Below are 72,089 nucleotides of genomic sequence, written 5' to 3'. Positions count from 1 at the left end.
CTGGTTGACTTGCCCTCCAGGCCAAACTGAAAACTCTGGAGATCTGAGTTTCTGTTTATTTGGCAGCAGTGTTTGCTTTGCAAGTTCCCTGCCCACACATCACTGCCAGCATGGATGTCCTCTCCTAGCTGTGGAAAGACCCACTGCTGGGGAGGAAAGACAGTTTGGCGACATGGTATCTCTGCTGAAGGCTCTGTATCAAATAATACCTCCAGGGCAGAAGTCAGTACATCTGAACACGCTTACAGGACTCTGTATGATGTAACAGTTTGCCAAGTGTCTGCTTGGATATCTTTGTACAGCACTGCATGAGAGTTACCCGTGGATTCATCTGGGATTGTGTTTTCTGTGCCCCTTTAAGTGGAACTAGAAAGTCCCTTTGCACACAGGTCACCAAACAGGGACTCATCATGAAAAGGATTTCTCTGTATGACAGTATCCTAGGTTGGCTTGTAACAGGCAGCTGCAGAGGGCAGGCTCTTGATGACAAGCACTGTAATGCTGTTGTTCCCATTTGCTGGAGCTTCCATGGAGCTCACAGATTTTGTTACATGTCATTGAACATGGCACCATCTTACATGTATATGCCATCCCTTCTAACTAGCAGCTTAGAGAATCACTTTGGGGTTTTTGTCCTGCAAACTCAGATTCAAATTCATGATCTCACTTTCGCTCCACCCTGACTGGCTTAAATTGCTCCTTCCTCTTGAGAAACATGTCACTTGAAACAATGCCAAGCAGTACCCCACCAGTTACTCAGCCACCTGTTACTCAACTGTTCATGATTCAGTAGACTCTCAAACAAATCTCTCTCATCTTTTTCCAGTCATTCATATTGGCATCCCTTGTTGTACTCACTGAAATGCAGTGAAGCCCTGCCTGTAGAACGTGGTTGACCTGGGGCACTGAGGCAATTACTAAGTAACAGTGAAAAGAGAGGTGGATTAAATTTGCATCTCAGTGTTGCCTGCCTCCACACATGTGCTCCTTGCATTCGAGGCTGTGTAGGGAGTAGTATCTGATTCTGGTCCATATCTGGATTGCAACATTCCTTAGAGGACATCACAGATGTTTTGCAGTGGGTTGCCACTCAAGGATATGTTTTCAGTGCCACTAGGGTGAATATATGGTGCTTTCCACAGTGGGGCTGTAAAATGAGTGGGTTTCACATTCCAGGTTTTCCATTTTGATTATACAGGATAGATATGGGGAAACCTCAGAGATGACAAAGGTTTTTTAATTCTATAGGCAAGCTGGGTCAAAATCTCTTATTCTTTTCCCGGTGTATCAAAACAAAAGGAATGGAGTATTAAAAATTGTATGAAATCTAGATGAGAAAAAAGGAAGTGGACTGTTGTGGAAAGAAAGGAACAATTAGGTGATAAAGCTCAGAGATTCAAAGAAAGAGGTCGGTGAGATTCAAAGAAAGAGGTCGGTAAGATTCAGAAAAGGAGGAAGCCATGTTAGATTTGCTGTGATCCTTTCTGAAGCCCCAGGATTCATAGAAAAGTTTATCAGCAGTTGCATTAAAAATAAATCTTTCTTATTCTGCATGGCCCAGGATTACTCCTGAAGGATTTCATCCTGTACACTGCAAGCTTGATGGAAACAATTTGTTGGGTTTGTCATAAAGCCTAGACTTGTCTCATCTAATGTTAGATACTTAAATATTATACTCAATTAAATACTGTAGGACCATCTTATAATTAATGGGGAGATCAAGCAGGTGAATTGACTTCTCTCCCTTTTTCTGTTGACTGCAAAGGGAGACAGCGTGATTTGGTTTCTAACTCTGGCAGCTGAATTTGGGTTCAAATGTATTCTCTATGCATGTGTGATTGCAAAAGGAGGGAGAACATTTCTGGGGGGGGAACCAGAAAATAGAGGATGGATAGTAAGGTATTTTTCTGAAGCACTGAGAAATTGATTGCCATGGGGCCAGGAAAGTCTGCTGGGTGGCCCATGCACTTGTGTCTGCAGCAGACAGGAGTGTGTCATATACCACAGGCCATCAGCTCCTGTGCAATGTTTTTCATGGTGCTTTGCTCTGGCATTCAGAGGAGGCCCTAGAAAATGCTCCAACTCATTCAGAAACGGTCCCACATGTTTTCTCCATGGCAGGAAGGAAGGCAAAGGATCAGGCTCCTGGAGCTGGCCCTGTATGCCTCTTCTCTTCAGTGTCATCCCTCTTGCACACAAAGTGCCCTTTGCTGGGAGGGGGTTCAGAAGCTCCCAGGTTCCTTGCTTTCTCTTTCTCTATGTCTCTCTTCCTCTCTCTCCCCTTCTCTCTGTCTCTTTCTTTTTTCCTTTCCTTCTCTTTTCCCTGTTGGCAACAAAATAATGTCTTGTCTCTGAGCAACGTTCATGGTGTATAATTTACAGCCTATAAATAGATCACTGTTATTAACAAAAAAAAAAAAAAATGACATCCACACATTTTATTCCCTTTCTAAGCATTAACCAAAACACTGCAGACAGAGAGGAGCTGCTCGCAGTGCACAGTGTGAGGCACCCAGCTGAACGGCCAGGTCTCTTTCTCCTGTGATTTCTTATTCAACTTGTTCCACCCCATCTCTTCATCCCCTGCTTCCCTCCAGCTTTTCCTTTACCCTCCCTTGCCCTCCACCACAAAGTCCCCTCCCCACCATCTGGAGCCACCACCTGTCTCCACCGCTGTGCTCCCAGCTGGTGCTCCAGCCCTGGCCAACCCAGAATGAAGCTCTTACTTGACCAGAAAAACACAAAAGTGAGAGAGAGGGAGAGAACAAAACTTGGGATACAAAAGCGAGCAGGTGGAAGGGCTTGCAGCCAGAAGCCACACTGTAAAGCACCAAACCTTGGAGGACAAGCCCCAAATACAGATTTGCTGAGGTCTCATGCTTCAGTTGCATACCTTGCTTTCCTTATAGCAATGCTCTCTCCTGCACGTGAACTCCTGTGCCATGGACCTGCCTTGGCTGTGTGAGATGGCTGGGCAACCATGACAGAGCATTATCACTTCTGCTTCAATGTGTCCTCCACCTTGTTAACACCACTGACCTGCCTCAAATCTGCGGGAAGGGTTCCCTTCTTGCACTATAGCTCTTCCAGGAGATTTGTTTTCTTTCTCTGTGTCTCTTTCTCCCATCCCTTGCCCCCTGCAGCCACCAACCTCTATGCTACCTCCAAAACCAGCCACCTCTCTCCAGGCCATGGGGGAAGCCCTGTCGAGGCTGGGCTGTGGTGCTAGGGGTGAGCAGGTAGAGGCAGGGATGCTGGGGAAGCAGAGAGCAGCTCAATGTCACGGGCATCAGCAGCAGTGGTTCTTGGGCACACCCAGGGACATGCTGGCACATGGTGAGGGCAGCAGGAAGAGGAATGGGTAATGCAATGGGCTGTCCTAGGGGTAGGGGGAGGGCGGGTAGGTGGAGGGCTAATCTCTGCAAGGCAGCTGCCAGCATAAAGTGGTCAATAAAGGTAGTGGAGGTGGATGTTCCCCTTTGCAAGACCTAAAGGAAGGGTGGAGTGACTGGGGCAAAGAGGAATAGAACCAATGGTGCCTTGCATTTCCATAGCATTGCATGCTCAGGGATCCCATGGAATGTATGTATGCTGCACCCCACAACACCCTTGTCGGCCAATGGGTGTTCATCGTGTATCTTGAACTGAGTCACCTGCAGCCCCTGGATGTGACTCAGAGAGGCACTGGCTGTCCTCAGCATCCACTCCTCTCTCAAGGGGTGCAGGTAACTGAATCACTGTGGTACAGCCCAGCGCCGGGTGGCAGGGACTTGGGTGCCTATTCTCTCTGTGCCAGGACATGCACTCAGTATAGCTGGCTGCACCAGGGCAGTGCTGGTGTGGGTGGTAGCTGCAGGGAAGCCACTTGAAAGGCCAGTCCAAGGCAGATGCACCATCACAGTACAAGACTGCATAGTCCTTGGAGGTTTGGGTTACTGGGTTTTATTAAGCAAGGTTTTCATGGTAAGAATATTGAGGAGGGGTGGTCTTTTTATTTTTTTTTATATATATATACATACATACATATATATTTTGTTATACAGTTGTGTATTGCTGTGAGTTACAGGATTTAGCATCCTGGAGTCTAGCCCTGAGCTGCCTTCCTGGGATCTTGAATTTTAATGTAGAAAAAAATCTTGTGGAATAGCTGCCAGAAATATCATATTGAGTCACTGTTAATGTGGGACTCCGTCTCCTCTCCACCCCCAAACACATTGGCACACATTCCAAAAGAAGGGAAGAAGCCACAGTGCTGAGGCCAGGCCCTTCATCTCTGCAAGTGGCCATGGAGGGAAAGCAACTCTACTGCTGGGTACTGGGCATGGCAGGAGACCTGAGGGCAGACTCCTACCTCCTGCTGAAGCTCAGGGTGTTGGAACTCTGACATGCACCTTTATCACCCTGTGAGCTGAGGCTGGACTCCAAAATGCATTAAGAGATCTTGGGAGTGTCAGTAGAACTTGTTCAAAGGGGCTGTGAAAAATTACACTAAGAGCAAATTCAAAAATAAAACAAAAGGTCTGAAGTGCCAAGCAGCTACAGTGGCAGCTCAACAGGGGTTGGTTTGAATTCCCATCTGGAGATTGGCCTAGAGATAACCTTTTCCAGCTATCCTAAGATCATTCTGTCCTTTTGACTTGGTATAGATTTGTTGTCTTTTGCATTTAGACAACTGCCTCAGCTTTCAAATGTCAGCTCTGGCTCCTGTATTGTGCTCAGTGAGAAAGAGTTTCAGTAAATCTTGTGAGGGGATAAGATACTCAGAAAGCAATAATGCCAGTGTTCAGAGAAGTGTCCCGTCTGTGACAAGTTTAGATAGGCCTTTAACAATCTAGTGATGTGTGTTCCTGTGCTGGGCTGTATATGTATGTTCTGCTTGCATTTCTGCCTTTCAGATGCCAGGGAAAACTCATCTGGCAGTGTTATATATCATACATTGCTTTCATGCAGAGGGGCTGCTTTATTTGACTAAGGGCAGATATTAATGTGCAGTAGAGACACCACAGCATCTTCTGTTACTACTCATTGCTCGGCTACAGTAACTAATTGTGTGGGTGTTAATAGCTCATCACAGATGGGAGATAAAACATCTCGGTCATCATCACCATGAAGGTGCATCTGCACAGCTTTTCCACTGTCCAGAGAAGCTTGATACAGCCAGACTTGCTGTGCTATTGCTCCAGTGTCACCAGATGTAACTGCATTTCTGCTAGGGTTAGTAGACTGGGTAGCTTACAAAAGAGCCTTTTTTGTTCAAACGAAAGCAAGGGACTTCTCTACTGACTTCTGGGCTTTTGCGGAATGATCTGCTGCAGTCACCTGGACCACCACACAACCGGATTGAAAATTGTGCCATTTGTTGAAATCAAATGGCACCCATCACAGCCTGTCTAAAAGACCCCTAGCTGATGTTTACCAGTCTGCCAGTCTTCCCACCTGTGTGTGAGCCCATCCAACTACACCCTCACCAACCTGCTGTCATATAACAGATAGGTAGATAAAATCCCTTCAGAAAATGCAATTTGTTGGTCAAAACCTAGAGAACTTTACTGCCTGGAAGCACTAAAATTAAATCAATGGAAGTCCTAATGTTCCAGATGAGTTATTTTACCTCTGAAGGCTGTGGACATGCAGGGAGATCATTAACATTCCTGAGTGGCAAGTCCATAAATGCAGAATTGACAGATTCCAACCTTGAGCCTTGGTTTTGCATCCCAAGAGGTGACATTCAGGTGGAAGCAAGGAGAAGCAGGGTCTTTTAACTTTGGGATATGACCACCCTATGGAGAGTCAGGGCTACTGATGGCTCCTAGTTGTAATATGGAGCAGTGGCTGAGCATCTCTAGCCTGCACATGGGTTATCCACATAGGCTTGATTCTGGAGCTGGAAGGAACCAAGGACCACCCTGTGCCAGAGACTGAGTGGCAGCTTTTGGTGATGCTTTCTAAAAAAGCATCACCCCCTGGTGTGATGCAACTCTGCAGTGAGGACAGGACCATCTCTTCTCTCTACTCCAGGGCCAATGATCCCTGGGTGAGTGTGGGGCTGGGGGTGCTCCCAGCTCCTGTAGGCTGTTTGGAAGATGTGATGAGGCACAGAGCAGCTTGGTAGCAAGGCAGTGATCCCATCCCTTCAACTGGCCATTGAAACACTGCTGCCACCTGTTTAAAAGTACAGTTTAAATGAGCCAGATGCTTTTGTGGGCCTGTGAACAGACCAGGACCCCTATGGGGATGTCTAGGAGAAAACGTGGGGAAGAAGATAGAAAGAGGCAGGAAGGGGTGGGGAGGGAAAGTAGGAGAGGGAGGAGAGACGAGAACATGATAGAAACAGGAGGGAAAGGGAAGGAATAGGGGTGAGAGGAGACAAAGGGTCTGTTTGGGCTTTGGGTTGATTTTTTCCCCCCATGCTGGGCTTGATAAAACCTCTTTCTGAAGCTGCCTCAGTCCCAGTAGTGAGGTGACAGAGAGGTGAGATTATGGGGAAGAAAGAAATGTCAGTGTGGGCTCTGGGTACCCTCCACCAGTCCTCCTCTCCTTTACATCCTACCCCAAGAAAAATTCATGGCCAGAGATGGATTGGTTCTGTGCACCTCTTTAACCCCAGCACTGCAGTTTGCTTGGCTGACCCTCATACAGGTCATGACTCCCCCACACTTCTTCTCCCCATTGACTTCATGGTCACCCTTGCTGGGCATTTCTGAGAGCAGAAAGGATCTGACACACGTGGCAGAGGGAGGCCAGTGCAGACATCTTGCAAGAGATGCAGATCCTGGACAGGTTTTATGGAACACCCACCACTGGGCTGGGGGCTGCTGAGGTGGCATTAAGGACGCAGGGATCCTCTTCTCTCAGGACTGTGATGAGCTGGCATCCCATTTTGGTTTGTCTTAGCAGAAAATCTGGATGCCTCTCCAGAGCTCAACTGAACCCACTCAGATCCTTGCCTGATAAAATTTTTGTCTGAAATTAGTCTGATGAGAGTGCTTGATTGATGTGGCAGGTGCACCCGCCCAATGGAAATAGCGCTTCTTGGCTGCTGAAGCGTGGCAGCCCCTGGCTGCCTTTGTTCTCAGGGCTTCGCGGTAATTGGGGCCTTTGACCAATGGGAGCCGCCATTGACTGACTACAGGTCAGATTCAGCCTGGGTATCAATGGAGTCCCCTGGGGGAGCCATTTTGAGCTTGTCCCCTGGAGCAGCGTGCTGCAGTTGAGGACTCTCCCCTTGAGTCAAGACGCTGCCCAAGGAAACTCCTCGAGGTGCCTTAGGTTGGGAGGCTGCCCTGAGAAGGTCCTCAAGGTTGAGAGTCCTCACTTGTCAGGTGAGTGATAGAGTGTTTTGGGTTGTTGTTAAACCCTAGGGAGCTGTGCTTTGTTCTGCATTTTGGGTTGCTCTTAAACCCTAGAAAGTTGTTCTGTTCTCCTCTCACAGACATTTGAACCTGTAACTTACGGAGAGCTAGTTAATTCTGTTAATAATAAATTTTTAATTTTTGGTGGTTGGTTGTTTATTTGTAGGCCTCTGTAACAATTGACACCCTGGGAGACTCACACTTCACTTTCACCACCCCTCCAGATAAATCTCCTGCTGCAGCAGAGCAAACATAACATATGCACCTCCCCTCCTCGCTGACCATTTCTAGGAACAGGAAGTAAGTTCATTCTCTGTCCTAATGGGTCTTTTGCCTTCTGGGCTAGGGTTGCCAGCAAAAAGGGGAATTAGATCCAGTTTTTGGATGCCCATGATAAGCCATAGCACCAACAGGAACATGAGAAATGACTGGCCCATTTCTCACTGGGCACTGTAGTAAAAGCATTTTGCCACTAACTATGAAATACATGTGAAAGGCTCCCAAGCCTCATCATCCCAGTCTGTTTAACACTTCGACCCAGGGAAGAACTAGTTGAACTTCAGCTAAACAGAGATCTATCTTTGTACTGTGCCCATTTCATACTGGAAACAGCCACACTGGTAAGTTTCCAGCCAAGATACAGAGCTCATAAATTACCAAGACATCAATAAATGACTCAATGATTTTAGAGTGACTAAAATGAAACATATCTTATTTATGTTAATGAAAATGACTGACATCCCCAGTGCTTGTCATCTTGAAGAATCACTAACTGCTTTGCAGACTACATACACAGAGATCATTCAGCCACAACTGAAATGCAGTTACCTCTGGGGTAGAGTGTGACAGATGATTAATAATGTCTGGAAACCCAGCAAAGACATGTATAGAAGGAAGTAAAAATAACACTTTGCATGGAAACCAGTAGGGAGAATTTGAGGTAGCCAGTGTGTAACAACAAACTGGAATCTGATGAGATGCTTAGCTTCATTTTGAGCAGTGCCTGACAATGAAATCCCAGGACTTTGCAGTTGGGATGCTGGGGAATGCACTCCACCACCGCTGGGGGTAATGTGTCTGCTTGTTGCATGCTTACTTTAGGCGTGTAATGCTGGCAGATTTACATTCAAATGAAGCTGAATAAATATCAGTTTGCCCATGTAAAAATACTTGGTTTGTACAGGCAGCTCAGCAATTGCAAATGCTACTGCAGAACTGGGCATGCAGAAAAGCATGTCCCTCTGGGTCTGTTTCTGCAAACCTGAATGAGCTGTCATGAGCAGGCACTTGGCTTTCCATGTCATTCAAAGCCAGTACGTTGCTTATCTTTCCTGTCTGCTCTTACTCAGAGCTGTGAAGCAAAGTGATAGAAAATGAAAAGCTTTACCAAGTAATTTAAGATGTTTATGGGTTTACTTTCAAGTCACCTCTGTGAGTGCCACCTTAGTAAAGCTGTAGATTATTTCAAGGTTAAACAAAGGATGATGCTTGGTGCATGTTCATGAATCACATTGTAGGTGCTGGGGTGGAAAGCCTTCTCAGTTTTGCAGCCCTGCCATTTAAGGCCACGCAGAGCTCTTTGTATGAGGTCAGTCACGCCCCTAATTACAAAGGAGAGAGGTTCAGGAGGTGTAAGTGACTGCAGGACTGTCCAAGTAAAGGCAGATTGGCCATTTTCCACCAGCAGAGAGCGGCTGGGGCATGCAGGTGTCGAAGGAGCAGAACCAGGACACCAATACAAGAACTTCAGGGATAAATGGTAATTCATGCAGGGAGGTAAAAGGGTCTTCTGTGTGCCTGCTGCTGGGGACTCCAACATGCAGGTCACTGTGGAAAAGAGGCTGTGTTTGACCCCTCAACAGATCACTGGCACAACTTGCGCTCCCCATATACAGATTCATCTTATCCAGCCGTGCTGCACAGCACCAGGACCAGGAAATACTCCCTCTAGAGTAAGGCAGGAAACCACCCCGCCTTGTCATTTCCCATAAAAATGGATAAGGGAAACAGCTGTGGATGTTTTATGTCCTTTTGATTCTGTGAGCAAAGAAATGGCTGTTCCCACAACACTGTGCTCAGCCAAGGGAGAGCCCATCAGTGCTAAGCTAGATGCCTTCCCAAGGAGAGAGATGCAACCATTTCCCCTGAAATGACTTGCTGACTGCAGCACACACTCTTGATGGATACATACAGTTGCTTTAAACCAAGCTCCCTCCTTGTATGCTAATGCCTTTTGCTCAGCAGATGCTCTCTGGAGCATGCAGTATACTGAAGGGTGCCAACGGCAATTTAAATAATAGGAGTGTGTGTAATATACCTAGCATGCTTGCATTTCTAGCTCCATGTTGTGTGTGTGGCCAGCCCCTGACCCATTTCCCCCTCCCCAACACACACGCACACATCACAGTATAGTTATAGGCTCCCAGGCATGACTGAGCTCTGTTCACACCCTGCCAGCAGAGCAAGTTCAGAGGGGTCTGTCATGCAGAACTGGCAGAGCTGCAAGACAGGAGAGGGAAAAGGAGAAAAAGGAAGGGGGAGGAGAGCTGTGGGAGAGGCTGTGCCACCCCAGCTGCAGTCCCCAGCAGCTTCTTGATTTGCAGCCCAGGCAATGCATAGGCTTCACTCTCTACACGTTTATCACCTTTATTTTTTAATCTACTCAAAATGATTGCAGGAGAGACAACTGGGCACCGCTAATAATTAAGATAACCAAATAAAGGTAGAGCCGAGTAGGAATAAGAGGCAGGGGAGCAGGGAAGAGATATGTCAATCCAAAGAGTGGGGTGCCAGGGTCTCTTAGGCACACTCTCTTGCCCCATCACCCCACCTCCCTGCAAACACCCATGAAGACTTGACCTGCTGTCTGTTCTCTGACTCAAAGCTGAAGAGCTTTAGCTCTTCAGATATTGTGGTGGGAAAACAAGTGCTTGCCAAATTTTTGGCTGTGTGTGTCCTGGAATCCCTCCGTCCCCACCCCAGGTGAGGACACTCCCATACTGACAGCCTGAGAGCTGGGGGCATCCTGACTGCATCGTCTCACCACACCTATGAGTTAGATACCACTGAAATTTTCATGCACAGGAACCCTGACACCTGAAAAGGACCCTGAAGCTCAGGCTGCACTGGGTCAAACACAGCCACCTGGCACATCACATCCCAGCTTAAAGAGAAATACAGTAAGTGAGGTGGCCCAAGCACTTTAAACTGTAAAGATCAAATTGCTTAATGAGGGGTGTGAATGAGATAAGAAGGAAGATGACAATTATGGGTCTATAAACTTCAGTAAATAAAGGCTTAAATGGATCTACTGCTAACAGTTCAGTAATTAGATGAAGTCCTGTCTCACCCCTTCCCAGATGTTTTCATTTTCCCCCATACAAGGTGGAGGGCTGCCCCACATACTGTTCCCTGAGGGCTGTAGTTTCTAGACAATGACTGACTTGAAGACACTCGGTAAAGAACAGCAGAAAAGCCTTCTCCTTTGGGCCAAAGGAGCAAGGATTGCTTTCAGCAACAGTACTTTCATACCCCTTCTCCCCTCCCCTTCCCTTCCCTTCCCTTCCCTTCCCTTCCCTTCCCTTCCCTTCCCTTCCCTTCCCTTCCCTTCCCTTCCCTTCCCTTCCCTTCCCTTCCCTTCCCTTCCCTTCCCTTCCCTTCCCTTCCCTTCCCTTCCCTTCCCTTCCCTTCCCTTCCCTTCCCTTCCCTTCCCTTCCCTTCCCTTCCCTTCCCTTCCCCTTTCTCCCAAGTCAGCAGGGTTCTGTCAGTTGGCTTTTGAGGTGAGCACAGGAGCAATCCTCCTCAGCCAGAGACTGTTTAGCTGGTGCATCTAAGCAGTAGTATCTCCTTCAAATTAGAGCCAATGTTCCTATTGGTGTGTAGCTTATAGGTGCCAGCTAAGTATTGCTAGACTGTACCGGCTGGGCTGTGAGATCTGTGTTTTCTGCAACACCTGATGGTGACCCAAGGGGCCCCTTGCTTTGCATCTCTTGCTCACACTTGGGATTTAGGTCCGCAAGCTTTTCCTGCTGTTCAGACATAACTCACTGAAAAGCCCGGAGAAGGCAGCAAGGCAGGTGGCTACGGGAAGGGATTTGTGCTGGAGTCAGAGGATAATATATATTTTAAGACCACAGGGAAGCTGTAGGGCATATGACCTTTAGTAATCTCAATGCTTTCAGGCTCCTTTCCTCCCCATTGAGAGCCTCTCTCAACTGTTCCCCAGGGGATTTCAAGCGTTGCTATTATATATAATTGCACAAAAAAGGAGAACGCTCTGGCCCATGAAAGGAATAAGAGGGATAAACTAATTAATTCCAGGCCACAGAAGTGGAAAAGAAAGCAAATACTCGGCAATTAATCAGGGGCAGCTGAGCCTTTCTCTCCTATCAGATATGGCGGGAAGTGCTAATTGCAGAAGATAAGCCACACAGTGGGATGTGTGAAGCTGCCTTCTGAACTGAGGAAAAAAATAAAGCATTCAGTTGGCAGTACACAGAGGAGAAGGAGGGGGAGCAATGAGTATCCTCTGTCACCACAAGTCATAGTGCTGGAGCAGTGCACTGTAAGGGGTCTGGGCCCTTCAAAGGGACTTGGGAAGGGCTGCAGAGCTGAGCTAGTAGGCATCTGGATGGGGGATTGGACTGTGAAATCATCCACCTCTCTGTGCTTCACTCCTCTCATCTGTGAAATGGGATTTATGGTTCTTTCCCTGGGCTGGCTGTGGCCAGGGACCATGTGATGCTAAGCAGAGCTCATGGGAACTCTCATAAATCCCCCAGTACAGCTGTCTCTGGTAAGTGGCTGCGAGGCCAGCAGAGATGCCCTGGCTCTTGGGAGAGGTAGCGTGGCAGTGGTTTTGACAGGGTCGATTGAAGCATGCAGCTACACATGGGCAAGTGTCAGGCCAGCTGCTGTTGCTCACATTTGGCTTCACTGGGTTTGGCTTCTGGCTGAGGGACTTGTGGGGGGATTTTCTGAGGTCTTTAGTCACTTAAAAATGGAGACAGTGCAGAGGACAGCTAGGTTTAGAAGTGCTAGTGCAGCACTAATTTCAAAGGGTTGATAGCATTAAAGCTTGGGAAATCCTTGCTATGCTCCTCTCTTGGTCTGGAGAGGCCTTCATATCTGGGGAAAACCAGGATCTTTTAGTGACTTGGAAGACTGGGAGAAACCTTTTAGGACCTGAACACTTCTCACTTGTGCCTTTCCTCACTGTCATCTTGCCTGAGTCTGACCACTCTGCCCCTGATGGAGAACATAGGTTGCCTCCTTAGATGCAGGGGTTGAGAGAGCATGTACAAGGGGGTCAGTGGCTCTTTTGGGCAAAGGCTGTGGTCTGGGACCTCTGTATGCAGGGACTCTAGAGGCCTTCTAGCTCCCTCTTTTCCTACCTGAATGCCAAATGATCAGGAACAGACACAACACTTCACTTGGAGGTCTTCACCTCTTTGATGTTCTTCAGTCAGTGCTTAGAGCCCAATTAGGTACAGAGACGAACAGACATCATCACTTTGTTCCTTGGAGAATGCAAAGAAAAGAGCAGCTCCCTAAATGTTATGGGCTGTTGTTGGTTTTCTTTTAAGTGCTCAGATCCCCTGGGGACAGATCTTTTGCATTAGACCCAGAGGGGATTGATTACCAAGTTGTTATGCATGCTTTATTCCTGCCAGAGCCCATGGAAGTTGGACATGTGCAGTGGTGCCTGGAATGGCAGAAGGCGCTGTGGAAAACTACATGTATAAGCCCCCTGATGGGAGTGTAAATCTGGAATAATTCCCTTTTAGCTTCAGTAGCCACAGATTTACATCTGTGCTAAGAGCGGCTTGGCCCTCCCCTATAATTCAAGGCATATCTTCTGTGCGAATAAGCTTCCTACTTGGGCATCATGTTTCTGCCTCTTGCTTGGGGAACCAGGAGGGTCGGTGCTGCTCAGGGCAGCTTTCCTGCCTTGCTACTGTCTTTGCCCGTGCACAGAATCAAACGTGATCTGGCAGCTGCTGCAGCAGCCCTTGTATTTCGTTGTCCCATCCCTCCTAGGATTTCAACACATTTGCATTCCTCCTGCTCTGAAGATGAACTGCAGGCTTCTCCAACAAACCTTCATTTAGGGGAGCAGAATTCATCAATATTTCATGCTGAAGGGGGAGAGGAATATGTATATGTGCATATATACTGAGAGAAGGAGAAGGTTAGTGCGGTGAAGAGCAGATAAAGCTGAGGAAGGAAGGAAGGAGGGTTAGAGGATCTGTTCCTTCATTTATTTGACCTCTCTTTGGTTTTGCATAATCCTAGGGAAGGAAAAATCCATGTGGCATTGAAGAATCCCTGTTTAATCATTCTTTTATTTGTAGACATCGGTGCTGGCAGTAATTTCATGGTAGCCAGGCAGAGACTGCAGATATAGGTAGGGGAAGGGAGAGGAGAGACAGGAAAAATGACATGGAGAGAACAAGAAGCAGCATAAGTGAGTAAAACATATGTGCACATGGACTGGGGGTATTTTCAGCAGCAAGACTCCTTCAGCTAAAGCCCCTGCAGCCTTACTCAGCATAATGTGGCCAGTCGAGTGAATACGATGCTTTTAAAAGTCTCTGGCAGCTCTTTCATTAAAAGCTTGACCACGAGGCTGAATTATAAATAATTTGATATTAAACACACACGTCAAAGAAAAGGGTGGGGAGGGAGGGAGATTGTTTTCAAGCCACAGAATAATTATTCGGGTGTATAATTTTAGCTCCAAGCTTCTTGGGGATGAAGAGGCAGTGCAGGATGAGCGACTGGTGAAGAGTAATGGTTTCAATATCAGGCAAGGCTGCGTTGGTGCTGGCTGCAGCACAAGGTGGGGCTGCCAGCTGGCTGAGGTACTCCCATGTACTTCACAGACAGAGGCTCTGCTGCCCACGCTTTATGGAACGGGCTCAGAAATAAGTGTCACTGCCACAGAACATCTGTGTATGTTGTGTATCCATACCTACCTTGAATGCACCCCCCCCCACAGGGTTCACACCTGGGTCTAGCTTGCACACATACGCACACACATCTACATGCTCCAGATGCCACAGGAGACTCTTCCAGCCAGGACTGTAGATGCCCAGGGTGTGCATCGCAGAAGGGGTTTCTGTGGGGTCCAATGTAACCTTTGCATGAGGAGGGCTACCTACTGCGGTTGCTTTAGTTTGAGAGTCACCAGGGCTGTTGCACCCTCTCCTGTGCCCCAGGCATGCTCACTCACCCACACACCTGTTTACAGAGGTTCCTTCATGCCTGGGGCACTGGTCTGTCCCCTACATGCAGCCCCACAGCACACACATGTGCACACATGTGTGCACAGATGTGCCTCCCTCTCCCTCCCTGGCTTGGGCTCTGAGCACAGGCTCCTCTCTGCTCATGTCATCCCTTGCAGCCCCGGCTCTGTGCTCGCTTCAGCACTGCTTTGTCTCCCAGCACTGAGCTGGGCTCAGACCAAACTCTCATGACAGCAAGAGCCAGAAGCCTCAGCCCTGGAGCAGGGTCCAACACCCCTTCCAGCCTGGACAGGCTGTGGTTTGGGTGACCTCCCCTGGAGATGGGACCAAACTGCATCCGCCTTCTGCTTGGTCATAGCTGGGGACCAGGCTCCCTTTAGGCTGTTGGTGCTCACTGCCTTGTCCCTAATGCACATAAAACATGGGCACAGGATGGCCTGGCCCCCAGAACACCTTACACAGAACTTCACCCTGGTTCATGTCACTCATGAGCCTCAGCTCAGACCAGTGGATCCACATCTCTAGGTACCTCAGATCTCTCATTTCAGCCCTGGAGGATTTGAAACTCCTCCTATGACTGACTCTCATTAGTTGTACTGGGGACTGGCCACATTGCCCACTAGGAGAGGATAGCCCTTGGTCTGACTTGGAGATCTCTCAGCTGTGTTACCATAAGGCTCTGTCCCACCGCAACCCTGCAATGGAACTGCTTTGTCTGTGCAGACTCCTCCTTGTCTCTCACCACTACGGTAGCTGAGCTCTGGAGAAGGACAGACTACAAGGGTAAAAAATATTTTTTGGGAGTCAGCTCTGCAGTGAGGGACTGTGAGGAAGGAGACAGGCAGCTGGGGCAATGATCAGCCTTTCAAACCTGGATGGAGGAGGGAGGAAATGCTGTGGGATTTGCAGTGAGCCTCTGCTCTGGCATGCTCCAAGAGGGTTCTGTTGCACCTGTGTGTGGGCAGCAGATTGCACGGCATCACCCCTGTGAGGAGCCCAGCCATCTCACTGACCCACATTCCAGTCCCCGCAGGATGGGGTTGCTGGAGTATGGCTCACGCCGGGCCTTTCTTTCAGTTGGCTTGGGGCAGCATCGTGCCTCCCTGGTGTTGCATGGGGCTTTTTGCAGGAGATAACACTCACCTGCGTGCTGCCGGCTGCCTCCCAGCTGTTCACAGCAGCTGACTGTCTCCTGCACAGTCCAAAGCACTGGGTGTGCGGTTACCTTAGAAACGGCTTTTTCTCTTCTTCCTACTGCTATGCACAAGTTAAGTAATGGGTAGCAGGAGGCATGCGGCCTTCTGCCTCTGACTGAAGCAAAGTCCCAGTGCTCTGCAGTGTGGTCTTATCCCTCCCTGTGAAGGGGATCCTGGCTCTGCTGACTGTGTGAAAAGGCCTGGTTTTCTGCCATAGCTTGGCCAAGGTGACAATGTGGAGAGGGATGATCGGCCAAGAGTCTTTGGTGTGATTGATACCATTGTGGATGCTCTTGTTTCTATGGCAAGTATTTCTAGTCTGGGGCAGGCATTTTTAACTAAATTTGGATTAACTGAATAAATAAACACACTACACTTTACATTAAATAAACCTGACTCTCATACTTTCTGCAACATGGAAACACTTTCCTCCCTTGTCTGAAGGCTCCTAGGTTAGAAGAATGAGATTGGGAAGGACTCTGATTTGCTTTCTAGATGGCATTTGGAAATCTGGGGCTGGGTAAGGTATTCAATCCTTAATACCTTGGAACAACCAGTTTCTTAAACCCTGGTGTAGTAGCAACAATGGCAACAGGTCTCTCCCTCTGAAGTAGGATGGTGGATCTCAGGCTGGATTCCAGGTAGGAAGAATGGGACCATATCAAACTACCACTTAATACCTAAATGCAGTCTCAACAGGAGATCGGAGAACAAGAAGCAATGAGCACTTGATCAATATTCCTCACTAGTTTCAAACAGGAGTCACCTTAGTCTTTTTACAAAATGGATGAATAGCAAAAAATCTCAAGTCCATCTTGTGCTGTACTGATGTTCTTATTCCATAGCCATTTAAAACCAAGGTTTAGCACAAATGTTTATTCACTACCAATTTTTCAGTTTTTCACTGGCTCATTCACCCATGCAATTGGGAATAGGTGTCCATGGATTCTGGGGAGCTGCAGGAAGAGTGAGGTGGTGTCATTTTGCAGAGCACCTCTTGATACACATGGACAGCCTGTAGTAGGCAAACTGGAGGGAGGGGAGCCCACTGCTGGGGAATGGCTTTTTCTTAGATATTCTGTGGGTACTGCAGAGCTGTTTGTTGCAGGTTAGAATTTTATGTTTGCTTTGTGGGTGTTGTTCCCCCCAACCCCTTGAACAGATTTCAGCTGCTCCATCTTAGCTGCATGTAGCTTCAATTACACTGAGCGTTTGTGTGGCTCTGTGTGCATGGAAAGGCTCTGGATCATTATTACTGTGAAATGTGTTTGATCTCCTTTCGCCTTCCCATTTGAAATGGAAATAGCTGCTCTTGTCAGCTCCTCAGGTCCCCAAGTAATCATCCCACCAGTTCCTCCGGCAGCCTCCCTCCCCCTCCGCCACTCGGGAGAGCTAATGACCAGCCTACTCCACCTCAGCAAGAGGCTTTTTTCCCTTTCTCACATTGTCGTTTTGATCTAATTTGATAATTTCTTGTTCTTCCCATTGTCAGTGAGCCCTTCTTTTCAGTGATCCTCTCTTTTGCCCTCCCTCTGCGCCTCAGGGCTTGCTTAGCATTGGCACCCCTCAGAACAGAAACACAATTTACTTCCTTTAGGTTGTGACTTCTTCTCAGGGCTGAGTGAAAAAATAAGAGATCACCTGGAAGTTCACCACCTCCCCCCCCCCCCCCCCCCCCCCCCCAGTCCTTCTACTCAGGTCTTCCCTTCCCTGGCACGACTGGATGAAGGTGGTGGCTGGTCAGTCATCCTCTTCACTGCCTTTTTGTCTCTCAACCAGAAACTGGCACCCAGCAGAGAAGTCCCAACTATTGTATTCCTCTAGCTCAGGAGCACAGAGAAAATGTGTTTCTGTGTTAATTTCTCCCCCTCAGGCATCCTTTCAAAAGAGGCCTATTGCCACAACTGCAAGCTAGAGAAAGAGCAGGGAACAGGTTTAGGGTGGGGTGGGGAAGGAGAGCTCTATTTCTCCCATTAACATTTTTTAAAAAATGTAATTGTCACAGTGTTTGAAAATGTCTAATGCAAAAAGGACCATCATTTCTCAGTTTCTGTAGGGCTGCCCACTCCTATATCTTCTTCTCAACCCATGATCATCTTGCTTTTTCCCTCACTAGTCCCTTCTTCCCTTCCTTTCCCCTAACAGCCGTCAACCATTAAAGCTGGACCTGCTTTCTGCAGCATCCATGGCTCCCATTGCACGGGATGCCAGTGGCTGGGGCATAGACATCCCACGGCCTGCCCCCAACTCCATAGCAGGTCCCTGTGCAGGGTTTCTTCAGGCTCCACGTCAGCACGGGGGAGCAGCAAAGGTGCTGTCGTGGGAACGGGAGCAGAAATACCCTGGCTGCTACAACCCAGCATTCCTGTATTCACCTCCACAGAACATAATTAACGCTGCTCATGAATGCTCTCTTATAGGAAACATGGAAGAAAAATGAGCTGCGGGGAAGGGAGGTGGGAGAGGGGAAAAAAAACAAAAAGGAAGAAATCCCTCTCCCTGGTTTTTTTTTTTTTTTTGGCAGCGTAGTGGAGGCAGCAGATGGGCAGTCAGCATCCTGTGGTCCTGGCAGGCACAGCCCGGCTGCCCTGTGCTGCATCCCCAGCACTTGCTCTCAGACTGGCAGGGTCAGGCCCCCTGCTTCCCCTTAGGGGCTTGGAGAGCACACTGCTGATCAACGAAGCAGGTTGCAACTGATGTCTCCTTCATGCTGGGAGGCCCTGGCTGCGTGTAGCATCCTCATCCTTGTGTGGGAGACTATACCCCCCTCCCTCTCTCCTACTCCTGCCAGGACAGCCTCCTCTCTCTTAGGAGAGGAGCTCTCCCTTTCTCCAGAAATGGGGGTGTTCACCTGCCTGAAGTACATGTAAGGATCTGCACACCACAGTGCACACAGTGTTGTTTCACTTGCAAGCAGATTTCCTACTCAGGATGCACACCACCTTTTCTGATTCTCTGGTGTAACTGGGTTGTTGAACACAAGGTCCCACTAGCCACTTCTAGCAAACAAATAGTTTGTCTACTTTTTGAAAGAGTATGGTTATTTTACTTGCTTTCTCGTGGCTTTGCATACTTTCTCTTGGTGGTTTCCCCCAAAGCAAGCAGTTCCTCCTCCACTGGCAGCGTGGGGGTCCTGGTCTTTCCTCTCCAGCACGCAGGCTGCAGGATGAGGAGGAGCACCCGGCTAGCTGAGTCCCAGCACGTGGGGATGTGGCACTGTGCACCTCTGACTTAGTCTGTGTCACACTACTCAGCTGAATTCACAGGAGCCTGGTGTGGGCTGGCCCTCCAGTCCAAACCAAACCTGATAATTGATGCAGTAATCCTCTGGATTCCCTCATTAACAGCTGCTAATGGCCGGCATGTTAGCAATGAGCACTGCAAGCAGGACCAATTCAATTAAGCCTCTAATAAACCCATTGTAAACGGCAATAACCTTGGAGTTCAAAGCCAGGATTAGGGAAACTCTTCCCAAGGCTTGTGATGTGTGTAGGACTTGCTCTGATTAATTGACTGCAGTGGACTCAATGACTTTCTTGGAAACCCTTTGCAGTGGCTGGCTGGTGGGAAGCCTGGGTAGACCACCTGAGGAAGGAGGCAGGCAAGGCTGTGATTCCTGCACAAGTTCCACGTGCTCCCATCCTAACTCCAAGTGAGGCAGCAACACACGGTTGGGCTCTAATGTACCCAACGCCCTGGACTTTCAGCTATGGGCCCAAATGCCATGCCACGGCCCAAACCCGTGCCTTTAACTTCCCATTTCAACATCTGCACAGCACGTCCGTGGTGACCTCCATCAGTCCCTTCTCCTCCTTTCCAAGGCTTCACCCTGCCCTTTGCCAGCACAGAGAGGCTCAGTGCTGGCTGGCAGCTCCCTTGTTACAGCTGGGCAGTCACGGATAGTAGATAGCAGAGGTGACTCTGTGAATTATTCAAGAGCACATCATGGTTTCCTTGCACACTTAATTTGAAATGATTTGGCAGGGGATTTCTATAGATAATTCATGACCTGTCACTCATCCAGAAAGACTTTGCAGTGAGCAAGGCTAGGCAGAAGTGTTTCATCGAAAACTTCTTCATCTCAACAGTTGTGAGTTTTGTTTCTTTGTTGTTTTGCTATTCCCTGGATAAAAATTGAATGAATTTTGTGAAATTCCTTTTGAGAGGATGTGGGAAAAGAAAACTTCAATATGGAAAAGATTTAATTTCAGAAAATGCTGGAATTGCATTTGAAAATACTATTTTTGATTACAAGCTTTTCTTCACTTTTTTTTCTCATTATTTTACGATGTGAAGATTACATGTGCTGACATCACCAGAGCATATTTAAAAACTATAAAAGGTAACATAAAACTGGAAAATTAAACCAAAATGAAATATGAGAACTGAAAATATATTTTTGAAATGTTTAAGTAATTGAAACATTACTAAGTTCTATTTCTTGAGAAACACTGGCATATTCATTTAAAATTCTAATTGTTGTAATTAATTTCTTTCAGCATTTGAGCTGATTAGACTGGACAGGTGGGTCACACAATAGGTCTTTGTTCTCTTGTTGGATGTGTGTAATTCCAGGAATCAAGTTTCTCATGCAAATCCTGAGTCTGAAACCCCTGAAATGAGTCTCCTGTAGGACTCATTTAAACGTTGCTGCTTCTGCAAACACACTCATGAGTGAACTCATTTCCTAGGAACTTAGTGAAAATGACCATAGGTGGGGTAGTAACATGCAAAATGATTTTATACTTGAAATGAATGTTTCCAGCCGATTATTTCTTGCCTTTTTTTTTTTTTTTTTTTTTTTTTTTGCTTCCTTTGGTTCTACAACCTCCTGGTTCTACAACCTCCAGACTTTGCAATACCTTGCAGATACACCTCACATGAACCAAGAGCCAGAGCTCAGCCGAACACACAGGGAGCCCAGGGCCACATGCATCACAGAGCTCCCAGCTTGTGCCCGGGCAGTGCACTGGCTCACAGCCATGTTGGCTGAAGCAGAAGGTCAGATGTGAAGATGCGAGGGTTTAACAGCAAGGTTTGCTCAGCCATGCCCAAGGATGAGTCAGGCAGGAGCTGTTAGCAATAAAGAGTAGATTGTGCTTGATCTCTAGTAAATCTCAAATGCTTCTGTAAGGGAAAGAATGTTGATTTCGCATAATAAGCTGATGGGAAGGGCAGGAGCGGTTCACCAAAGCAATCAACAAGAGCAATTCACAACCATTGAAATCCCTGGCCTAGGGCTAGAAGGCAAGTGGTCTTTTTATCAACTGTGATGACCCAGTACTTGGAACTGGCTTTAGATGGATGTAGATACCGAAAGACTTTGGGCGAACTTGCGTGATGAGCTCATGCATATTAACTTCTCCGCCCTGGAGAAAGCCAAGGTTCATTTCCATGAACATGCGACGTATGAACACATACATGAAGGGGCGTATCGGTAGGTGGTTCGGGAAGTCTGTACACCCTGTAGTACTCAGCCAGTGAGGAATCAGGGGAGGGAACCGGCGGTTGGGAGAAAGGGATATAAACCATTGCATGATGGTTGTTAGGTGCGTCCACCTGATGGGGCGCCCGGTTTTGCAGGAGCGTAATAGAGTGTTTCACACTGCATCCTGTCTGAGCCGTTGATAATTGGCAACTGAGCGTTTCTCACAATTCTGAACCAATTGGACATTCTCCCGTGCCAGCCCAGGGATTGCAATACTTATTGTATGGGATGGGAATGCATCATCATATGGTTCTCCTTCCAGGCATGATAATACAGTCGCCTTCTTTGCACAATTCCCAGTACCCAGAAAGAGGCAGGAAGAGCAGTTTGCTCTCGGTGATCCTTCTCTGGGTGGGATTTTAAGGTAATGGCTCTCTGACACCTCCTTTGTGTTCCTGGGAGAAGAAGCTATCTACCTGACTCAGTCCAGGAGTAAGAGCAGCCTTTTATTCTCTGCCAGTACTGCCCTGAACAGAGCTTTTAACCTTCTTAATACATATAAATCTAAAAAGACTCCATTGGAAGCAATGTAAGTTTTCTATAAAAATACGGGGGCCTGCACATAGCAAAAGAGAGAGAGAAGGAGAAAAAAGAAGACTGGAAGGAAAGCAAGCTGGTCGACACCCAGCAGTGGGAACCTTGGCTCCACTTGCCACAAAACTTAAGGACAGGTATAATTCTCCTCACTTCATGTGTGAGAAAGTGAAGCTTACTCTCTCTCACACATGCTCTCACACTCTTTCTTTCTCTTTTCCTAACACTCCTATCTTTATTGAGTCATTCTGGCTGCAAGTTTCTTCAAATTATAACTGGATAGTCTTCCAGATTCTTTGTTGGAGGAATTCCTGGGGATATAGCCCCTATTTGATGAAATTGAGAGTTGAGCAATTTGATGATATTGAGTAAATTAACAAAAGGCTGACTAAGGATATAATTCTCTGTTCATAGTAGAAATCCTGTTTTTACCAGTAACTATTTTTAAGGAACTCTGTAACGCTTGCATAGCCATGTTATTTTATTTTATTTTCTGTCAAATAAGATTCTGAATTTAGGAATATTGTGATCTGTGTGTGTCTCAAGTGTAGGCACCACTTGAACTAATTTCTCCAAATCCATTTCATTTTTGCACTGTTAGTGTACATGGGGCTGTTAGTCCCATGCAAAAACCCTACATGTAACACATGGGAGGGAGAGCTGCAGTGCTAAGAGAAGTTCTCCTTGGGTTGGAAAAGCTCAGCTTGCTGTGTCCACCCCAGAAAGATGGCCTGGATGCTGCGCAAGTGTATCAGAAATCAGAGCAGAATGGATCAGGGGACCAGGTAGGATGGGGACAAAGCATGGGGAGGCAGCTCATTCTTAAATTATACCCTTGGAGTGCATGTCAGCAAGGACAACACTGAATAACTCTGAGTGGTAACCTTGCTTCTGGGTGCCTGTCACCACCTCCAGTTTCTGTCTTGTCTTTTTTCCATTTCCCTTCCTCTCACTTCCTGCACCCTTTTGTTCTCTTAATTCTTGCTTATGAAGAACACCACAGCATTCATATGTAAATTGCACCAAGCGATGCAAGGGGGAGTGTGTCTGAAAGAGAAATACATACCATCCTCCTCTCGTCCCTGTCTGGGAAAGGCGGCAGGGAGAGCATGTGAGCAAGATGGGGAGATCCCACGTGTGGCCTCCTCCTGCAGCTCCTTTGCACCTCTGCCTCCGTGGTTCCCGTTTCCACAGTTAGCAATTCAAGCTGTCATCTCTCGTAGTGCTCACAGTGCGCTGGGCGGTCGGTACTGCAGGTACCACCCTGCAGCAGGGTCACCCCAGGTACCAGTATGTCACAGCCCTCAGCTGCAAGGCTGTCCCATTCCTTTGACACAAGTGTGATGACTGTCATAGTACCGGTTTTTGTATATGTCTAAGTCAAGTGGAAAAGTCACATATAAACACACACGGAGTGATTTTTTGAATTAATTTTTTTCCCCCTAGGAAAGGGATTTTTAGGAGAAGTCTTCACCGGGGGACTGGAAACAGAATTTCTTCATGTGTAGGCAGTGTGCTGGCAGGTTTTTGTCACTTTCATTCACTCTCTTGATAGGTTACCGGGGGCTGAGAGCTACTGCTCCTCTCTTCGCTGTCATCTCTTAGCCTGATAATCAGCTCCAAAAGTCTAAGATTTCTGTCCTGCGAGTCAATGGAGCAAAGCCACGTAGTCCAGCCTGAAAAAGGAGTGGAGATCACCTATACAGCTTTCCTATTCTGCTGGGTACTGACGCATTTACTCTCACCACACTCCATAGCCCAGATTTAGCTTATTCAGCCATGGCAACCCAGCTGTCTGGGACCTGCGCTGTATTTTCTCCCAGGCTGTGTATGACGTCTCCCCTCTGCTCTGCAACCTGCGCCTCCCCCCCCCCCCCCCCCCCCCCCCCCCCCGCTTGTTGAGGAGCAGGCTCTGAATTCAGCACAGGTTCAGGAAGGTTTCATACCAGCTACTCACCCTTTCAGTCAGTGCTGCCAAGGTTTCTGGGCTGAAATATCAGTGCAGCTCGTTGGAGACACTCACCTTTCTGAGTATGATGGATGGCCATACAGTATAGATGGTGTATTGCTCTGTGAGGGTGCTGTGGCTCCCCCAGCAAGCACTAGCCCACGCCGGAGCACTGCAGGGGTGAGAAGTGCCGCAGCACCTTGCAAGCCTCAGGCAGACCCAGGGTGCCACAATGGGAAATGTTGGATGCTCCCTGGGCTCAGAGCTTGCCAGGGCCAGAGGAGGTTGGCAAAGACACAGAGGACTGGAATGGGATGTGGATAGCCCCTTGCCAGACTGCAGCTTGGTGGCAGATCCTTTACATACTCTGATACTGAGTCCAACCCCCTGTTTCCCAAATGTCAGTGAATTTAACATGACTTCTTTGACAAAACCATGCTGTTCTGTGGCACCCCAGTAACTGGGGCTACAACAGGAAACAACCTGGGGACTGCATGCCTAGGATGTGTAATACTGACCTCCATTTGCCTGCTGTTGTCACCTTGCCTTTTTAATGTCAGTTCATTGCACCATCTTATCTTGATACTACCCAGAGACCCTGGAGGAAATACTTTGGGGTTGGAAAAAGGTTAAAGGGTAAGGGGTGCTGTCAGCACCAGAAATGTTTTGGAAAGCATCTTGGGTTGGTGGCACAAACATGTTCCTTGGGAAATGGAGAGACCAGCAACAAAACATTTCAGGCAGCACCTGTTGAAGGGTGTATCCTTCACCCATGATCAGAGGGAAGCTTCTGGGAGCCCACCCATGGATGGATGGGCAGCAAAAAGCCCTATTAGCTTTACCTGTTGCTGTCACCCACTCAGTCACCCTGGTACTGGTAACATTAGGAGGTCTGATGTTGACTGTTGGCAACCGTTTTGGCTTTCATCATTGCAGTTGCTGGTCACTAACATATCTGATGGTAGGCCCTGGTCCAGAGTGCCTTCAAGTCAAGGGAGACTTTCCTATTTTGTTTAGCCAGTTCTGGCTCAGAGGCAGGTTGCTGGAAAGACAGCAACACTGACCCCTGGACTGTCTGTGCTTTGGCTTCCAAGGTGGCTGACTCTAGTTTGCCTCTCTCCCTGCCCAGGCAGACAGGACCCAAGGAGCCAGAATCCTGCAGTGAGCCTCGGATGGGCTCAGAGGAGCTCCTGGATTGGCAGGCAATGAAGCCTTTGCTGCAGAATATTGGATTGAGGCAAGGAGAGCAGTGGAGAAGGTGGAGGGAAAGGAGCAAAGCATTTCATCCTGCAGTGGAGCTGAGATCAGCTTGTGGATGAGTGGATGGGTGGATGCAATGCAGAAAAGTCCTTTTGTCTGTGGTGCATCTGAGATGGGTGAATAGGAAGGAGCAGCTTTTGAAAGGATATTTCCCTGCAGCGGGGCTGAGCACAGCTTGCATGACTGGATGCAGGGACAGGTCAGCACTGCTTCTGGTTACGCTGAGAGCAAGGGATGGGAGCAGGCTTGCAGGGAGATGTGATTCTCAGCACTGTCAGGTGTATGAAATGCCCATCCGTTAGGAAAGAAGCAGCAGCTTTATGGTTTTGATGTCAGCTACTGATTTACACTGATTTATATCAATGGCTACAACCTGTATTTACATAATATTCCTCACAGGACTGTCAGGGCTCTGTACAGGAGAGAAAAAAATGGTCTTAGGCTAAAATCGTAAGCTGTACAACCTGGGAGAGCCAGGTTATTTTCAGGACTCTGCCAAAGCCTTCCTGTATCCATTTAGAAAGGCTGCTTTAAGCTTAGCCCTTCATGCCTGAGTTTCCCCAGCTTTGAAACAGGGACAATAACGCTTTTCATCTTCACACGGAGGGGTGGGTGATGTGAAACTTAATGAGATACACTAAAACAAAAAAAAAGTGCTTTAAGAACCTGCAATAGAAATTGCTGGGTAACTGCGTGGCTCCTAGCAGTAACATCCCTGGGGTGAAAGAACACACTAAAATCTTTAGTAATCCTGGCTTTCCCTGGGTCTGTCTCCAATGAAGAGACACACTATCTCAGACTGGATTAGATGGAAGTGCCCAGGCCCGGAGGCACTCCTTCAATAGCTGCTGTTTGCATGTCCTGATATTTAAGCAAGTAAAAAAGGACATGGTGGGGTCACAACCCCAACAACAAAGATAGGTCTGTCAGGGACTCTGTGTAGCTTTGATTTCTGCCCAGAAATTGATGTGCATTCCTAACAGCCCCCTTCTGCCTGTGGAGTACGAATTCACCTGTTTTTTGTCAGAGCTCAGCACCTAAGAGGCTCTGCTGCTCCATGTGGGACCCCTCAGACCCCTCACTGACAAACCCGGTCCCTTTGCAAGGTGCTGAAGAATGGGAACAGGGCTAGGTGGCTGACAGGGAGTGAAGGTCGCTATTGCCCAGCCAGGTGGTATGTGGGAGAGGAGGGCTCAGTCTATAGTTCATCTGTGTGACTTCCCACTGGGATTGTTTTCCATCTAAATACAGATTTATTTGGTCTTGGTTTTAGATCAGGATCGTCTTAATTTTTTAATGCATTTGGACTTTCATTACATTTTCTCTCATGTGACTTCAGAAGTCCTAGACTAGCCTAGGATTTGGTTTGGGGTTTTTTTTTAAGCATCACTGAATAAACTAACCAGGTCAGAACATTAAACATGATTTAGTGAAGCAGAACCAGGAGAAGACATAATTTCTCAGATTTGGGATTAAGAATCAGGAGAGGTCTTATTTCTTGGATTTCATGTTCTTGGACTCTCCCTGTATGAGCAGTGAAAATGAGTGAGTTTCCTCTACTATGCCAGGTCCAGAGAGTAATCTCTCTTCTAATTTCAGAATGACAGAGAAAACCCATGGTCAGTAAGAACAGATTTGTCCAGCTCAGCAGATCTCCCTTTATCTTTATGTCCAGATTCTGTCAGGCCAGAAGAAATGACTTGTCTGAACCAGGCCTCTTAATTATTCCCTTTGTGCTGTTCTGGGAGAAGCATCCCAAGTTTAAGCCACTTGATGACAATCCAGCCTGCTCCAGCTCTTACAGTGGGTAAATAGTTAGCATCTTCAGGAGTACAGTAGAGGCTGCTGGCTGCAGCGAGCAAGCGGATACACATATTTTGGCCCACAATGGACCATGGTGAACATACAAGAGTGTTAGGTGAGGATGCATTATGATGGTATTAGATAATGGTGTTCTGGATAGCAGCTCTCTCCCAGATACAGGGCTATGCAGCTCAGAGCACCATACTGGCTCTGCATCACCAGAGATGCTAAACAGATGAAAGGCCTTTAGTCCATATGTCTTGAAGTTGGCCACAAGCAGGAAAATATTGATTTGTGGTGACAAATGTAATTTCTAAATTAATTGAAGAAAGATACCATTCTGCCTCAAGCTGTTCCATTTGCATAAGAATGAGGAGATCACCTTAAACAAGAACAAAGAGACCCTTATACATAGTGAACTGTGAAGAAAACAAATTAGATGGAGGTGGGAAAGCTGAACAGCCACTGACAGGACAAAATTAGCTAGTCTGGATCATAGCTGTTATGGAAACAGAGAGAAAAGCAAACGGACCTTTAAAGAAATAACGGATTTTTCTCAGGAAAATACGCTCATGAAGTACATCTTGCTACATTTCACTTGATTGATAAATGACCTAATAAAACATGCAGCAGTACCTGCCATTAGCTAACTGTCCAGTTCTTGGTGCAGCTATCAGGTACACACAGTGATTTGCAGAACACTTCAACATCATCTGGCAAAGATGTTCTCATCTCCAGTTTCTTCCATAGGTCTATTTATGCACATTAAAATGTTTATGTCCATGTAAGATGCAGGTTTGAAAGTATAATCTCTGGCACATTGCCTACATAACTTATAATCAGCTATAGGCATCTGATTTGGCAAATCTTACTATGGGGTGTTGTACATACACCCCTCCAGGCTATAGCTTTGCTTTAGAAATTCCCAGCTGACAGGAACAGACATGGGTAGATGTAGTTCTGACCTCCGCAGAGCAGCAACACAACCTGCAAACATCCCTGGGTGGATGTGCATGCCCTGCAGCCAGGCCTGAGTGGGTGAAGCTTCCCTGCCCCCTAGTAAATCCACAACCAGCATATTTCAGGAGCAAGCTTCTTGGAGTCCATATGCTGCAGCCTCCTTCAGCAACACTCTCCTTGAACAATTGCTTGAACACATACTCAGCATGATTAGTGGTTGCGCTTGTCTCATGTACTGTCTCACAGGAGGTCTGTGGCAGACCTAGGAGTTGGACCCAGGTGTCTGGGAACAGACCTGAATTCAGGGCTCTATCTGGGTGGTGCATCACTTAAGCAGACCAAAGTGACAACTAGTAGCAGAGTTTAGGAGCTGCTGCTTTCCAGCTCTGCATGCAGCTCTTCCTCCAGCTTCCTTTCTCCACACACATACACTCACAAAGCCTCTCACTTCATGTCTAAACTCTGATAAGACTATTCCTGGCTGCCAAACAGGCAAATTTCATAGAGATGGGGGAAGGAAAAAAAAACCAAAAACCCTTATATTTTTTCATGGCAAATGTTTGCTCAGCTCTTCTTCTGACTATGACTAAGAATATTTCATACTCAAATAATCCATCACACTTAATGCTGTTAACTTTTCAATACCAACTGTACAACCCACAGAGTATACAAAAACCCCCTTCTCGGATTCTTTATCAACATAGCAACAACTAGAGAAGATGCTTGTCCTCCTGGTGAAAAGCATTTAAACCATGTGATCATCTAAAGGCCTTCCAGGGCCATGAAAGGTCTAAAGCCCTTTTCAGGCCATGAAAGATAAAACTGATTCACCGGTGAGACAAATCATCATTGTTTCTCTCTTTATGTGGTTCTTCTTGAGAGTTTCTTTGTAGAAATAGGGTGGATGGGGTTATTAACCACCTCAGAGAGGTGGCAGGTATAAAGGGAAGCAGTAGGTGACTCTTCAGCAGATGTCCTTCTGAAATCATCTTGCTCTGGAGTTTGTTCATTGTTGCAGTCTCCTACAGCCCCATAACCTGAGCTGGGGGTAACTGCTGCCTCTGGAGCTGTGTTTGGCACTGGGAGGCTGCTCTGGACCACTGGGCTGTGCTGACAGCTGCTCGGGGCTTGGAAAGACAGGAAGGCTGCTTCTGGGCATGCAGTGGCTAGAAAAACTGCTGCTGGTGGCAGTTTTTGGTTTCTGTTTTTCTTCCCAAGCCCTCTGATCTGCTACTGTAACTGTGTGCATGCTCACTGCCTAACCTGCTCCTGGGCTGGGGAAACAACACTTGGGTTACAGGAATTATTTGGCTCTGCTGGTTTATTTTAGCAGAGCTGTGCTAGTGAGTGCCAATGATGCTGCTCTGCTGGCACGTCAAGAGTGTGATGTTTTCTTGGTCTCCCTGAGCTGTACCCAGAAAAGTGTGTCCAAGTGCAGCCTTTGGGTGCCTGTGGGGGTACCTATGGTTTCACCCCACTCTTGGGCACACAGATTTGTCTGGGTGAGGCTGGTACTGCTATATGTGAGTGCACAGGCATTGTTGTGAGTGGCAAGACTTGTACATGAGAAACTAGGGGAGTGTGTGTGTAGTTAGCAGGTGGACGTACCATGCCCTGGTTGTGCTGGTAACAAAAGCTGAGCTTGCCCAGTTTAAAGATCTAAAGAGGGAAAGTGTTAAGCTGAAAGGAGTTGCAGGATTTTCTTAAGTGCAAATACTCCTGGGATATGCAGCTGTATGGCTCATCTCTGCCAACTGCAGCGATTCATCCAGCAGATCTTACATGCAGGAAATCCAGACATTTCTTGAATGCCAAAAAACCTGCTGTGCCTTTACTACAAATCTGAGGGTAAACTCTGAATCCACAGCCTTACCTCAACAAAGGGCATTTCGCTAGCACAATCTCTTCCAAGTACTGACTTCTAGATTGACCTTAAATAGATTTAAATAAATATTTGGGATTAAAACAGTCCCGGGGAAGGCTGGCTGCTCGACAAAGCAAGCAGGAGCCTAAATCTTGTCTTGTCTGAATCTCTACTGCCACGGGCTATCACTGCTGTTTTTCTTCTGAATGGAGGCTGACAAGGCAGCGCTGTTTCCCTCACAGCTGAGGCAGGGGCAAGCAGATGAGCATGGGACCAAACCACACAGGGAGCCAGTCCCTCATCCAGGCATTGCCTCGCTGCTTTCAGGTCACTCTGACATCTGCAGGAAGCTTTCCGCTGCTTTAAATGCTGCTCTCCTGAGCAGAAAGGATTATGATCAGACCTGTGAGACTTGCTCAGGAAGGAGTTGCAACAAGCTGACTCTCGTGTCCTTTGAAAACATTATGCTCCCTGATTTAAAAATGTCCTGCAACTCTCTCATATATAAATCTGGTTGTGATGCCCACAGGTACAATTTATCCATAGGCTCCAGTCTGATTCTTGCTGTGAGAAGTCTCTTCAGGCCTGACTTACCAGCAGATGCTCAGCTGAAGGTGAGGTGGGTCACTCTGACTGTCAAGACTGTGTGGGCTCCAGTCAGACCCTGAAGGGAAGGCAGTTTTGGCTGGGTCCTGGGTGGTGAATCAACACAAGGGAGGGGATGTAGGGAGCAACTCCTTTAATCATATTGTGAATCTATATGTAGTCCTTTAATCTTCTGGAAATCATGCTCTCTTGGCATAACCAAACCTGCAAGATCTTCACCCTGAGTTGCTGAATGCCTAGAGTTAACCTGGGCTTTCAAATTGCAGGTTATGTGTTTACTACAAGCACTGGGAGCAGCAGGACTTAAACTATCCTAATTGTTAAATAAAAACCATTAGGTAAATGGTATGAAGAATGCTGTAGGCCACCGAAGTGAGTATCATTTTAAGGCACTGACAATTAAACTGTTGCAAGTTTAAAATATTCTCTTAATCTTAGAATAGAAAGGGAGATGTACTTCAGTAGCTCTTTCTGTATAAGGTGTGTTAAGATCTGTCTCTCTACATCGGTAAAGGCCTAAGTAAAGACATTTTCAGGATCCTGTTGTGTTAAACATTTTTCTCATTCTGCCTGAAAGATGACCCTTTTCATTCTCTTGCTTTCTCAGAGCCAGTATAAAAGCTGCCAGCTCAGGTGCCCGCTGCAGGGGAGGGGGAAAGAGTCACGGAACAGGAACCAGAACAGCTGATACAAATTATCTTTCAAATTGGAGCAAATGCTCCCAGAAATGTCACCTATTAAAAGATCAACTAATAAGTTCCTGCTGCAGCCCAAATAGCTCAACTGGAAAAAAAAAAAAAAATAAAAAAATGCTGGTAGTCTTCAGGCCCAGGTTTTTTGAGCTTTGCAATCTGGGTTTTGTCAGTTTTGTACTTAGCACAACTGATGAGGCTCTGGGTAATATTTATTACAAAAACCTGCTGGATCCCTTTGAAAACCTGGACCTTTAGGAGCTGAGAACAGACATGTGACTCCTTCCCCTTGTTAAATCAAAGAGGAGAACCATAGCAGATAGCCAGAGACCACTGTATGCCAGGGATGGGGGGGCGGCGGCTTTGCCGATTCTTCACCTGGTGATTTGGTATATGTTAATTTGAAAAATACAGTAAGCCTTCCAATGCACTGGAGCCTGAAAGAGCAGTATAGTTTTGATGAGGTCATGCTTATCACTGTGTATGTTATTCCTACAACTTCCAAGATGAACAACCCTTGGCTGCAAAAGCTCTAAAATAAGTATGGTTTGACTGCATCCTAATGGATAGATTTCATTTTCTTTAAGTGACTCCTGATCACTTTTCAAAGTCATGTGTGTAATCACTGTGAAACCTACAATTTTCATAATTATAAATATTGGCTATTTTAAGGTTTATGGAATCTTCCTGTCGCACATTTATTTTTTTCCCAGTTAACTCCTGATGCTACCAGCTGTGAACTTGGAAGGTCTGTACCTTCCTGGCATGGGTAGGTACCTTATTGGTAAAAAGATATTTTAACTATAGAGAAAGCCTGTCAAAGAAGGACTAACTGATAAAACAAACCTCTGTAATTAGTAGGTTCTTAGAGCTAATGATAGTGAGACCAAGGCCTAAATCGGAGGCTGTAGAGTCCAAAGGTCACTTGAGTCTAGCTGGTTGACAGGATTGTGTCTATTTGTGCAACTCCTGATTGTAGCTATAGTTGAGTCTCTTAAACTTCTGGTCATCTGCTTCCTAACTCAGGGCAGCTGCTGCTGTGGCTAATGCTGAATCAGATATGGATGAATGAGGTCTACCTACAACAACCTGGAATGAGCAAATCAGGTTTTCCTGGTCAGTCCCTCAAAGTGTCCTTGCAATTTAGTACAGTTAGCAGCAGAGCCTACCAGTAAGATGCTAAACAAAGAGTGATGTGTTAATGCCAATTGTATCATAACAGAAAGTAGCAAGTTCAGGTAGGCATGCAAAGAAATGCAACATCTCTACACAAAGGGTTTGCAGTTCAGCTGGGGAGAGCATCCCAGCTGGGATGTGATAGCAACAGGTATCACTCATCTGGTAAGTAAGATAATTTTCTGTCTGCCCATCTCATACTTGGTGCAGATCCCAACTGTGGTGGGCTGGTGGCCTTCAGCTGCTGATTGGAAGAGGGCTTGCTGTTGGGGTTAGAATGTCACCCACATAGCATAGTTTGAAATTAGTAGGGATGTTTCTGCATGGGTGGCAGTCACACCTGTATGTTGCAGTGCAGATGTGTCTGTAATCAGGAAAGGGTTGGAGGGAGACATTTGCTTTTTCTCCTGTGGAGTAGGACAGTAAGATGAATGGTCGTTTGAACACAGTTACATCTTTCTGTGTGGGTGAATTGCTGACGGTGTTTATTGTAAGATGTTTCACCTGGGGGAGGAGTAGGACAGCAGAGACTCTTCTGTTTCTCTCTAAGCATCATGCAAGGGAAACACTGCCAACAGATGAATGCTTCTGTACTTCCGGCTTACTACCCTCTCTGACACATATTCTGTATAGGAGCAGCACTGATGCAGACTCTTACAGAGCCACTCAGGACACATTCTGTCACTGCACCCCATGTTCCATGTGAACTGAGAGCCATATTTTAGGTGAATTGCAAACACGGTTAGTGGAAGTGGCTCTGATCTTGACTGACACCAGACCCACCAAGTCACGTGAACAAGATGAGTTAAGATCTAAATCTACCTATGCCATGAAAAAAATTGTGTTGTTTACTCATCACTGTATGTGAAACATGCATCTTGACACCTTGCTGTTTGTGCTTTAATGGCTGGATAATACTGATGTGTCACGGACAACAGGTGGCCACTGGAACTCCATCGCTTTCTAAAGCTTTTGTTCTAGCTTTTTACAATCTGTTGCATGGCTGGTTGACTTTGTTGGGGTGCTTCCTGGGACCATCACCAGAATATCTCACCTGCAATGCCTGAATTGGGTTATCCTCAAACTACCATTCAAGGAAGGCTTTGTTGCCCTGTGGCCAGTCTTCCAGTCCTGTAAGGATGCCTTGGTTATCTTAGAGTGGCACATCCTGGAAGGCAGCATGCAGTAGGCAGGGGACATCCCATGCAATCATCCTAGGGATGAGAACAGGGTTTGTACTTCTGGCCAAGGGAGAGAATTTTGACTTGTCATCTGGGGAGAAGCAATTGTTTGCCACCACTTTTCCCTTCAGATCCTCTCCAATACAGGAACAAAAAATTTGTTCTCCCTCTCTGTAGTGATGTTTCTGCCAGGGGCAGCATAAAAGGGAAATAACAGGGTATATGCAGCCAAGAGTGTCCGTGCTGTGCCAGACAAACCAATCCAGTGCAATATATTAGGGGAGGGCTAGAGCCAGGAGCTCTAATTCACAGTGGCTATGATGCACCATGTCTCCAAAGGCTTGTACAAAGCCTCCCCTTTCTCAGATCAGTTCTCTTCTGTGAACAGAGCAAAACTCACAAGGTTCTCAGTATTCCCTGTGCATATTTCTTGGGGAGCATAGTTCTTACTGTGAACATTAAGCCTCAAAGTTGGCTGAATGCAGGGTAGAGAACAAAGTCATGGCCCTTCTGCTCCCCTTCCCCTGACATTCTCGCTTGACTGAAACCATGGAGCTAGATGCTAATAAATCAGCAATCAGCCATGCCCTTCTGAATAATCTTCTGTTCCCCCAAATTGTCTCTTCCATCTAATATTGGTGATTTCATATAATTAATGCTAGAGAAGGGAAGGCTTAGGACTCATGGCCTGTAGGAACACAGGCTTTTGCTATGCAAGTTTCCCCTGCATCTGAAAGAACTCTGCCTTAAGTAATTGTTGCCCTGATTTTAGGATTACTGCTGGAATAAGTTAAAAGAGACAAACTGAGGGGACTGGAGCCATGAGGTCTTTGCTTTTGCCTCACTGCGCTGATAATGTCTTACACAGACAAACTGTGCGCTATTCCCAGAGCAGCTGGAAATCTTGCCAGGAAGGACTCTGCCTGCCACTCCTGTATAATGGAGATGAAGCATTTAGACACATGCAGGCTTACATAATTTTCCTGACTAAGTGACTTCCTCTTTGATAATGTATAAATCAGATGTACCTTAAACTGCCATCCTGTTTTCCTGAAAGCCTGGGCAAAGCTGTGCGAGCTGGGAATAATGATCCCTTGATAAATGAGGGAACTTAACTTCCCAGGGAGAGGGGAAATGGTGCAGGCGATGTTCTCGTGAAAGGCACAGCGAAAGCCTTTGCAAAGGCTTAACTGATATCCCTGATACTGGTTTTGGTTACAGTGTGGTCTTCAGGTGGAGGAAGATGTTTTGGAGGGGATGACTTCTGCCCTGCTGACGTAGAGAGGGGGAGAATATGTGTTCTTAGGGAGTGGGAAGCAGCCGTACTTGCCGAGCCACGGCATGGTGACGATCTCTCTGGCCCCTTCAGGGAATATCTGCTGTTTTCTGCCAAAATGCTTGTTACTCTAAAAGGATGGATTTGAAATCTGTTGGTGTATGGGTTTAGGGAAACATTAACCGGTGTGATGAATATCTGGCCAAATGACACATATAGGCAGAGATGCTACAGTTTCCTACACAATATCTGTGCAGAAGTGGTCATACTTCATCCGAAGGGAGTTGTGTTCAAGAGCCAGTAATGAGTCCATAGATCTCATGAGTTTCATTAGTAAAACATGTTACCAGAGGTTATAAAAAGGCTGCAAATTGAAGCCATGCTGCTGCATTTGTTGAGCTTCTTTGGGAAAAGGGCAGCTGTCACCAGATTTCTGAACTCATATCTAGCATAGAAACAGTGACTGCTGGCAAAGGTGGTGGCTTTTCTCTCTCTTCTGTCTCCCCTCTGCCTGTGGTGTTAACTCCTAGTGACAAAGGTGAAGGGATCTTTTGACCTGGGTTTTCTCTGTCTTATTTTGGAAGGCTCATTGCATCTGTTTTGAATCTTGCTCGGATGTAAACTGTTTGTTTATCTCTTCACAGATGTAAAACATGAGGCTTTATAGATGTAGAATCAGTTCTTTACAACTCCTTGGGTAGAAGGTTTAATCCTCTCTTAAGGGTGAGGAAAGGCACACAGATAGAGCTTCAATGACTGACTGGAGGCCTAATTATGGGTAGGGAGTAAGCTTGAGATTAAAAATAAGGTTTGAATTCAGCCCCTTAATGAATGCTCCTAAATCTCGCTGCCTTGTTTTATGCAGATGTACAAGCAGCATATGTTTTACACAACAGACTCATCATGTTGACTCATCGGAAGGAACAGAAAAGGGAGTGTTTCCGTATTACCCACTATCTGCCTTTTGCGATGCACTTTCCCGATCTCTGTACCTTAAACGCCCTCCTCGCTGTGGTCTTGAAGAGTGCGTGCGTTCGTGAAACACAGGCTTTCTTGCCAGATGGAAGACTATGCAATCACACTTCAAAGGAAGGGGTAAAGGTGGAGGGGAAAGGAGGGGAGTTTGGCAAGATGGAGCTGGTTGTGGAATCTGCCCCCTTGCCCTAGGAATGGCACAGATGGGAAGCGCCGTCTGCCAGTGCCTGGACTGCATGTTCTAGGGGGAGAAGGAAGCCTATAAATTAGTCTCATTTTTTCTTTTTCTCTGTATTTTAACATTTATTTCTTTGTTCTTCCCTCTCTTCACCGTCATCCATCCCTGCCATCAGCTGCAAAACTAATGGCATCATGTCAAAATCTGTTAATGCATCTGCTGTGCAGGTTCAGGTTATCAAAAGTATTAGCTAAGCCAGTCTGCAAACACTTGGGGAACATCTGTCTGCCATCACACAAAAGATTGGGTGGCAGGGAAAGTTAATAAATCTAATTGGTTATGAAGCAGTATTAGGCATTGGATAATACCACCTTGGAATTCTTCCAGTGTCCCCAAAGCTGTTACATGGACTCTCTCTGGCATGGCCCCTGACTGTAAGGGAGCCTAGGAAAGACTTGCTTTGGATTTGCCAAGTCTCAGATGTTGATGGCATTAGTATAAAGTTCTTGCTGTTTTTGCACCCTCTTCTCTCTAATGACTCCAGTGGTGATGGTAGCGAGTGACTTTCCCCAGCCCGTGGATGTGTTGAAATTGGTAGTGGGCATGCTTTTTGTTTCTCTCAGTAAGAGAGAAACTGCCTTTGAGACTTTTGCTATCAGAGGCAGAACTCTGGGTAGCAGACGTTGTGTCTCCAGTGGAAACCCTCTTCTCCCTCCTCCCCTAAGAAATAAATTATAATTATCCAGGGCGAAAGTAGGAGAAAAAAATTCATGAGGTAGAAACCAAAGATGGAGGTGTTTTTAGCAAATCGATAGATTTCTGAAGAGTTGAGTAGCACAGGGAGAGCTGTTGAAGGACTGGCAGGGAGGATCAACAGCATGAATCCATCCAGTGTGAGGCACAGCCACTTGCATTGACTCAGCCTCCTGGCTGCTGTTAGAAAATCTGAACAAAAGGAGATAAAAAGCCATCCCAAAGTTGTCTCCCCTGTGGAGAGTCAGATATGGTGGCTGAAAATCTGCTCTCCACTAGACTGCACTGTAGACCAGGGTTTTTTTTTTGTTTTCTGACCTCAGTGAACTGTGGCTGCCTCAGGGAAAAGGGGAATGTAAGCAGCATGAGGAGGAAGCACTCCCAGGAAAATTGTGGAACAGCAGTCAGGAAGAAGAAGCTGTCCTATGCTGCTGAACAGGGGATCCTACTGCTTTAACTCATCTGCTGCTTCTGGATCACCTGGCTGAGCTCACTTGCCCAATCTGCAGCAAGTTGGGACTTCCTTGCTAGGTCCTCCTACCTGTTCTGGGTGGTTGTGTCACAGGTTAGTGGCTGGTTCCTCTTTGTCATCCCAAGCATCTTGTCTCAGTCTAATGATCTAGGGGGGAATGCTAAAAATCTTTGCTTTCTCCATAGACAGGAGAGAGATGGCAACACTTCCATCCCCAGCTTTGGCTCTCCACCAAGTCTGGTAGCAGAGGGACTGACCCCAACAGGATCAGTCCCATACCTGTCTGCCCTAGCAATGATGCCTGAGGAGGCAGTGTTGGCTGATGCCCAGTGTGCTGCTGCCAAGGGACCCCACAAGTTACTATGCATGGGTTACCGTGATGAGGTGCCTGAGGATCTAGTTGTCCTCATCGGACATCCAGTTCCAGGAAAGGTGTACTTTTCTCTCTCCCTCTTGTAGGATGTGAGTGCTGCTGACAGAAGTTTCCACAGGCCCTCCCATACCTGACTGTTTCAAAAGAGAGAAATAGGGTAAGTGGGAAGGTCACAGTCCTTGGATCTAAGTGGGAAGAGATGGAAAATCCCCAGAGTGCCTGTCAAGACAGCTCCAGTGAGTAGGAAGCTAATCTTGACTGGGAAGACTCCACTGAAGATGTTCCTGCTGTGACACTCCCTGCTTTTGGGGGTAGACTAGAAACACTGCCCCTGGATCCAGACTGGTTTTAAGGCTTGCTGTCATCATCCCTTTGGTGCCTGTAGCATCAACATCCCTGTGTGTTAGGCCATTCCCCACTGGAGGGGTGCTTAGTCCTCAGGAGACAGCACTTTACAGTCCGCTCCACAGTCAAGACTCGTTTCTACTCTTCCAGAGATCAGTGCCCTGCAACCTTAACTGCTCCTACCCCTTCCCCTCAGTGCTGGCTTGTATGCTGGGGATGTCTCTGTGCCACCTGGCAGCCCCTCCTGTGGTCCCAGTGCTCCCAGTCTCTTTCTCAGGCTGGGCACGTCAGGCTCTGCTCCCCCGGGTAGTTTTGTTCCTTGCCCACCTGAGTGCTGATGCTAGGGTAAAAATAACTCTACACGGAAATGAGAGCACTGATTGGGATTTAAATAAAATTTACATAAAATTCTGCCTTGAGTACTAATTAATTAGGTGTTAAAAGTCCCCGAAAAAGCAGGAGGGGGGGCTTGTCTGCCTTGCCAAATGGGGGGAATCATAGAATCATTTAGGTTGGAAAGGACCTTTAAGATCAAGTCCAACCAGTAGCCTAGCACTGCCAAGTCCACACTAAACCATGTCCCTAAGCACCACATCTACATGTCTTATAAATACCTCCAGGGATGGTGACTCAACCACTTCCCTGGACAGCCTATTCCAGTGCTTGATAACCCTGTTGATGAAGAAATTTTTCCTACTATTCAATCTAAACCTCCCCTAGCACAACTTGAGGCTGTTTCCTCTTGCCCTATTGCCTGTTACTTGGGAGAAGAGACTAACACCCACCCCTCCACAACCTCCTTTCAGGTAGTTGTCAAGAGCAATAAGGTCTCCCCTCAGCCTCCTTTCTCCAGGCTAAACAACTCCAGTTTCCTCAGCCGCTCCTCACAGGACTTGTGCTCTACACGCTTCATCACCTTTGTTCTTCTTTGGACACACTCCAGCACCTCAATGCCTTTCCTGTAGTGAGGGGCCCAAAACTGAACACAGTATTTGAGGTGCAGACTCACCAGTGCCGAGTACAGGGGGACAATCACTTCCCTAATCCTGCTGGCCACAATATTTCTGATACAAGGAGGGAGAGGTGAAGACTTTCAGTGGAATAACTGAAGTACCATGCTCCAGCCGGCTGGCATGGGGGGAGATTTGTTTCTGGCAGGCAGGAGAGAGGCTCCATTTTGCTGTGATGGGGCAGTGCTTCCAGCCTCACTTGGTGTTGTCTCTAGGCCTCCTTCTTGCGCAGCTAGTGCTCAGCCCTGTACAGGGAAAGAGGCATTTATCTCCTGATCTTGTCCCTACCCAGGGAAATAGGAGGCAAGTGCAACAGCAAGAGGGAGAGGGGCTGTGTTAGTACTTGCATGTGCTCCATGTTAGCCCCTCAAGGCAACTTTTCTCCATCTATTACAAATATTACAAGAGACAGCTCTGCTGCTTGTGGTGACTTACTGGTTAATTAAGCAATGAGATGTACCAGTCTGGGTGACACCACCAATTAACTTGTTCCTCATACTGTCTATCTAATTTAATCTATCTAGGATTTTATAGAGTGCTCATGGCCATGAAGAGGCTGAGGGTAGGGAGGCCTTTAAATTTTATTGCAGTTTATAGTGCTGTCTGAATCCCTTGGCCACTGTTAGAAAATGGGTCATGTAAATGGACGAGTAGGGATGTTCAGTTGCTTGAGCCATTTGAAATGGGATTGAACCAGCTTGCTGTGTCAGAGAGAACATTTGGCTTTCCCCGGACATAGACCAAAGTCCTCACGCCCCAGCAGGTCCTCAGTGAATTTCAATGGGCTGGGTTATGAGGCTTCTTTACTCAGTAGCTCCTTGCTGCAGAATGCAAAATGTCCTGCTGTGCACTTAGAGATAGGGCTTGGCAGGTTATTGATAACAGTTAGTGAAAGCCTCCCATTTGGGGATAGCTGGTAGAATTCAAACAGACTGTCTTTTCTGCTTTCAGGATCTTCCAATCTGGAGGATCACGGAGCAGTTTTGGTCTCAATGGCTGTCCTGACGGAGGCTGCCTGCCAGGTCAGGCTCGCAGTCTGTCTGGTTCCTAGCCACTCTGGGAAATGTCCCTGTTTCCTCCTCAGCCCACCTGAGTGGCAAATTGCCTTTTACTTGCACAGAGACAGGCTTCCTTGGTCTATGGGCAGCCTACTAGTTGGCGTGCCCAAAGCTAGTAAGACATACCCTCCTGTGAAAACTGAGGGTTTGTTCCAAATTGGGACACCCCCCCCCAACATAATTACAAATACTGAAATCCTCTCCAGAATAGAGTTTCCTCTCCTTGCCCAGCTGTACTCCCAAAGAGTGCAACAGGCTGCTGTGCAAATCTGAAGGTATGTGAGTCAAAAATCTCTCCCTGCTCAGCTTTGATGTCCAATTTCTTAGCTTTTTTTATCTTTTCATTTTTTAGAGAAGTCTGGAGCTCACAAAATCCACAGGCAGTGGATAGACCCCTTGTTGTGCTATTAATTTTTCTCCACAGCTGGTCATTAAGTACATGGGAGCTGCAATGAGTCTCGATCTATCCCAGCTTTGGCACACCATGAGATGACAGCAAATCCCCAAATGGGAGTACTTTCTTATCCTTCTCACTCCACCCTCTAAAACCCAACATTTAAACTCTGCAAATATTTTGCTCAAATTATCTTTCTCAACATTTCTCCCTGTATATATCTGTGCCCCCAAATATTTTGAAACTTCCAGTGTCCCTGGCACTTAGCTGTGCCTTTGTGACTTGTTTTTGTGTATGTAACCAAGGCAGATCTGCCCTGATAAATGCATGGATGTAGAGTTTTCAAAGAAAATAAAGTGGGGAGCCACCCTATGGTAGGCATGTAGTACATCACCTGTGCTTGGGCCACTGCAGTTCTGGAAAAGATATGAACAGAGGCCCTTCTGCTTTTTCCAGTGCTACAAAGGTTAATTCTAGTTCCTCAGCCAAATTCCAGGTGAGGTTGGTACATGCTGTTTATCTAATCTTTTTGCAACAACATTTGGCTATTGCTATGTTGTGTGGGATTTTTAGCAGAATGGTAATCATCAAAGGCCTAGGGAGCAAAGTCTAACAATCCAGATTAGAGTCCTGCTGTGCTGGGTGCTGTTCAAAGATGGGAGAAACCAGCTGGAGACAGACATTGTGTTCTCTTCCCCTGCCCTATTCTTATCCCATTTCGACATATTTAAATTGCAACTTCAGGCTGAGTGCAAGCAGTGTTAGCATATCAGGCTACATATGCTTTTGAAAAATATAATTCTTCCTGGAATCTCAGGTGCCCTCAACTTTCATTTTCAGGTTACATATTGCACTCTTCAAGTGAAGTGTAAAAGAAGAGCTGCTCTGTTCTGCATGGATACTGAGAAGCCCACAGTGTCCATTGTTTCAGAAGAGTTTGTTCCCTTTCCAGTGTCCAAGATCTCTTTGTCCTACAATGCACAACACCCTGCCAGCCTGTGTGGTGCTCCTGCCACCCTACCTGCTTCAAGGCTGGGGACACCATTTGCAACACACTTTTAGGATGAATTTGTGTGGACTCAGGACCTGTGGATGCCACAAAAGTAACATCTCTCTGCAACTGGATGACATGTGTTCTGTAACCAGGGTGGAGATGACTGAAAGCAGCTACATCTTCATGCAATATGATGATTTTAAAGTGTTGAAAACATGTCTAGCTGTCTGGGTCTTTGGCAAGGTATCCAGACCAGCTCCAGTGCTCAATTTATCCCTGTTTCTAATGCTACCATCACCACAGAAGTGTTTGAACCTCACTCAGCAGTATATTATGTTAGAAGCTTGGTAAGTTTATATGTAACTAAATAGGTGGATTTCTGGAGGGAGGAAATAACTTTGAAATATGAGTACTTAACTGTCCGTTGCATTGGCTTATCAAATAGGTTTGGAAGGAAACTCTATCTCTGTTTGTTGTCACTATGTTGATCTTGTGTCAGGCATATAGTTCAATGTTTCTGCAGTTGTCAGGACTTAGAAAGGCTTTACTCCCTCTCATCTTCTGAATTTTGTTTCTTTTCCACATTTCTCTGCATCACTGGAGACGGCCAGAGCTCAGGACAGGATGCAGATTGCAGAGTGGTGGTAGAGCTTTGGATACCTTTGATGTGTTCTGCTTACATGCTCAAGATATTTGCTGAGCTTATTAATTTTCCTGCTGAAGAATGTCTGAATCCTTTTTAGCCCTTCACTGAGGGAGCAGGGATGCTGCCTCCTAGGATCACCTGGGAATTTTGTTTAACAAATTCCCTTTTAATACAGAGATTCACAACAATGACAGCACTTATGCTCTGTCTAACCTCTTCCAACACCACATTACAATGATGGCATACTACGGGTCTTAAGTTTGTAAGTTTGTTGGAAGCATCCTGTAGTGCCTAAACTGAGCATCTCTTGTATGGCTGCCTGTGATGACTGCGGAGCAATCTCAATGCTATGACTGGTCTGATTTATTCCTCTACAGAGTAGGACACCTGCTCAAAGCTCCTCTCATACTGACAGAGGTTAGGATGGTCAGGATAAGATCAGTTCTGCATTTCCGTACTTCCCAGGAGAGCTTAGCCTTAAACGTAATTACCTCAGCCTTTTCATTGCATACACTGTTTGCTAATGTTACCCCTTCTCCTTACCTAGAGAAAATCCAGAGATTTTCTCTCAGTGATGGTGGATAGAGAGAGTAGCTGGTAGAGCAGTAAAGGCTCACTGCCTCCAAAATAACTGCATTTTATTTGAACCATTTCAGCTACCTCCTGTTATTCTAGTGATCACAATGGAGCTAACTTGTTCTCAACTCTACTAAAATTTTCAGAACCACTTTATATTCCTGGGTGCTGCTGTTTTTCATTTATTTTTGCTTGTAAATCTAAGCTCTGTTATTAATGTGTGTTCCACTATGTGTCTTCCAGCTTAATAGGTATTTTAAGTAAGATATTTTGAAGTTTTTTTAGGGATTACTACTGCAAAGAAAGAAAGAAATCACTTTCCCATACAGATAAATACAGAGCCCAGTATTCAGAGCGCAGTTCTTCCAGAGCTAAAAACCATCACTGTGTTTTGGGGGCAAAACCATAGATTCAGGTTAGAAGAAACTCAGGAGGTCATTTAGACCTCGCTCAAGCAGGGTCATTGATCTGACTTACCTCACCTCACTGTCTTACACACATTGTAACCTTAATTCTGATGCTAGCTGTCAAACACTGAAGGAAAAAAAAACACAAAAACCGTATCATATGTCATTTTGAAGCACAGCCACAAACACTCTTTTCTCTCCTACAATATAAGCAATCTCTTCTGCTAATGGTAAACCACAACATCCCCATCTGATAGCACAATTCCTTAGAAATCTGTTGCATGCAACTGCCACTGGTTTTAGTCCAGACCTGCTTCTGTATTTTGAGTTGTTAGGAAGTGCTGGTGGCTGAGCACAGTATGCTCTTTGTTTTGGGGAAAGGGGCAGTGTGCAGCACATGGCAGCTCTGGTGAGGCAGTGCAGACATTGATGTGAGACTGTACTTAAGGCTTTAGGACCCAAATCCAATACAAATAAATTCGGCCCAGATGCCCTGATATTTTAGGCACCTACCCTAAGAGGTGGAGGAATAAAAACATACTTCCTGAAGTGAGTGGTCTCACCTCTGCGCTGCCATGGCTGTGCCAAGGAAGACCCTGGAGGGCAACTCCAGCTACTGGATAGGGTCTAGGACTAGAAAGAAGCTGTGGTGATTTCAGTCCTGCTCTCGGCTTCTTGTGTCTGCAGGGTAAGTCCCGCACTCCTTGGGAGAAGATGTACAACAGTATGTAGGTGCCTAACAGGGATCATACTGGGATCTTCAGAAACTCCCAGGCACCCAAGTACATCAGTAAATCTGCACCTCGTTCAGTCCCTCACAGCAGGATCATTAATTTATCTGTAAGGAGATGCTACTGGATGCCTGGTGGGCCACCAGTCTGCATAATAGGGCTCTGCTTGAGCCCAGGGGAACTGAATGGCAAATGGCAGAAATGATGCAGTGCTGGGAAACTGAACTCACTAGAAACACTTCCCAGGCTCACTAGCGAGCTCTCTCCCTCTGCCAGGGGTCAGCCCAGCTTTTCAACTAGGCAACCATCTTCAAACAGACATCGTTAAAAAAAAAAAAAGAAAAAAATCAACTTGTCAGATTTTTTTTACTTGCCCAAATTGGATTTCACCCCCACACTTCCTAATTACCCTGGCCGATAGTCCAGATTTGACAGTGGTCATCCAAGGGACACATTTTCTACACTGTCCTGTTGATGAACTCTCTGTACCAGGTTACTGTGCAGTCAGAACATGCTTCTTACAGACACAGAATCACTAATGAGTGAAATAGCTTTTCTTCAGCTAAATATGCCATGCATTTAAAATGTCTGTCCTCTATGATAGGATCTTCCAGGCATAGTGATGGAAGGTGTGTGGGCTGGGACTACGCCTTAGCCAGAGATCTCACAGAAACATTGAGAGTGGAATGGATGGGCATGAATGGCACCAGAGGATGTGGCGGAAGGACAGGAATGACAGCTGTTGATGACATCTAAACTAGAAGATTATCAAGATCACAGCACATCTTGCAGCTTCTCAAAACACCCAGATTGAGAATAAAGCAAAAGACAGACTGAAGCCATTAAGAGGTAAGATAAAGGACAAGCCTGGAGCCATTAAAGACATCCAGGTAAGGAGACTAAAGAGAATGAGTAAATCAGCAATGTTTCCTAATACTTCTGACAGGTGGAACAGGGCAGGGAGACAAAAGATCACAACCACTGTGAACCCTTAAAATAAACAAAAGGCAGATCCAAAACCAGCTGTGGTCCCCTGCCTAAGAGAAACTGTAGGGATGTGATGACTCATTAGTTCATGTACCTTGTCCCCCTGTCTTTGCAAGGAGTCCTGGTGCCTAAGAACATGTGGGCATGAAAGAATGATTGTGAATGAAATCAGTGGTTTAGAATAAAATCACCCCCCCGCCCTGAGTTGTGGTTGCCCCCTCCCTGGAACTGTTCAAGGCCAGGCTGGACGGGGCTTTGAGCAACCTGGTCTAGTGGAAGGTGTCCCTGCCCATGACAGGGGGGTTGGAACTAGGTGATCTTTAAGGCTTCTCCCAAGCCAAACCATTCTATGATTCTGTGATATGGTCTCTCATTGAACTCTTCTGCATCAGTTGAAATTTGTGCAACAGCAGAGCACTCCAGTTCCTAGCAAAGGAGTCAAAAGTGTGATAAACCCTAAAAGATTATGTTCTGCATGAAGAATATGGAATATTCACACGCAGCCCTGTGAAGGTAGGTGTGTGCTCTAAACCCTGTGGTTTAATTAATTCTTAAAGCTCCTCAATTTGACATTGCTTTCCTCTCCATATAGAATATAACTGAAGGAGGGATAATTTTCTCTCCTCCTCTGCTTCTCACTTTCTCTACCACCTGTTCCTGAATATATGTCTTCTGTCACCAAAAACTATACATACTATGTTGAATGAACAAGCCCTTATGCGTGGTTGTAGTCCTGAGGCAAAGGTGTGCTGGGAATATTAAGAAAGCAGGCTGTGAATGAGGGGAGAGAAACTCTACAGATTATATATGTTCTTCCTTGTCTTTCTTTCTCTGTAAACTCTGGCTCTAACTCATGTGTGAGCTGCAAGACAGCTGTCAGACTGAGCACTGCTTTTTAAACACATCTAGTGAGGAAATAAGGGTTGGGCTAATGCAAAAAGGTGAAGCAAAGCCTTCATTTCAGTTGGCAGATGGCTCCTGGCTGGACCCAATGCTCATCTCCCAGGGAGACTGGAAATGACTGCAATTTTTTCCTCCCCTCTGTCTCTAAGCACCTCAGGGTGCTCAGATAACACAAGTGTCTGAAGTCCCTACATGCTTTTCCCCCCACCCCACTTTCTCTCAGAGAGTGAGGGCACATGCTCACCACCTGAATGCAAAACGGCTTCTTTATTCCTTCTGCTCAGCTGCAGCCCTGCTGATTTCAAGCACAAGTCCTGCTGTGTGAGGCTACAGCCATAGATAACACTGGAGCAGCTTTGTGGCTTGTGCTGGTTTGAGTGAAGGTGAAGGCTACTGCTGATAGAAGTGGCTTGAGGGAATTCTGAAGCAGACTAACTGCCTGAGTTAGCAGTTGTTGTCTGATGGAGAACCTCTCCTGACCCAATCTTGCAGAGTGTCCATCAACCAGTGTTTCTGGTGACCTTGCTGAAAGGTCTGCTGTGAGGCAGAGGAGCAAGAATGAAGAAGGAAGGACTTCCCTGGCTCTTTTCCTGAGTGCGAAATGCTGAAGTTCTACATAGCTTTGGATTTCAGTGGGCAAGAGCAACTAAGAGAGAAAGCAAAGAAAGCACAGGCAGTTTCTAGAGACAGAATAACATAGCTTACAATATCTAAAACTGAAATGTCCCTGCACAAGGGCCATGCTCTGTTTAAAGAGAGAACTGTAGGATTTAGAAACTGCATATATTCTCCAGCAACTGCTAACTGGACCATGGCAAGACTTCAGAGCATCACTTTCCACTCATAATATGGCTTCTAGCACAGTCAGTGCAGACTTTTGCCATTTCATTCAACATCTTTCAGGTAGGAAAATGGGAGAAAGGGGCAGTCTGTGCCCCACTATTGCATGACTGTGGTTTCAGGAAACCTCCTTGGGTCCTGGTGGCATTGCATTGCCAGTTGGATGCTCTGGGGGAGATGGCAGCAGATGAGGGCACCACTAGCCAGGGGAGAGGTTCTCAGCTGGCTGAGTGTAGCACAGGTGCTTCTGGGGGGGATGTGGCACAGCAGAACCGAGGCATCCTGTCCTCAGCTCCTGATGTAAGGCTGGGGCAAATGCATGTTGTGTGGGAGGCCAGAATATCCCTTGGGGTGGTGAAACAGCCTAGAAAACATATTTGCATGTTTTCATCCTCATCCTTTTGCTGAACTCAGCTCCACAGTGGAGACAAGTAACTTCGGCCTCTGAGTCTTAGTGTCACCAGCTAAAAAATGGGGCTAATATCAAGCTTACCTACTTTCCAGTGAGTCGCAGCTAATTAGAGTTAGCATTAGTTAATGTTTGCACAGCTCTGAGATGTGAAAATGGCATTACTCCTAGTGCCTAGACACCGTGATTCTTCATAACCAGAGCAGTCAATTAAATTAGCTGAAAGTGGAGAGATGCAGCAATGAGGAAGGTGGAGGAGATATACAAACAATACTGTATGCATGATGGCCTGCAGCTGCAGAGGGCAGGGAAAGCTCTGCTTCTGCTACTTGGGGAGCCAGAGAGAGAGGTCTCTGTTTGTGTAGGAGGGCAGATGTTCCCCAACAGCTTTGGGTTGCCTCTGCAGCAGTCCACTGGCTGAGGAAGGTAAGGGACAGTTCCTGACACCTTTATGGGATAGAGGGCTCTGCTCAATTCTCACATGGCCCGCGCTCATATGTGTCAAGGATGCTGATTCTCTGTGAGATCCACAGGACAAAGCTGCGCAGCACTTCCCGGAGAGTGAAGGGCAACCCTGGCTCATGTCTGTCAGCCAGCACCATCCTTAGTGGGGAGCAAGGAAGACTTTACCGGGGGCAGTACAGGGCAGAGTTTCAGTGGCCATGATGCAGGACAGCTCTGGATGTAACACAGCCTGGTAGGTACATTCTCTCCAGCAGGAGATCCATTTCACCCACCAGTACAGGCTAGAAGCAGACACTCAGGGAGAGTGTGGGAGAAGCAGGGTGGGAACAGAGCCATCTCTGTTCCCAGCAGGGCACCATTCTGAAGAGGAAAGTAGTGGGACTTGGTTGAAACCCAAAAGGGGGATTTGAAAGTGTGTGATGCCATTTCCCAAACCTGGATTTTGTCCAAGACACTTGGATTAATACCCTGTTTTTTGACAATTGATCTGGAATGACTACCCATGTCAGGGCCTTAGCTTGCAGCCTCTTTCAAGAGCCATCCCCAGCCACACAGAGGTCTGACTGCCTGTAGGTGCATGATCCACCAGGGAGGCAGAGGGAGGATTGCCACGCTCTGAATCACCAGTGCTGTTTCTTACAGCTCCCCAGTGTTAACCTACATATTAGCTGAGGACTTGGCTACAGCCCCTGGCCAGCTTCCATACTATTCAATTGCATTCTGCTGCCTTGAAATCCCCCTCCTCACACACATGCACATGTATACCCCAGGGTTTCAGAGGGACATAGAAGCTGTTACTGCTTTCTGTCCAAAACTCCTGCACAGCTGGCTCATCCTTCCAAAGAACAGGCTCCATTTCAGTGCCATGAGACATGAATTATGTGTCTGCAAAGGTTATAAAAACTCCTTGGGACCCTTTGGAAGGAAGATGCAATCTTGAGATGAAAAGTGGTATTAAAATGTCACCTGGTTTGACTGCTGGCACGATCAGGGCCTGTGGCTTTGACTAGGGAGAAGTATCCTCGTGATGCTGTAAGGCAAAGATTGCTGACACTAAGCATATTCCATTTATGAAGTCATAAAGGTGTCTGTATTAGGTAACTGATTTAGGATTTTGTTCCTCCTTCCTCCTCCTCTCCTTGTCCTGTGGTTTTTCTTCAGCCTCCTCCCTGTCTCCCCATACTATCTCTTCTCTTCCCAGAGAAGCTGAGTATCTCCTGCCATCAGAATGGTTATTCTCCCCTGTATTAGAATGAATGATTAGTCTTTGTCTAGTTGCCTCCATAATTAAGAGCTGAATGAAAGAATATTCTTGTAAGTAAGCAAGATGGTCACTCCCTGTGGGGCTGTTGGGAGTGTGGTACAGCTGTCCATTGGCTTATAGGCAGGGAGGTGGGTGTCCTGTGTGGAGACACATTCACACCCAGCCCCCAACACAGGTACCACATGCGCAAGCTGTCATGCTTGTAGCTGGGGCCTGTACCTCCCCAAGATGGATGTGTGCATATGATGATCTCTTTGCATTCATTTGTGGGCTGCTACAGCTATCCCAGCTGATGTGTATATGTACAGGGGCACATGCTTGCCCCCTCACCCCCTGTACCCAGCCCTACACAGGCCTGTACACTCCTGACCAAGGACTGAGCTTCTGCATACCTCCAGCTTGACTTTCTCATTCTCCTGACTCAAAACCATCAGGCTAGTCCTATCTTATCTCCCCTGGATAAACCCCACATTAAGAGGAGGCTGTCTGGGGAGGGCTGGAGTGAACAGAGAGGTGGTGAGTGAAGAAGGGATATTAGACAGGAATAAAGTGTAAAGAACACCCCACCCTTCCTATAAATATCCCAACAGCTCCACTGCTTCCTAGCAGCACTAATGAGGCTCAACAGGAGTGATGGAGGGTGACAAAGGAATCACTAATGAACAATCAGAGATGGTGCTCTGCTGCTAATGGGACTAATGAGCTGCTCTGCATAAGATGAGAGGGAAGGAGGAAGAGGAGCAGATGGGCTCTTGGAGGGAAGGCCAGTGGCAGCAGGAACACCATGAGGAGTGCCCTGCAGCATGGCAGCGCTTGCTGCTGTCTCTGCTCCTTCCCTGGCAGGAGGTACTGACCACAGGAGAGCCAGCACTGGAAGCTCTGTCTGAGTGGCTCGGGCACAGCCTGCATCGTGGTGTGAACCACAACTTACCACAACATGCCTCAGCCCACATGACAGGTCTTGTATTGTCCTTGTGCATCAGAGAGGTTAATCCAATCATTTACTGAGGAAAAGGGGACACATCTTCTGTAACGTCAGTGGCCAAGATGTGGACATGTGGGCCTCCAAAGGGCAATTCACCCTACTCTTAGAGATATCCAAGTTAGAGTAGAGGTGTCAGACTCTGAAAGTGCATTTACCATGGCAGGCTGGATTGATTCTCCTGCCAGAGGAGTGAGGGCCATGTGAGAATTGAGCAGAGCCCTCTATCTCATAAAGTTGTCAGGAACTGTCCAGTGGACTGCTGCAGAGGCAACCGAAAGCTGCTGGGGAACATCTGGCCTCCTACACAGAGACCTCTCTCTCTGGCTCCCTAAGTAACAGGAGCAGATTGATTCTTTCTATCTTCTGAGTGGGCACCAGGTGTGACCAGCCAGATACCCTGGGCATTATTATCCTGCTTTGAAGGGGATTAGCATCTTGTTCCCTACATTTAGCCAGTAGGAACTGGAGTCCAGCTGTAGGTAAGAAACTCAGGTTTCACAGGGAGTTGGCATCTGTGATATGGTTGAGGAAGGAGTGTACAGGAGAAAGAGCAAGAGACAGAGGCATATGCTGCAAAGGAGAGATGCCAGTCTGTGCTTCAGTCAGCCAGGTATGGGCAAGGGGAGAGTATAACCCCAGCCCACACCACTGAAGTTTGACAAAGATTTTGTGACTTAAAAAACAGGGTGGCCTGGTGCACTCCAGCAATGCATAGCAGATACACAAAGAGGATTTCCCAGCTTCAGAATATGACACAGGCAAACCTTTGGGTCATTTGGGTCATTTTTGCTTGGCACATTAGTACCATGCCTACAATGTTTGCTAATGTGAGACTGGAGAGGCTATGGTGCCTTGTTTTGCTTCTTACACCTGACTGCTGATCCTTCCAGCACTATTGGGCCAGAGCAGGTATACCATCTCTGTCACCCTATTTCAGTCCTTAACCCCTCTTCTGAGGCTGCAGACAACCAAACAAGCTATGATCTCTATTGCAGTCCAGGCAAGGATCTGCTAATAGCCGGTCTGATGTCCATTATTTCCCTTTCACAGAAGCTCTCCGAACAGCCAAAAGATGGTGACTTCTGGTGAGGACCGCTCACCAAGAGCAGCAGGTTAGAAAGGCTGCAGCATTGCTCTCGTTTCAATTCAAAAGCAGATGCTATAAATTATCTTGCAAATGGAGCTGTAGGAATGATTTTCTGCCTTGCCTCCATAATTTGTTGGCACTTTATCTAGGCGCACAGCTGCGGGCAGGGTGTCCTCAGAGGAGGGAGAAGGCACTGAGCCTCTCTGCCCACTTACTAGTTTGTACTGGGAGAGAGGATTATGGGCTGGGTGCAGTTCCTCTGACAAGTGTTGAAAACCTTCTTTCCCGTAGGGCGGGCTCTGTGCAAGGCTGTACACTGACTTCCACTCCTGATATAGTCTCCAGTGTAGGGGGCATCTCTAGCATGAGATGGACCTAGAGAACCAGTTCTGTATTCAGAGCAGCCTGTGGACTACATAAAGCCACCAAGTATTCAGATGGCTTCTCTAACTTTTGCAGGGAAAGGATGTAATGGAAAGGGGTAATTTGGTACTGGGCAGATGAAAATTACAGTGCTATGTTGACTTGAAGCCAGCTAGTTGGGATGCCCTCAGTGTTGAGCCAGGAAAGACTCCATGCTCTGGGGGTGTTCACAGGGAAGACGTGCTCCCACTCTCCTCAGGTCTTTTCACAGAATTTCACAGAATCATTCAGGTTGGAAAAGACCCTTGGGATCATTGAGTCCAACCATCAGCCCTACTCTACAAAGTTCTCCCCTACACCATATCCCCCAACATCTCATCTAAATGACCCTTAAACACATCCAGAGATGGTGACTCCACCACCTCCCTGGGCAGCCTATTCCACTGTCTGACCACTGTTTCTGTGAAAAATTTTTTCCTAATGTCCAGTCTGAACCTCCCCTGTTGGAGTTTAAAGCCATTCCCCCTTGTTCTGTCACTAATCACCTGTGAGAAGAGACCAGCACCAACCTCTCTACAATGTCCTTTCAGGTAGTTGTAGAGAGTGATGAGGTCTCCCCTCAGCCTTCTCTTCCTCAAACTGAACAGTCCCAGCTCCTTCAATCTCTCCTCATAGGTTTTATTCTCTAGGCCCTTCACCAGCTTCATTGCTCTCCTCTGCACTTGTTCCAGCACCTCGATATCTCTCTCGTATTGAGGTGCCCAAAACTGGACACAATACTCCAGGTGTGGCCTCACCAGTGCAGAGTACAGGGGGACTATCACCTCCCTACTTCTGCTGGTTACACTATTTCTAATACAAGCCAGGATGCCGTTGGCTTTCTTGGCACACTGCTGGCTCATGTTCAGCTGTTTGTCAATTAGAATCCCCAAATCCTTTTGTTCAGACAGCTCTCCAGCCACACCTCCCCAAGCCTGTAGTGATGCATGGGGTTGTTGTGGCCAGCTGCTCCTTCTTCCCCTTCAGAGTCCTGCATGTTGATTTCCAACATGAGAACTCCCTGTGTTGGGCCCAGGAGGATGATACCTATATCTATATGTGGAGATCTGAAATGAGCTGTGAGGCAGATCATTTACAGGATCTTTGTGTTGCTTGTGGGATATTCAGACCTGTTGCATTTGTCAAGTCTGCGTGCCTCGAGTCCTGCACTCTGTGTCTTGCTGTGAATGTCCCTGTTGATACAAGGAAATGGTCACTGTGTCACTGCCCTGCCTCCAAGGGCTACTGAAAATGCTTCTCCAGGATCACCTTCTGGCAGCTTTTCATAGTTGCAGAGGAGCCCTGTAGAAAAACCTTACAGGCTTTCTCTAACTCTGCATGGAGAATATTGCAAGGAAAAGAAATAAGAAAGGCATGGTTGGCTCAAAAATGCAACCTGTCTTTTCAAACAGCCACCTTGCTGTTCTGATGCCTGATCAAAGAAAAAATCTATCTCTTTGATAATGTGCTGGGTAATGTGATGTTACCCTTAATGACTGTAGTGATATGAAGCTAATGGAGGCCAGAGCCTTGGGCCTTGTGCACATGCAGATGTAGATGTGTATATTTTGTGTGTCCCTAGAGTTTACAAGAGAAATTCATGGTAGGTGACTGGGGCAGAACATGAAAACAGGATGGACAAGATGCCACATGAGTTCTGCTGTTATGGTTTGTCACTGCCATGCTGGTGGTGGTGGCAGGAGTGAGTGAGTGGCACTTGACTAGGTGGGATGAAAGAAGGGCTGAAGGCCAGCCTGTAGTACTAAGGAGGGAAAGCCTTGCAATGCAAAACTGCAGAGAGCGATGGGAGGATGCCATCTATGGCTATCCGTCTCTGGCCAGTCTGCTTTCTGTAACTGCTTTGCCAGCTTCAGGCTATGACTGGCATTTGCTGACAGCTACTTCCCCAGAGAAAGGAAAGGGTGCTGTCATGTGGGCCCTAATGCCTATGTACATTTTTCTCTTCAGGATCCAGAGATGCTAAGACTGCTCATTAGGAGCACAGTTTTGTAACCTGTTTGCCTGCTACTGATCCTGGCACCGGTGCCTGAGAGCACATGTACTTGTTTTCTCTAGCTATTGGCGGACTTCAGTCTCCACTTGCCTCCTCCCCACACTTCCTTTCCCAAAAGTTAGTCAGGCAGAGGCAAATAGAGGAGGAAGGACACCAGATAGACCTGCCCAACAGAAATTTTTCCCAGCATGTCCTTTCAGGGTCTGGCCCTTAAAATACAGGAGAGGGTGGTTGTTGCTGCTCTAAGTGACTATGCTGCAGCTGATCAGTGTAGAGATATCTTCCTTCCAGCTGGTAAATGATCTCCTTCTTCCTCTATGTAATATGCTATTATGGCTGAAGGATGCTGTTTGTGTTTTTTTGTTGGTTTTTTTTTTTTTTGTTTGGTTTGGTGTTTTTTGGGGGTTTTTTGGGGGTTTTTTTTGTTTGTTTGTTTTTTGTTTTTTTTTTGTTTAGTTGGTGCTGTTTCTAGTTTGGGAAGAAAATGTCTTTGCTGAAACCATGATGGGCAGAGGAGTGTCTGTCACATTCCTATGGCCATGGAACTGTTGTGCTGTCTGTATTTATTCCATCTGTACAATTATGCTGGGTCTCAGCAGCTGAGCTGCATCTGCTGAATTCTTCAACTGAACGCCTGGAGATACTACTCCTGGAGATATCTGTATCATTAGGCATTGGATGAAGCTGTAGTTTCAATCACTTCTATCGCAAACTTCCAGTGCAACTTTAGACAAGGTGTTTTAAGCTCTTACCCCTCATCCCTGCCTCCCATCTGCAAAATATGGATATCTAAATCTTTCTCTTACCCACTTGGATTTTAAGTTCTTTGGAGCAAAGGGGTTTTTTTACAACATGTATAACAGTCTCCCTTTAGGTTTCTGAGCATCACCATACCATAAACAGATAGTTTCAATTAGTATTAAAGCTGATAATTTTTAGTAAGTGATGATCTAATGATGCTCTTTGTAACAGTATGAAAGCTATGCTTGGAGTCCTATTCCAGTTCTTCTTGTATCAGTATCTCTGTATCTCTTAAGTTCCCTTTTTCTCTTGAATTCTTTCATGCCGTGCTGCTGTGGTAAAACAGCTGCCATGGAGCACCTCAGCCTTGACATATATGTATGCAGGCAATTGGAGGTGACAGATGGGAACAAAGTTCTCTTGTTTTGGAAGAGAACTGCAACGTCATAATCCAAAATCTGCAGTCAAAAAGGATTTTAACTCTTAAGTTTCTGTTGACACCTTGGGTTATATTCATACACCAAAGAAGCATGGTGGAAAGGCAAAAGAACACGATGCACCCAAACCTTCACAGACATTTGGCCTGTGACAGTCAATTATATGTGTGCAGGAGCTCACACTCTGTCGTCTATGGAGATACCCATTTCCAGGGGCTATGTAATGTCTGAGCACTTACATACAGCAAGTAGAATATTTACAAATACACCCAGTTGAGGGAAGGGGTCTCTGTAAATATCTTTCACTGCACCAGCATCCCTAACAGGGAAAGTCATCTTTCTCTGGTACGTTGCTCCAGCAGAAGCACCATAGGACCCGTTGCCATGGAAACAAAACCTTTTCCTTCTCATGTTTCAATAATGTATTAAAGGTTTTCAGGGCCTTTTCCCCTTTTTCCTCTGCTTGGCCTTTCAGCACTTACTGTGCATCATATACTGGAAGTGCAATGGTCTTATTCTTCAAAACACAAACAACAAACAACCTGCAAAATTGTTCTTCCATCTCAACTGACTCTGCCATCCTTCCTTTCTCCCTCTTGTCTCTGTCATTTGATGGTTTAGGTTTTCTATCTTAATCTAACTCAGAAACAGGAATTTGCTTTGTGTGATACAAAGTTTCTTTGCCCGTGCCCAAAAGCTCTCCCCAAGGGTGAGGGAGTAGTCCTGCTGCCATGGACCTGTCTTGCAGTTGAAGTTTTTCCCTGTTACACAATGCAGTTGAATGTCGTTTGGGGTATTGAGGCTGAGGAGGCAGGAGGTGTAAGGATTTCCGCTCATGGGAAGAAAGTGATGAAATGTGCTTTCACAGCAACGATTTCCATTGCTGCAGTTTCAATGCCTTACAGTCTCTGCTGTGAAACCTACAACCCAGCCTGCTTGCTTCGTTGCATAGAGCTGGGTGCGCCTGCTTATTAGAGTCTCGTTTGTTGAACAGCACAACAGATGAAAGAAGAGATCTAGGAGCAGTTAAGCACTGAGCTTTAGAGATGGTCCTCACTGTGCTGTGCAGCTGCCTGTTTCCTTGCATAGTCCATTCCTCTAACGAGACCTGCAGTTCCCTCTAAACAATTCATGTCCCACTGCAGCTCCTCCCTTACGGTCCACAGGCAACTCCCAGCTTTTGAAAACCTTTGTGAAAAGCATAGAGAAGGGTCTTATGTGGGTGGTCATCATGGCACAACCACTTGGCATTCATGGGCTGCACTTCGGATAATCCCCTAGTCACCGCTTCCTTCAACTCTTTATGCCCCCCTCGACAAGCACAGCTTTGGGTACCTTTGCTCTTACCTGCTAAGCTGACTACAAAAGATGTAGTGTGTTTGGGTTTTGTTGCTTCTGAATGTGTGGGAACAACTGTGAGCCCTAGAAGGCAAACAGTGTTTTCTAGAAGATTAAAAAGAGAAAAAGGCAATTTATTTGAATACAGCAGGGCTTTGGACAGCACTGAAGGCGTCCTCTGACCCATCAAAAGAATAAGCTAGGACATCAAAAAGCACTAGAGAATGCACAGGGTTACTGTGTTTACCTGCCAAGAATAAGAACAGGAGCTGGATCTCATAGCTGAGATACTGAGATGGGATGACAAGAGAGCAGATAAATGACCAGTCTTAATGGATGTTGGGCCCGCTGCAGAGAGATAAATAAAAGGAGGGGTTTCCTATGATTCAAATTGCTCCTCTTTGGTAGTATGGGAACACATCCCCTAAACCAGTCATCAACCATGATCCCTAACTCCCCATCAGCTACAGCAATTGGCCCACTCCAGGAGAAGGGTCGAAGGGGAACATTACCAGAGCCTGATGTGTGCATTGCTGGAAGGCCTAAAACTGCAGTAGCACAGCATACATGTGTAACTGCCTCCCAGGGAGATTAGTCTCTGCTGTGTTCTTATCTGTGCTCTCAAATGGAGTCAGGTTGAGCTAATTCATTATTTGGTTAGGAGACCTGTAACTTGGGCTAGAAAAAGGTTTTGATGGATTCAGCATTGGTGAAATTCCCACACAGAGTCCATGGAAAACATTGTTTGCAAGTCAAAGGTGTGCATTTGGCTGGGGGAGGTGCACTCTTTCTGGGGAGCAGAACCACCACACCAAGCACTTGAACTCGTGGAAGGCTTTGCTCCCTAGGTCCAAATGACACAGTGAGGCAAAAGTGCTAAACCACACTCTGAGTTCATAGCCTAACGACAGAATTGTCTACCGCCAAGGAAAGTGCTTGAGACTAAACCATTATGTAATTGCACTGTAAACTCATAATTACTTATTGTGTTTCCTTCCAAAGACACTGAGCTGAACAGAGTGTCTCTTTATTTTGTAGCAATTACTGATAACAAATGGTTTAGTTAAAGCTTAGTAAAGATACTTTTGGTCAAAGCCTCTATTTTTCCAATGTGGACTAGAACTTAATATTTTTGGCCACAGCCCAAAGAGGTGACATTTCGAAGTATGAATAAAACTAGCATAACAACTTGCAATCGTGTGAGGACAACTAAGATCTACATTTCCTGTAATTCCTTCTGTTGTCTGCTGTTTTTTCTCACGGTCTGGATCATCTCAGTTTGGCTTAACAGAAAGGCAAGAGCCATCTTTCTGCTACAGTTTTGTCTAGTGCCTTGCACAAGAGCTGTTGGGGACCACTGCTGGGGGCTGAGGTGTGGGGCCCCACCAGCAGAAATGAGATTACTGCTGTAATGAGATGAACAGAGATCGACTGCACAGAGCTGGGAGGGTGGTCCCATGGGAAATGTAATCATCACGCTGGTGCCAGTCACAGTTAGTGGCACTGGGGCTTAAATCCCTATCATCAGGGTTATCAGAGAGTGATCAGTGCTGGCAGGAAAAGGGGAGCAGTTTAAGCAGATGGGATATCTCTAATCTTCCTAGTAGTTGTGTATGTGCATTGGTGCCATGAGGGCAAATAATCTGGACATCCAAATCCCTTGTCTACACTTGGAGCGTATCCAAATGGATGTCAAGGTAAACAACCACAAATCCTGGCTTGGACTGTCTACCCTTGGGGCCTCTAGTGTTGTCACCAGGCTGGGTGGTTGTGGACTATGGTCCCTGACAAATATACACGAGGCTTTCTCTGAACGCATCCTTTGGAGCAGAGCAGCCTACCCAGCACAGCTTTTAGGAGCCAACCCCTGCACTGGCACCGGAGCCAGTCTGCAGCTTCGTTTTGCAGTGGAAAGGAGATCTGGGACTGATAAAGAGCAGGAATAGCTGGGAGCGTGTGGGTGACAACCTCTCCCAGGAGATTTTGTGTGCACACTGTTTTCCCAAGGCGAAAATCTGCTCTTCAGACGGCAGCAGACTGGGAAGGCTTGGCTGGGCTCCCTGTGGCCCTCTGCTGTACTGACATGCTGTGAGGCACTTTTCCTGGGGGACTGCTGGGCTTTGAGAGTATAAATCAGCAGAGCTGTGTGGCATGGGGTAGGAGGCCAGTCTGCTTTCTGGGCAAGAAGGAGGCTGCTTGTGAGTGCAGTTTGATTGCCGTAGGAGCAGACAGTGGACATGCCTCTGCCCACCAAACCAGAGTCCCAGTTGGAGCTGCATCCTCCAGCCACCCCACCCCAACTCAGCACTGCTGGCCCCTTTCATCACAGAGCCTGTGGCTGTCACACTGCTGCCTCAGAGCTTAAATGCTTCCCGTTTCTCTGCCTGTCCAGATGTTGCTTCCTACCTCCCTGCAGACCAACCCCAGCCCACCTTGCTTCTGTAACCCCCTCCAAGGCTCCTCCTAACTCCTTCAGACCTGCCCACCTGATATGCAAAGTCCACCATGACCCGCTCAATGCTTTTTTTTCCAAATGTGTCCCTCTTTTCTTCATTCTTGCCCATGACAATTTCTGCTGGTTAGTGTGGCTGCTCCAGCCACCCTTCATGTGCCTCCCCAAGGGAATGATAGCTCCAGTGGAATTTTGCCAAAATTCCTTCTCTGGATGAATCAAAGACCACAAAAAACCACTTGTCTAGGGAAGACTTGACCTATGCTAGTCCTATTGTTGTTGACTCCTGCTAGGGGTACGGTAACTTTGTCTTACTATTTTTGTTTAACTCTATCATCCATTTGTTTAAAAAATGAAGGGGTTTGGATGGAGGAGACCGAACTAATTGGGCATTTGAGCCAAGTCTGTGAAAAGATCTTGGAATTTTGAAACAGTTAATTTTGGACACAGCTAAAGATTTGATTTGAGTGATTTTGGAATAGACTTAAAAATACAATTTTTTTTTTAAAAAGTGACCTTGCTGAAAACAAGAAAAATAGGAACATCTTTTCAGAGTGATTAAATAACTGCAAACTATAAGAGAGGTCAGTTTGGAAAGAATGAAAGGGGTCAGGCTGGATCCAGCATGAACTACTTTGCTTAAAATCTGCTTGAAAATATTGTTTTGGTTTGAATCTCATTGGAGGCTATATAAAAATGAATAAACATCTCCCCAGCTCTACTTTACACAACAGTGAGAAATACTAGAGGTGGACTTGCACACTTCTGAATGGAGACAACCCTATTTTTGTACAGTATAGAAAGAGACTGCCATGGCACAGAAGAATGTACAACCTCTAAAGAAAAGAACAGAGGGAAAAAGAAATATGGGGGGAAAGGGTATATCCTGTCAGCAAAAAGGAAGCCTTGGTAATATGTATTTGGTTTTTGGTAATATGTTTTATTAATGACTTTTTAAACACTGTTTGGTCTTGTTTAAACACCAGTTTTATAGAGATTTAACTAAATTGGTTTACAAAACAATTGAATTAAGTCAAGCAATCTCTTAGAGCACAGACACCTGTATCATAAGTGTTTATATTGGCTTAGCTTGTGTCAGTAAATCATTCTTCCTTTGCTGCCCTGCTTCTTCCCACTGCAGCTGTTTGATTGCATTGCAGGTGGCTTTGCCTCCCTTTCTCCCTCTGGAATTTGACCCCATCCCCCTGCAGCAGAAGAGCGGTGAGCTGGGAGAAGGACAGACTGAACGCAGGCCTGTTGGCCTTTTTGGAAGTCAGATCCTGAGGAGGAAAAAGAGGCAGAGAGGAGCGTTAGCAGCTTTGCAGACGCAATGCCTGCATCAGCTCAGAGATGCGGCTTGCAGCTGACTACATTGGAGCACTGGCTCTCCCAACAGCCGTTTTAGTCACAGGAGCTCAGACCCAAGCAAAAAAGTAGTTTTTTTTTTTTTTCAGAAAGTGAGAAGTGCACATGAAGACACCACTTCTTCATGTTTTGTCACTGTGCTGGCTAATTTCTCCCTGCCTCAAAATGTTTTGTGAAAATGTCCTTTTGCCCAGGTCACAATGATGCTGTTGTTATACTTGCCTTTGACTCACACTGAAGCAGGATTCCTTGCTGGCTTCTGCAGTGCAGGACCCGGAGATGTACAGAGCAGCAAGTGCCCCTTTCAAACCAACCCTGTTGGTTGACATCCCTGACGTTTCTGCACCTTCCTGCGGTTTACATGTTGCTGGTCCCCACACATTCGCAGGTGGCACTTCAGCCTCCGCCTGGGGCTGATGCGCAAGGAGGAAAAGAGATGGCAGCCAGGGTCCCTGGTGGAGCCACGCAGCTCCCAGCACCTGTCCTGGAGAATCAGCTGCCTTGCACTCATCGTGTCTTTTGGTGCATCAGCTGAGGGTGCTGCGTGTATCTGGGCATCTGCAGGCAACGTCGCTGTGTGGAAAAATAGGGAGTGGAGCTTTCCTGCAGTGCATACTCACCCGTTTAAAAAACAGTTATGTAGGCCTTCAATCAGGAAGGAGGATGGTGCTGTGTCCCTAACCAGTGTCTGGGTAATGTTATTTTTGCAGCATTAATTTTGTAGTGACCTGTTGTAGCTGTCCCCGTGGTGCAGGAGTGGTGTCGCAGGATGAACCTGTGCCGTCAGACCCCCTGGCCCCTCGGGACTCGGCGGGACCCCGGGGTGGGTGCTGGGGAGAAGGACTCTCCCAGACCTCTCCTCCGGGAGAGCTGCTGGACAGCAAGCGGCCGAGGGGCAGGAGGGGCAGAGGCCGCAGGACCCCCAGCAGCCTCTCCGCCCAAGGGTCAGCCACAAGACACCGGGGGTGGCGAGGAGTGGGGGCGAGCACACACAGGGCCCCCCCCGGCGCCTCACGCTGGGATAAGAGCTGTGCGAGGTGGCGACGGCCCCCACAGCCGCTCCGGGGCTGCAGCGGGGCCGGGCGGAGGGGCCGCAGCCGGAGGAACTGCCGTGCCGGGTCGGGCCGCCAGCGGGGCGCGGCGGGCGCCATCTCGCGGGCGGCGGCGGGGCCGGGCGGAGCGGGGCCAAGCCGGGCCGCGGCGGCGGAGCGCCACCACCCCCTCGGGCTGCCGGCGCCCCCCGCCCCGCCTCCCCTTTGGGGCTGAGTCTGCGGGGCCCCACGCCTGCCCGGCCCCTGGCCGCCCTCCCTTGCCTGGCGGCACAGCTCCCGCCCCTTTATTAATTTCTAGTTCACACGTCCCCTCGCCTTGCCGCTGCAGCCGTCCAAGATGCTTGCTCTCACTAGGGCGTCTTTCCCAATCTGGTACATATCAAGCTAAATGAGGCATAATTAGGAATAATTAATACATGACATGGTCTGGAATGAGAAGCAGATGGGGCTTCCCTCAGGATGCTCCAGGTTGGATTTCAGAGAGGAGAGGACAGGGACAGAGCGGGGACATGGCAGTCTTTCATGGTTTCCTACCTTTCGTCACCTTTGCTGGCAGGGGCTGGAGACAACGTCCTGCCCAGCAACGTGCTGCAGTGAGACCAGCGTATGAGGTCTGTGCTGTGAGACACCTGTCCTGGTCACTGTGGCTACTCTGTAGTGGCTTTAGAAGTCACTCATTCTGTGTTAGAAGAGCAAAGCAACACTTGTGTTTGGTCATGTGTGCTATCCCTTTGACTCCTCTTTCTATGCAACATTAGTCCTAATTTTACAGTAATGTATGGAGTTTTTCTCTAGGAGGGAGGTGGAAGAGGGAAAAGCGAAGAGCATTGACTCTTCGGTACAAGCAGAAGACTGGTGCTGAACTGCAGAGGCCAGGAAAACATTTTCACCCATCCTTTATGCCCCTTCTGAAAGACACTCAGCTACTCTGAGTTGTGCATGGGCAGTGATGCCAGAGGGGTGCTGGGCACTGCTAGGAAGAGGGGTATTTAAGGGAAACCTCAACCTTTGGCTCTTCTGGGAAGATGCTCCTTGGAAAAGGGGAAAGGGAAAGGCCCTTGCTTGTGATGTTTCTGGCACATTTATTTGTCTTGGTGCCTGTACAGGGACCAGAGGGATTGCGGGTTTTGACTGAAGATGTGTGGCACAGTGGATCCACATGGCTGTGTTGTTGAAGGGTAAGGGTAAGAGTGTGAGTTGTCATGTGAGCATCCATTTCTTATTAAACACTGGTGTCATCCACAAGAAAGTCGAGGACTAAGGGAACCTATAACCACTCTCTTTTCCCATTACAATAATATGAGATGTTGGAAGGCTTTACTGATGGCATTTTGTCACTCTTGCATATCTGGGTGCATCCCTCTGGGGTCAGAGCCAAACCTTACCACGCTGGAGGTGCTGACAGCATGGAGTGAACTTCAATGCCAAGTAGAGTACTGCATTTATGTGCCTCTCTAGTTACCTTGCTGTCTGGAGGAACAGACAGGAGGCAAGAGGCCAGACTAGCCCAGGTCTCAGATCAGGTTGTTGGGAGCCAGGACGTGTGGCAATACAGGAGCACTGTGCTGCTCTTCATCTGCCCTCTGGCTCCCCAGCCATGTCCCTGAGGCAATATCTGACATGCAAAACAACCGATTTTCTTTCACCCCTTGCTATACAACCTTGGCTCCAGGGAGAGCATCCAGAGGGAGCGGTTTCTTCCCTTTCCTTTGGGATAAATCTTGCTTGTTGCTGAGAGGCATTTTGCACTTAGTTTTCCAAGCAGCCATTCTTTAAGCTGCTCCAGCTTCTAGTTACCAAAATTATAGGTTTGCTGTTCCCAGCAAAAAGCCATTTTTCTACAAAATGAAGGCAAAATGAGATTTTCTTAAGAATGTTATGGGAGATGGATGGGTGTATCCAGGAGTATTCAGGAGCTGCAGGCGAGTTCTGCTTGGACGTATGGTCATCCCATGTCTGCTTCTGTTCAGCCAGTGTTGCCTGTGATGTCTCCAGTACCCCACATAGTTGAATTCAGCCTGCTGACCACTACTCTCACCATCTTGGGGTAGATTACCTATCACCAGGTCTTCTTTCTTGTTGCAAGGTTTCTGCCATGTCTCATATGTAAATGAACTGCCTGGTTTAACAGTGGACTTGCAGAATAATTCCTCCTAAGGAGATGCTTCTGCTCTGTGATAGTGCTGGCTGTAGGTTTTTAGTTTGCTGGGGGTTGGAAGCTCTGGCTTTGCCAAAGTCAATGGCTTCTTGACATTTTTCCTGGTGAGTGGGAATGAAAAGCAGTATTTCTGATTTTTCCTCTGCAGGGAATTTTCGAAATGAAACTGAAGAATCACTTCTGGAAAATCAGTCTTGTCATCTCAGAGTTCTTTAAAAGTGCCATGCTGTTAACATCTTTTCATGCCAGAGCAGCTGAAATATCTATTATTCTTATTTCATTTTCAAAACCACTAAAGGGAAGATTTTTCTTAGTGTCTCCTGAAACCTATTTTCTAGAATAGCTGCTTCTGTTTCTTTTATAGTGAAATATTTTAACACACTCATAGAAAGGGAGGGTGGGTTCGTCTTGTTCAGCTTTACTCATAGAAAAGTTAAGCATTTAAGCACATCTTGTTGTTTGGGTCCTTTCACAGACAGGGAGGGAAACATGAATCAACAGCATGCTCCAGTGAGATCATGCTGTAACTTGAGCAAGAAGAGATATACCTTCATCTCACAGAGCACTGAGTGAGTAGTACTGCCCACTTGTTTGTTTTGTGATCAGACCCATTGAATCTCCCTCTGGATGTTTCTGTTTCTCCCCTTTTGCTATAGAGGGAACCCAAATGATTAGTTTTGCCCATATGCCTAATTGTTAGATAGCTAAAATTAGTATGATGAGTGTTACTCCACAGGCCTAGTTCAAATTTGAAAATGGGAATTATATATTTATGCTATTTGAACATTTTCAAAAATATCCTCACTGGTAAAGACAATCATCAGTACCCTCCATATTCCTTGAGTATGCTTAACTAAAGCTTGGCTACTTCAGGAGATAGTGCTTGGCTTCATGGAGAGATACTGTTCATAAGCATAATGCTGTTGTTTGCTTATGCACTGTGACACATGCTGTGTTCACACACACTGATTGTGCCCCCCTTGGGCATCCTAGATAGCACTTTTTCTGTGATGGCATCTTTCATCATGTCCAGTTTTAAGAACTATCTTCATCAGCAAGACAAACTGGGGAACATTTAATGCTAGAATATTTATAAGAACAGAAATCTGCTGGATATCTATGCAAGATGCCTCCTGGGTTTATTCCCTTGTGGGCTCTTGGATCCTTTCTTGGAAGTATAGGTAGACACTCTCTTTGAAGCAGATCAAACTGGAAGACTCCTCTGTGCTGGCTGTTTCATATAGCCCCACAGGCTATAGATCTGTAGCAGTATATGTACCTTGAACTTGCCCAGTGCTGGGTTCTGGCAAGCTTTCCAGCTAAGTTTACTATAGTTTGTAGTAACTGAGACAGAGCGGGGACAATCCACATGAATGGTGGTTATGAAATGGAAATGATCTCACCTTCCCTGGACTGCTGGACACCTAGGCATCAGCATCTGTAATTTTGAAACCAAACCAGATATATAAAAGATACGTGTGCCTAAGGTTGGCTTTTCATGTAATCTATAGATGCTGCCAGGTAGGTTAGTTAAAGAAAGCTAATGAGATGTCTACCTCTCTTAAAACCCTTTTTTTTTTTTTTTTTCCCCTAAAAAAAATGCCTTTATTTGCATTTTTAGGTTTCTGGATATTTTTGTAGATATGATCTACTCTCATGTCTATTATTCCAGCTCCAATTTGAAAAACCCAACTTGATGTAAGCAAGCATCTGTTCTAGTTCCTCTTGCTTCTGGCTGGGGGTTGCTTCTAGCATGGAGAGGTGATGGGGCAGCTCAGTCCAGATGATAAGAATTATTGTCATTGCTGTTGTTTCAGTTTATGCACTGCAGGCTGACCCCAATGAATAATAGATAATGCAAACTACCTCCCCTTTCTCTGTGTCTTCTCCACACTTTGGCACTTACCAGCTGATACAGGACATGGCTCTGCCTGGAAGAGTTGAGAGGAAGCACAGTGTTAACCATTCAGTAATCAGATATTGTAGAGACTCCCGGTTGCTGACCATTCCCACAGTGGTTTTGTTCTGTCTTCACCATCCTCAGTCGTAGCAGCTGGTAGGATATGCACCAGTAAGGATGTTTGCTGCTCGGCATATGGCTGAGTTTCACCTTGAGACCTCAGTTCTGTCAGCAGTTTAAAGATTAAATGCCACCTCTCTAAGTGAGCATCAGAATCACCACAAAAATCACTGAGAGGTAAGAGACATAATCCCTTAGGAGCATCTCATTGATCCTCTCATGGTTCCCAAGTAGCGTGTAGTCCTGAATGCATGACCGTCCATTTCTCTAGATTAGTTGATTTAGTTACACATCCCTTGGGCTTGTCAGGGAGGAAACTTGTATCCTTGGAAAGAAGCAAAAGTCAAATGAAAGCTGCTCCAAACCATACCAAACAGCATTACTTGCTGCAGTAAAGTGCAGGAGTCTCCTGGGACTGGAAAGCAGCTATTTCTGTTGGTCCTGCTGAAACCAGCCCAATTCCACTGTCTCTAGTGGAACAGTACATGCTATGCAGCTTGGTTATTGCTGCTGGCATCCAGCATGGGGTCTAAAAGCTGCTGTGCTGGAGAAAGATCTTTCTTTATGTCTTCCCCCAGATTCAGAGGGTCTAGGATCACATTCTCCCCCTAGCCAGCCGTGAATGGGTTTGTCTACGTGCAGTGCCCTTGAGAATTGTTGACAGATGTCCTGCATATTGCATGAATGGTGCTCTCCTGAGGAAATATTCTCTTTTCGCTTTCTTTGCTTTTTTCGCCCCCCGCTTCCTCCCTCTCTTCGTGTTTTCCGAAGTGTCTGTTGTTTTCTCATATTCAGTTTGTGAAGATGAAATGTGGCTTGTGCTGCATGTGAAGGCATGGAGACAGCAGTCATATTACTGGAGCAGCGTTCATGGTATTTTCTCCAAAAAAATCGTTGAGAAATTTTTTTTTCCTGTTGGTTTTAGGAGGAAATAGGAAGAAATGCAATGAATGGGGAGACTTGCCTGGTATTTAGCATACACAGGCGTTTTGGTATGAATTAAGGAGTCGACTTCAGCTGATCATTTCTCACACATACCCAGAGCCCTCTGGTGGTCACTGAAGATTTTAAATTTCCATTTTTTGAGTTTTATCCAAACATATATGGCCATTTGTAACAGTTATTGTGTGTGTGTTTTAAAGGGAAAGTTTGCAAATGTTGATGTAACATTTTTTTCACTATTTTCCCACACATTTTCACTAGTTCTGTCTATTAAAAATGGTATTGTTCTGTTGCCCAGTAATGTTTATTTGGAAAATTGGCTTGGCCTGAGAAGTGCCATATTTGCTCTGCAGGCAATGGAAGCTGTTGCTGTGTGGCTAAAGAAAATTCAGAGAGTGTTTTGGAGTTGGAATTAATTTCAAATTAGCATGTACTGAATCTTTGCCATAACATTTCCTTTTAAACCTGCAGCTTGGAAGCCGATTGCTTGCTCTCCAAGTGTAGCTGACTCTATGGAGCAGAACAGGGGAAGTGGTGGAAGAAGGGGAGAGGAAGGACACATGAAGAGTCAACACAGAGTGCTACTGCATTTTCTAGATGTCACCCTTCCTTCAGCCTTCTCTTCTTAAGCACTTTAGCTGGAGCAGCACCACGGTCTGGCTGGTTACCCCAGACTCTTAAAAACGTAAGATGGGCCATGCTTGGTTAGATCAGAGGGACATCTCTTCTGGTGTCATGCCTCTAAGAGACATCATGATCAGAAGGCACTTCTCCCAGGTTAGACTTACATCTTGCACTCCAGGTGTGCTGATCCCTGTAATATCAAGCTAGGGAGCAGCTCTCTGTCTGGATCTGAAAACCAAACCTTCCTCTTTGTGCTGTTGTTGGACTTAGTCCCTCCCACAGTCTACAGGACGTGATGGAAATTATCTCTGCAGATTTATCTAGAGAACAGGAGCTGCTGCCCTTTAAGAAACCACAGGATACAGTCAATTATGATGTAAACGCTCCCCTCAAGATGTCTGTCATGCAGGGTCCCTCATCTGTGTGTTCCTGGGACGTCCCAGTACAGAACACTACAGGACCTCTGGAAGAAATTGCCGCCTTCTGAATGAGTGGGGCTGTGATTTCTGTGCTGGGCTGACCAGTGAAAGGCTGCTAGCAGTGAAAATCCAGCAGGGAACAATGAGATATTTCCTTTTTTGCCAGCTGAGGAAAGAGGCAGCTGCCCCTTGGGAGGAAGAGGCAAGGGTCAGCTTGGAAGGAAGGGAAGAGACTGACTTATAGCAGGAAAAGAGTAAATACTGCTTGAGAGGGCACATGTGATCTTTTTGGTATTCAACATGTTTTTTTGAGCTTTTGTGTGTGTGTTTATGTGCATGCACATCCAGGAGAACTTAAAAACTATTCTCAGAAGGCTCAGATAAACCTATGCCTTTTAACCTTTGGGGGCAAGGCAGCCATGTAGTCCCTTTGAGGTGCTGGCAGTGAGCTCATTGCTCGGTGGTTGATGGGATGTGTCCAAGGCCAGCCAAGGAGCAGCCAAAGAGGAGACCTGCTGCAGAGCTGGGGCCAACCTGATGCTGCTGCTCCTGCCATCATGCTGAGGACTGTAGTAGATTTGGATTGCTTGCTTCCTGGGTAGGCACCACCCCAATCTGATTACTAAAATGCTGCCTATTTGCACATAAGTGCGTAAAAGAATTATTGCAGTCACTTATGAAATATTGTTCTGGCAGCACTAAGCATCTGAAGAAGCAGCCGAGGTGCAGACAGTTTCTATAAATTTTCTCATGACATGGGTTGAGTCTTCATCTTGCTTCTGAGCTGAGGGGAAACTGTAGGGGTCAGGAGGAGGCCTGGGAGCCAGGCTGTTCTCCGATCACTGTCCTGATTGTACTCTAAGTAATCTCTCAGCCATGATTCTCTCTTGCATTAAATAGCAATAATAGCCGTTACCTGCCCTTCCAGGGGGAGAAAATTGAATAGTCAGTCAATTTGAAGATGGTATGATATTGCAAGCCAAGCAGATCTCGGCCTGATCTACCTTTGGCAGAGAGATCTGGTGCAGGATTAGGTTTAGGATCCTGACTGTGACATAGTGCAGAAGTGATGGACTTGATGGCCCTTCTGTGGTCCAATAATTTGTATCAAGCAAGAGAGTCTTAGTTCCTTTCTTATCACACGCTTGTTAGCATTTTCACAATGGTATGGCTTGGTTTGAACCGATGACCTTGTCTTTCTTTAGTCTCCCAAGGCAGCCCCTGATACATGCTAAAAAAAGATTCTTTATTTTCCAATCTCAGAGAGAATAAAAATCAATCCCTGCAGAACAAAGAACCTCAAAGTGCTACAGAGCAGTAGGAAGCCAAGTCAAGCCATTGGACAACATGAGAGCTTTGAAAGCCTGGATTAAATTGACAACTCGCTGAACAACCCTTCTGAGGAGAAGAGATGTCACCTTTCACTCAGAGGTGGAAACTTGTCCTCCTCAGTGGGTGCATGCATGTGTGAGGGAGGCAGGCAAGGAGGGGGAGGAACAAGGCTGGTGTAGCACCACAAACTCCTAGTAGGAGCAGAGCACACTGGGTTAAGCAATTTGCAACAGCTGAGATGGTCTGTGCTGGCTTTTGAGGTGCAGAGGAGGTCTGTCCAAGTCCTCTAGCAGGTAACTAGCTTACCTGACTGTCCATTTTCTGATATATTCTCTCAGACAGCAGCTGACTGTTCTTCCCCATCCTGGTCATCTTTTAGATTTCTGGGGTGGTAAGGGACACAGGAGGAAAGAGAGGTTATTTTTCTCCAAAGAAATAATTGGACTGTATTCTTGCTTTTGAACATTGAAAAAAACAAAATAAATTCAGAACTCATTCTAAAATAGGAACAATCCTGGGTTCCTCTGTTGTCTAGAATTAAGGACTAGTGTGCCACTGAGTTTTTCCATTGGAGTCTGGGGAAGTGCTGTGATTTACATCCTACAGGCAAATAGCCTTATATTTGGAGATTGTAGCCTCATCCCCAGAGGGTATGCTCCTTTTCCATGAAGAAAAACTTCAGGATCCAACTCCAGAAGAAAGCTCCATTCACTCCCTCTCTTCCCCTATAGCCAGGCATGACTACATTTTCTCACACACCTGCTGATTAGAAGAGCTGGGTACCTACCTCCAAAGTGGTCTCTGTCCCCCTTAGCTCTTCTCTCTTCTTCCAGCTGCTGTGCAGCCAAGGGTTGCTGGAACCACTGTAATGCTGCCAGTCCAGCTCCCACTAGGCAGGCAGAGCCTCTCTGTGTTCAATAAACTATGCAATAGCCTTAAGCCATTACTCTGTGGCTGCTACTCTTATTTTGTGACATTGAGGTCGACACTGTATTCACATATGTGGCTCTGTAGGTCAATGCAAATCAGCCCAGGAGGAACTTTTCCATTAACATTATTGGGAACTGGGGGAAAGCAGTACTTTCACCTGGGGGACTGGGAGGAATTGCTTTTTGTAATCTGCTTCCCTCCTGCTGCAGCATGGATTTGGGGCAGGAACAGGAGGGAGGGCCATCTTCCACCTCAGCAACGACAGCATGAGAATCTGGTCTATGTATCTTTTAGGGCAGTTGCTTTCCTGATGTTTTTCTGACAAAACTCTTAATTCCTTTTATTGATGTAATAATTGATCTCCCGGCAGTCCAGACTGAGATGCTGCTAAGCATTTTCAATGGGCTCAGATTAAATAGCATACAATTCCTCCATTCGTCTGTGAAGACACCTGCCTGGAATTATCCTGTAGATGAGATCAGGATGAGGTAGGCTACTTCTGGCTTGTCCGTAGCACTTCAAAGGAAAGAGGAGCATCCCACAGGACACTGTTTAGGGATAACCTTCCTGAAGGAACACTTTCTGCTTAATCCCTGCCATTTAAAAGCTGTTTTTTATGTCCTGCGATAAACACAAAGCTCTTAAAAATTCCCACCCATTGCAAGATGCATGAATAATGCTCTACATTTTGCTAAATTCTTAACCTGAATGACATCTTTCAACAAGAAGTTCCACAAGTTATTTAGATGCCATGTGGAAAACTTTTCCCTGTACCTGCTTCTGTTGTAATTGAATGCCCTTCCATTTCCTGCACAAGGCTGTAATTTTACCTTCTCCTTTCTTTGATATTTTTATCTATTGCAGCCCTCACTTATTTATTGCCTCTTGAAACCAAGCAAAGACAATCATTCTCATGTCTCTTTATGCCACAGTCTCTTTACTCCTCTGGGTTTTTGCCCCTCTGTTTCTGGTTCACTTTCTGTGATGTCTTTCTTGATATCTTGGTCCCACTGAAGTTAAAGGCAAAATGAGTGGATGGCTTTGTTAGTGCCTGAGGTTCACTTCAAAAGCTTGAGGGAGAGTGCTGTTTCAAGTGAAGGTGCATCACAGTTTTGTCTTCTTTATTTTCCACCCTATAATGTACAGTTAAAATCAGTACACCCGCCTTTGCAAGTTACTGATGCTACCAGGTATTAGGGTTATTCCATACTCTTAGAGGAAGAAATGCCTAAGTGCTGTGATAACTTTAATTGCTTGTCAAGACATTTGCAAAAATCTAATAGTAGCTGCTGTTTGCCATCCAGAATTGTACTCAGATTCTCTAGGATGAATTATGCTGGAAGAAGTGAATTTGTCATCCTTATCAAAATTATCAGCTTGCATTACTTTCCATAAAGATAATACTTTCGACTCAGCTAAGTGATTTCTATGTTTTAGCCCTGAAGTCCTTCATGGTCCCCAAAATACTTGGTGTTGGCCTCAGAGATTTTACAAGGATGAAAACTGGTATTTAGTGTTGTTTGCTTTTTCTTAAAGGATAGTAGTCTTTACTGTGGGGACCTAGGTCTGTATTTAATTGAGGGAGAAAATGCTTGGAAAGGTACAGTTGGCTTCAGCTCTGTGACGTCTGAGACACAGAAGAATGAATCACCAGAGTGGAAGAATTGCTTGCCTTTTTTCCACTGGATAGCCCCAGAATGGTGTCAGTTTGGAACCTGCAAATTTATAGCCTCAAACCAGCTCTGGAAATGTAGATGCCACGTGGATTCCCCATTTGCTTGCAGGTCAGACCGCAGGCCTGGCATGCTGTGTGTGGGCTGCTGTAGATACAGGGACACAGCCATTCATGATTTCTGAGCTGGTTTTCTGCCCTCTCCCCTGGTTCATCTACAAAACTTCAGGCCTCTTTCCTGGCTGGGAATTCCATCATCATGAGACCTCAGACACTTGGTCCCTAACAAATTCGGAGTAAATAAATAGTAAAAGTGCTGACGAGGACAAAGACAGTAATAAAATTCTCTGGAAATAGTGAAACCAGAGTCTGAAGGACAAAGATCGATGTGCCTATGCATGGGTATGGGCGGGTAGGAGGCTGCTGGGCTCACGATCTGTCAGACTGACCAGAATTGTTTCATTGTCTCTTCTTATTCCCCTCCTGGTTGGCATCCATCTGTTGTTTCTTGTCTTAGCATATTAATTTAGGCTTGTAATTGCATTCCATCATCAAAGGGAAATAAAAAGGCTTTTAAAATAAGTGATTGTCGGAATTTAACCCCATCCATAAAACACTCTAGTCCTCTTGTTATCCCTCAGCTCTGGTCCCCAGGCCCACTCCTGACTTTGCTGCTCTGCCAGACAGATACACCTCCCTGCATTTCTCACTTCATTTGTCCATGGTCCTACCACCCTGCTCCTGTCCTCCTGGCCCACGTGTCTCATGTCACTGGCTGTGCACTGCCTCAAGGACTCCTGAGCAGAGCTGGGACCTTAAGGGCCTGTGATGTGGTTTTTGTTCATGGAGGTGTCCTTGAGCTATTGATGTGCTCCTGTTGAAGGGAAGATGGCAGACAAGGGTTTTCTTTTGCATGGTCAGTGGCTAGACATCTACTGTTTTCCTGCCCTTCTCTCTCTTTGTATGCTTCTCCCCATTCAGGCTTGTGACCTCCCATAACCCATTCAGTAATCTCCCTCCTGGGAGACTCCCAAGTTCCTTGCCTCAGAGACAAGTACCCCTCTTGAAGACACTGTCCTTTGTCACTTGCAGGTTTCCTGGGGGGAAGGAGATGGGAGTTGGTCACCTTTATTCATCTAGGCTTGGTGGAGTTAACCTGTCCTGTCAGCGACTTTCTTGTCAATGTGACTCTCCGGGATGGCTTTCACAGTTCTGAGGAAGAGGAGTGCACAGAGAGCAGTGCACAGTTGCCCCTCCACCAAGTTGTCTTGAGGACTTTGGTGACTGCTTTACCTTGAGGCACCGTGCTCTCACAGAGGAGAGGACTGGGTGACTTTCTTGTATTGTGAGGGCTTGAAGAGTCACCCTATGCACAGAGGCTCTCAGGTGTTGCACAGAGGCATGGGAGAATGGAGATGCTGGCTCTGGGAGACTTGTTGGTGGGTTGAGAGGCTCCAGGCAGTACCTGATGCTTGAGTCATTCAGCCTACATGTGCCCTGGGGCTCCCAGAAGGATCTGAGACCCTTGAGATCCCTTACTTCTCGTTGCGTCCAGCTGGGAGTCCTCAGAGTGGGCTCTTCGGTCCAGTCAAGGTTTGTGGTGTTGGGGTTTGGCATCAGAAGTGCTGCTGAGGGTTGTGTTGTGACAGGGTAGACCTGTTCTCAGGTACTGGTTCTCTGCAGAGCTTATGTTTGTATTTAGCTCTGTCATTGCACTGCAGGATACTGTAGACCATAGTTTACTAAAGCCCTTAAA

The sequence above is a fragment of the Strix uralensis genome, chromosome 5 (assembly GCF_047716275.1).
Source record: "Strix uralensis isolate ZFMK-TIS-50842 chromosome 5, bStrUra1, whole genome shotgun sequence".
NCBI classification, from domain to species: domain Eukaryota; kingdom Metazoa; phylum Chordata; class Aves; order Strigiformes; family Strigidae; genus Strix; species Strix uralensis.
This window is presented reverse-complemented; position numbering follows the sequence as displayed.